General features: G+C 44.9%; 2 protein-coding genes across 2 annotated transcripts; both read right to left on the reverse strand.

The window, feature by feature from the left end:
- Window positions 1-4,094: 4,094 nt before the first annotated feature.
- LOC115400079 (zinc finger protein 260-like) lies at window positions 4,095-33,911 on the reverse strand (the record flags this gene model as incomplete). Its single annotated transcript, XM_030107730.1, has 4 exons — window positions 33,898-33,911; window positions 28,931-29,061; window positions 8,263-8,598; window positions 4,095-4,105 (listed from the first exon to the last, which is right to left on the reverse strand). Coding segments are annotated over exons 1-4 (492 nt in total), but the record flags the coding sequence as incomplete, so codon positions are not given.
- Window positions 33,912-59,162: 25,251 nt separating this feature from the next.
- Window positions 59,163-60,474, reverse strand: LOC115399962 (zinc finger protein 239-like). Its single transcript, XM_030107628.1, has one exon. It carries the CDS (start codon window positions 60,282-60,284, stop codon window positions 59,349-59,351), a length of 936 nt encoding a protein of 311 aa, XP_029963488.1. The 5' UTR covers window positions 60,285-60,474; the 3' UTR covers window positions 59,163-59,348.
- Window positions 60,475-72,089: the final 11,615 nt, after the last annotated feature.

Raw genomic sequence — 72,089 nt, forward strand, 5'->3', positions numbered from 1 at the left:
AAACAAAACACGTCTCGCACTGCTTTGACAAGTGACTGTGTGAAGCTATCATGCTGGAGCTCTGTCTACTCTTTCACACTGACACACGAAGTCACTGAAAAACTGGTCGATGGGGGGGGGGGGGCGCTACTGAGCGCGGATGGACTAAGACGTGTTTTTCAGAGCTCCTCTCCTTTTTCTCCATGGCTGTTATCAGATCAAGTATTTATTGACTATATCTCTGCGCGCCTTGAGGAGTTCTTTGAGATCAACGATACGGGAGAAGTTTCAGACTCTGGGAGACCCTCAAGGTGGTGATGAGAGGTCACATAATTTCTTTTGAGGCTTCAAAAAAAAAAAGGGAACAGCACCGCCGCCTGGTGGAAATCGAGAATGCACTTCCAACTCTAGAACAGACATACAGGGGCTCCCTGTCTCAAGAAGACTACAATAAGATCTTGAATTTCAAATACAAATACAGTAAAATTCTTAGTGGAACCATAAGCAATCTCCTACTAAAGGTCAAACACAATCACTTTGAGTTAGGGGATAAACCAGAGAGGTTGTTGGCCAGACAGCTGACAGCTGAAAGGTGCTCAGGCAAATCGTGCGATCTATAAAATTAAATCTAGTACAGGAGAATTGTTGGTAAATCCTAAAGAAATAAACTCTCGTTTCAAAGCGCTATACACAGCTAATTCCACTACCTGCAATGTGGATAGAGACAATTTTTTCGACTCCCTCACCCCAACATCAGATGAGTAATCCAGATTGGAGCTTGACTCAGATTTTACGGAAGCTGAGCTAGTACAGGCAATCAAATCATTTCCCTCGGGCAAGGCAGCCGGTCCGGATGGATTCGGCTGCAAATTTTACAAGACATTCCATAAATTTCTCTCCCCACTTATGCTTAGGATGATAAAGGATTCCACCATAAACAAAGTATTCACAGGATTTCTGTATGAAGCAAATATATGCCTTTTGTTAAAAAAAAAAAAGGCAAGGAAGACAGAGCCTGGGAGTTACAGGCCTATTGCTCTTCTCAATTTTGATCAAAAATCCATCACCAAGTTTTGGCTAACCGACTGGGAAGGCATATCTCATCAATCATACACCCAGATCAAACAGGGTTCATCCCGGGTAGATTCTCATTCTGCAATGTGCGGCGGTTACTTAACAACTTATACACTGACCATTCTGATAACCCTAGAGCAGCGGTCTTGGCCCTAGACGGAGCAAAAGCCTTTGATCAAATAGAGTGGCCTTTCATGTTTGAATCGCTCAGAAGATTTGGAGTTGGGGATGCTTTTATTACCTGGGTTAAGATGTTGTATCTTTGCCCCAAATCCTCCATTCTCACCAACAATGACAGATCTGTGCCCTTTAGGTTGCACCGCGGAGTCAGACAAGGTGACCCCTTTTATTTTTTATATCTGTTTCAAAACTTGCCACTTTTTCTCACCTCAAAATATTTCACACAACTAGATTCAATCATTCTTTCATTTGTCTGGGGTTACAAGCAAACAAATAAACTAACAAACAAACAAGCCATCTAGAATATCCAAAGTACATCTGCAGAAACCTAAGGAACAAGGAGGATTTGGCCTCCCCATTTTTAAGAATGATTATTGGGCTGCTAATGCCAGGGCCCTGATGTACTGGCAGCAGGGTCAGTCAGCTGAGGCGCCTAATAACTCCCCTCAATGGCTTAACATTGAAGCCACTGCTGTAAAAGGCTCTTCCTTAGGTACATTACTTTTCTCTAAGACTGAATCCCCTCAGAAACTGATTGGTGAGAATTATGTATTGAAAAACTCTCTCAGAATTCTTAATCAGATAAGAACTGCCAACAAGCTGCCAGATGTGTCTGTACATACTCCTATCTGCCACAATCATTGTTTTTTACCATCTATGGTGGATAAAGTGTTCGCAGATTGGGGACAGAGTGGACTTGTAACCCTCAAAGACCTCTATATAGACAATCACTTCACCTCATTTGATCAGCTGAAAACTAAATTTCAACTATTGAACTCCCACGACTTTAGATACCTTCAAATCAGGCACTATGTTAAAGGCACATTTCCAAATTTTGAAACTATGCCCAAAAGCTGCCCCTTTTATGATCTCTTGATGACTCCTCCTGATTCTAGGCACTTGATATCCCGATTTGTGAAGCTGTTTTCCACCAAGGTATCCATGCATCATCTTAGAGAAACCTGGTCAAACGAACTACAACTTGAGGTTTCTGAAGATAACTGGAACGAAGCCTTAAATGGTATTCACAAATATTGTATCAATGTTAGGTATAAACTGATTCAGTTCAAAGTCATTCATCGTTTACATTTTTCAAAGCTTAAAGGTGCTGTAGGCAGGATTTTGCTAGTCATTGCTAATTTTTCTGTGTTTTCTTTGGATTAAATGTTAGAGTATCCATTGATAATCCTTTTAGGAGTGTAGCATAATTGCACTACCGCGAGGGCGCAGCGTTTCCGTCTGTCTCTGTTCTGAGCTGAAAAGGAATCTCGACAGCTCCAGGTGTCTTTGACCAATCAGAAGAGCCCATGAGGCTCTGACCGTGATTGGTCGAGGGGCGTGCGTCGCACGTTCTTGTGGGAGGGGCTTAACTTGCGTAAGGGCGTGATGTCAGAGAAAACAGGACAGGATTGGCTGTGCTGGGTTTCAAATCGCCATCTTAGATGGATCAAATCGCCATCTTGCTTAGGTAACCCTAAGCAAGATGGTGGAGATGCTGAATCCTGCCTACAGCACCTTTAAATTACATAAAATCTATCCATCAGTTTCTCCATTATGCGATAGATGCGCGGGTGCAGAGGGTTCTTTGTTCGATCTTTTTTGGTCATGTCCTCAGATGTATAAGTTTTGGTGTGAAATATTTCAATGGTTTAGCGCAGCATATGACTTAAATATACTCCCTGACCCAGAACTGGCTCTGGTTACTCAGAGTCTGCTTCCAGTCACTCATCAGCGGTACGACAGGCTTTAATGCTTGGTATGGTCGCCGCATAAAAGATGATACTCCTGGATTGGAAGTCCCTCGATCCTCCGTACTTCAGGAAATGGCTCAATGAAATGATTAATATTATTCAGATGGAAAAGTTACGCTTCTTCAGAGCCAGTGCAAGAAACAAATTCTTGGACAATTGGGGCTCATTCATTGACCATCTTAAAAGCTAGTAATGGCTCATCTTGACTGTATTGTGTTATTTCTGCAACTCCCGACCAAGTAAACATTGTAACAACAAAATGGTTTATAAACATGTATAACTTTTTTCTTTTATTTGGTAGCTCTAGGGTCTGTTTTCTTTTTGTTGTCGTCTCTGTTTCGTTTTGCTTTTGTTTGTTGTATGTTTTGTGTTTTTGAAAATCTGAAAATAAAATATTTAAAAAAAAAAAATGGTCGATGTAGAGAGCAGACTCTGTCTGGAGGGATGAGAAGTGAAAGTAACTAAATGCTCGGGAGCAGCCCCCACGATTCAGAAACAGAAAAAAAAGTCAAAATAAACTTTGATACTAAATAAAGTATGCGTGATTCGACATGCGCACCGTGTGTGTGTGTGTGTGTGTGTGTGTGTGTGTGTGTGGGGGGGGGGTATTCAGATCACAAAATTATTCGCCGAAAACAGTGGCGATTGCTCTAAGACTGCAAGGGAAGCTCAACTTCCCCTAAAATATCAAAAAATAAGTGGTCCAATATTTACTGTTGTGTGAACATTTCATTGACTAAATATGCGCTACAACACGTTCATCTTTTGTTCAGAATCGGCTACTTATCTGAAGTAATTGACTCGGATTTTTTCTCACTCCTCCTCGCAGCGGCACGGCGCTTTAAACAGCCGGACGCTGAGCGTCCATGCGGAAGCTAGAGTGGGTTGTTCTGCTGCAGTGAAACTGGACGCTCATTGGATAAAATGCTGGGCTGGTCCCGCCCACGGACGCTCAGCGTCTCTGGGGGTCTATGGAGCAGTGAGCTGGGCTGGACGCTGAGCTTCTGCATGGTGATTGGATGATCTGTGTGAAGCTTGATTGACAGCGAAATGAGCAAATCAGCGATCTTGAAGTAAAAAAAATGCACCAAAGCGCTTCTGAAGTTTTTCATTCTGCTGTTCTGAGTTGATTTGGAGGCTTTGCTGATCCCTGGAGACTTTATGTTTGTGAAAAACAACTAGCGTTGTGTTTGGAGACTCGTTTCGGTCACTCTGTAGTTTCTGTCCTCGACTAGCAGCTGTGGAGCTTCTCCCCTTCTCTCACACAGCTCCAGCCTCCAGCAGCTCCAGCTGCTCGCTAGCTGCACACAGCGGCAGACAATGTGAATGTTGTGGACCGGATTTTGGTGAAGCCATTTGATAGTCTTCCTTACGAAGAGAAAATTGGTGTTAAACTGCATAACAGATCAACTCCTAAGACTAAGCTGGTGCCGAAAGGTGGGGAAAAGTAACAGGTCCTTTCAGCTGTCCTGGTCTGACCAGGTGAGCTGCTGACTGAAGTGCTGTCACCAATAAAATGTCCTGCTGGCCATGCCTCTGGATGAAACCATCTCAGGGAGGTGTTGTCTGGTCACAAGTGGGCTTTGAGGATCTGTCTAACTTTGACAGGGCGTACAAAAGGCATGAAAGCTAATAGAATTTACATACAAAAAACAGATTACACATATTACAATGTATGCTGAAAATGAGCTTCCTCTCTTTGGAAGACCAGCAGCCGCCACTGGTCGAAAATCATAGTGACTGTCTTCTGAACAGGAATTAGCCGCATGCATGTACGTGGGCACAATCTCGTGCACGCACATGGAGGAGGTGCCGGAGAGGGAGGGACTGTGTGAGAGTGGCACGAAGAAGGGGGCGTGGTTTACAGTTCCAATCCAGAGAATCAGGCAGTGTAGCTTTAAGTGCCGTTCATTCTTCCTGCCAAGAGAAATTACATCTGTTTTGCTGGCAGCAATATACATCCCCCCTGGCTCCACCAACAACAGGAGCGGGGCACTGAACGAACTCTATCAGCACATCAGTGAGCAGCAGACGGCCCGTCCTGACGCCTTCCTCATCCTGGCTGGGGATTTCAACCACGCCAACCCAAAGAGCGTGTTTCCACAACTCCATGGACAATGTTTTCATCACACACAGTGGAGCCTACAAAGCCAACCCCCTCCCCCACCTTGGGACCTCAGACCACACTACTGTTATGCTCCTGCCAGCATACAGGCCGCTGGTTAAAATCACCAGCAAAGAAGACAATCCGTGTGTGGCCAGAGGGGTCGTCAGATTACATACAAAGTCAATGTAATGACGTGATTGTCGCTCAATCTTGAGCGGCGGGCAGCAACTGGGGCCGGCTAGCCATCGGGCTGGCCAGCGGGGAGCGTTTCCAGCAAAAAATTCGCGCCCCATCGACTTGCACTGCCACTCGCCGCCGCCCGCCGATCACTGATTGCTGCCTGCCGCCCGCCGCTTCATCGCTCAAGTTGAAATAATTGAACTTTTCAAGCAAATTCGCATCAGGACAGCCTATCAGCCTGGAGGTCTTCACGGACGTGCTGACGTAGGGCATGCAGGACTCCGACCATCGAAACAGTTGGCGTGATGCCAAAGCAAGCAGCGAGCGACGTACTGCTTCTGGTGGAAACACAGCGTCAGCCTGGAATAGCGCTTCAACCGGCTGCCGTCCAGGCGCAGTTTCTGCAGAAGATGGTGGAACTCAGCAAGCTCATACCACCTCCATAGGGCAGCATGCATCCAGAAGCGATGCTGGTGCCTTGGCCGCAGTCGGAGCTGACTTCCCCATGCCAAATACATCACAAATCAATAAATAGCGCACGAGCTCACTGAATATGTTTACATGCAGGCAATAACCCTTTCTTAACCGGAATATTCGCAATAACCTGGTTGCGCACAGCCATGTAAACATGTGCAAAAACCAGAATATGCTCATATTCTGGTTTTTAAAAGCCCAAATATTACCCCTGGGTATTCCTTTTCTAACCTGAATTTCTGTTCATATAAACAGGAATCAGAATATCCTGGTTGAAAGGGACATGAAATGCTGTTCTGTGCATGTTCTATCCGCAAGGACTCTTGGTCTTTTGAATACAGGAACAACTTGTGATACAGTTTAACTGCTACTAAGTAAATAAAATGTCTTCTTTCCCTCTTTTTCTGTGGTGTCAAATAAGGTTGAACATGCAAACAGCACACCTAGTGGCATGAAGTGCAAATGCAATCATGACGTCGTCTAGGAGCCGTAGTTTGAATGGGGATATCCCTGATCATGTAAACAGGAGTTACTGTCTGTTTAAAGGATAAGTACGGTTTAAACAGCTTTCACGTTGTTTATAGAATGAAGTAGAACAATATACTCACCCAGAATGCTTTTCTGATCCGAACAGTGCTTCTGGAGAAATTTAGATCCAAAATCGAGCAGTGGACATCCGTATATGGCTAGCAGATGGGGCACGGGTAACGTCGCTCCTTAAACAGCTTTAATCGTCCAAAAACTCATTAGTTTCACCAATATTTCATCATGCTCTGCTCACGCCACTCCTCCACGACAGATATTTGTCCATTTTGCACTAAACTGGAAGAAACAAGTTGTTGCGTAGCCTCCGGTAGCCCCTGAAACAATGAGCCGTACTGCGGCAGCCGTAAACAAAGCTTTCAGTTCAGGAGTCAGCAAAACCACAACAACATGTATCTTGTAACATGTTCGAATGAAGTCCAGAGGCGTTTGGCAGCATGAGGATGTTTATTCCCAAGAGCAGGTATCAGACACATGCGTTAGCATCGGCAGTCAAACACACAACAACAATGTGGCTTCCGTAGCTCCGGCTTACCTAGACATAGATATCTAGACACGCGTGCACTTCTTACCGAACATATACCTGCATATATGACATATCTCGCGACACCGGGCTGTCGTGGAGTAGTGGCGTGAGCGGACCATGATAAATTATTGGTGAAACTAATGAGTTTTTGGACGATTAAAGCCGTTTTAGGAGCGGCGTTACCGATGTCTCGTCCGCTAGCCGTATACGGATGTCCGCCGCTCGATTTTGGATCTAAATTTCTCCAGAAGCACTGTTCGGATGAGAAAAGCAGATGGAGCCAAAGTACAGGTGACCAGAAAGCGAATGAAGCGTCACAGTCATATGACGTCTGTGGTCACAGTGATCTGATGAAAAATGGAGGAACGTGACCATCTGGAACGAAGGAGCTTGAACGCGAGACAAGTGAGAAACAGCAGAGGCGAAGTTTTGATGCCAACTTCAAACTGATGGTGATCAACGCAGCAGAGTCAACAAACAACTGCCAAGCCGCCAAGATATGTTAGACTGAATTATTAATGCTCATTATGAAGTTGAATGGAACTTGAATTTGATGGTTATAAAGTTATTACATTATTAATGCAGTTACTGAACCTTTGAGGGTACTTAATTGTTGCTTATTCACCGAGTCACAGCCTCAGATTTTGAGAAAAGGAAAGTGGGTTTTTTTTTTATTTAATACTGCAGTAATATTTCTTAATCTTAAATTACATGAAATGTTATCTCTGTTCTGAGTTTTCCTAGAATAATTGTACAATATAAAGTTGTTTTATGAGAAACCTTATCGTCTTCAACATATTTTTATTTTCACAAAATAATATTTGAAAAATAGGGGTCGTCTTCTATTCGGGCCAATACGGTACCACTTTACTAAAAAACAAACACTGAACAAAACCCACTGAATTCATGTCAACATTTTATTTCCATTTTTTGAAAGTTCACATTTTTTGTGACAGACCACAAACAAACAAAAACATTCCTGAAGGTGGACCTCGTCTTAACAGTGTTTGAATGTGGAACATTTCCTCTAAACTGGATGCTCTCTTGTGGTTTGGGGATCAAGCTGAACTTCCTGAATGAGCTCTCCAAGAGTCTCTTTCCAGGCTTCATCTATTTGTGACTTTTAAGGTGGTGCAGCAATGAACGACGATGAGTAAATCTCCTCCCACATGCTTCACAAGGATACGGCTTCTCACCTGTGTGAGTCCTCATGTGGCGCAACAAGGTGCACTTCTCACTGAAATTTTTTCCACATGTTTCACAAGAATACGGCTTCTCACCTGTGTGAGTCCTCATGTGCTTTAACAAAGTGCTCTGTCGACTGAAACATTGTGCACATGTTTCACAAAAGTATGACTTCTCACCTGTGTGAGTCCTCATGTGGGCCGACAAACTATCCTGTCGAATGAAACTTTTTCCACATGTTTCACAAGAGCACGGTTTCTCACCTGTGTGAGTCCTCAAGTGCACTGACAAAGAACTCTGTTGACTGAAGCTTTTTCCACATGTTTCACAAGAATACGGCTTCACACCTGTGTGAGTCCTCACGTGGACCAACCAAGAACCGTAAAAACTGAAACTTCTCCCACATGTTTCACAGGAGTATGGCTTCTCACCTGTGTGGATCCTCATGTGGTCCGACAAATGACTCTTATTCCTGAAACTTTTCCCACATGTTTCACAAAAATAAGGCTTCTCACCTGTGTGAATCCTCATGTGGCGCAACAAAGTGCCCTTCCCACTGAAGCTTTTTCCACATGTTTCACAAGAATACGGCTTCTCACCTGTGTGAATCCTCATGTGGACCAACAAATGATTCTGTTGACTGAAGCTTTTTCCACGTGTCACAAGTTTTTTTCTTATCAGTGACCGTTCTCACCTTCTGACGTAGTTTTGGTTTTTTACGGACAGGTTCACCACATGTTTCCTCACATTCAGCCTGCTTCTCTGAAACTGGACTGTCAGTCAGTTTGTTCTCATGGTGGACTTCAGAGTCCTGAGAGAGGAGCTGCTCAGTGTCTGGTTCTTCTTCTGGTTCACTCAGGTCACTCTGCTCCTCAACAGAAGGAACCTTCAAGGTTTCACTTTCAAACGTCACAACAGGAAGCGCTCCGGTCTGGCTGGTCCCGAGATCCTCGTGTTCCTCAACCTCTGGAGGCCCTGGTTCCTCCTGGTCCTCTGGGGACTGAAGAAGCCCTGGTTCTTCTTTTATCTGTGGAGGTCCTGGTTCTTCTGGTTCCTCTTTGATCTGTGGAGGTTTTGGTTCCTCCTGTTCTAGACAGTAGTTTGTTTCCTGCTCCTCTCTACAGTCATGGTGCTGTTGGAGCTCTGCAGGAACAAAACAGGACAGTATAAAAGATTAGTTTCATTACTTCTACAGTTCAAGCTCTAAAAAAAAAAAAAAACTTGGACTCAGGTGGTAAAACTGAAAACTTTAGATCAAAATTTATAAACAGCATAAAGTCGTTATATTATTGCTGGATGAGCACCTTTAGCTGCAGAACAAATCATTTCATGGATGAACTTTTTCTGGGTGGTGTATTCACTCACCTTCTCTCATGTTCACTCAACATTCTGTTAACTGTTTACCACGCTACCTGAGATGGAGGGATGACGAGACTTCCTGCTTTTAAATGTTCTCAGGAAATGCCTCTTTCTCCAATTCGACAATTTCATTTAGCAGACGCTTTTGTCCAAAGCAACGTACAACACAAGCAAGTATTCAGACATAAGAAAAACCTTGAGTAGGTGCTTCAATTGCTTCAAGTGCGATTGGTCAAAGGGGTTGCCATCAAGTTGCAGAAGAAGTGCCAACTATGCCCCCATTTTTATCTTTTTTTTTGGTCAACTCAGTGCAACGGGCGAACGCCCATATACCGCCGTACGACCGTTTGATAAATGAGGGTCATTGTGTTTGTCAGGTAACCTCGTCAGGAACGTGGAGTTCATTTGCCTCCAAAACTGCAGGGATCTACGATGTGACTGAAGTGACCACGTACATTGTGATGACAATGCTCAAACTACATACTGTGCAGCAGGATGAAGGACTTTCCTCCTAACAGACCACAGCATGTGACACTTGGAGACCTGGACTCCTCCAGCTCCGTCCTCAACACTGACACCACCCACAGCTCCGTCCTCAACACTGACACCACCCACAGCTCCATCCTCACGACACTTGATGATCACTTTTCACACATGGCTGCACTCCCAGTCACTCCACAAACCATACATGCTAATTTGCAGAGGATACAGCCATGGTGGGATTGATAACCAACAATAGGCACGTTTACATGGGCCACATATAAGCGGATTATACGTGGAGCGGATTGTAAATGTGTCATTTAAACGCCCGAGTGGATCCGCTTCACTCGGAGCGAACTGTATTTCGGATCCGATTGTACGCGGTGGTCTACACCGATCGATAATCCGCTCCGTGTCTCATATAAATGCGCCTGACAGCGGAGCGGATTAAACAGGGGATTATTTGTTCCTCGCATGCATTTCCTGGTACCTAGTGACGTGTGATGTGTGCAGTAAACGGGAAGCAGGACAGACCAAAACAAGCAGAAGACCTCGACGGTGACAAAAACGGTGAGAAAAAAAAAACACTTTTTAAATAAAAATCCTGAGAGAACAAAGACTGGAGAGGCGAGATTACCGCAAATCGCGCAACAGCGAGTGGTTCAAAGAGCTCCGTAGCAGACGACAAGTGACGCCCGGCCGGTGTTATGGATTAACTGGTTCCCTTGTTGATGAATGACGGAGGTGTGCATACACACCCGTGTGTAAACACATGGTGGTAACTAGGGATGGGACGAGATCTCGTGTCACGAGATCTCGCGAGATCGCAATGCTGCGAGATCTCGCGAGATCGCAATGCCTCGAGATTAAGTACGTTTATATAAAGGCAAAAACTCTTTATTAACTGGAATATTGACGGAATGATACATTACATGGCGCACAGCCATATAAACACGTGCAAAACCCTGAATGTGCTCATATTCATGTTTAAAAACCCGGTCGAAAAGGACATGAAATACTGTTCTGCACATGTTCTATCTGCAAGGAATCTTGGTCTTTTGAGTACACAAACTACTTGTGATACAGTTTAATTGATACGACGTAAAGAAAATGTGCGGAAACGATCGTTCAGTTCTTCTCTTTTATTGAAAAAACGGCGCATCGCATCAATGAACATTTTACCACGTCTTACCGGCTCACACTCTTTTTCTAACAGCATGCAGAGAGAGCCTGCAGCGGCTGCGGCGCCCTTCTTCCTCTGTGGTGTCTGTGTAAAATAAGGTTGAACATGCAAACAGCGCACCTAGTGGCATGAAGTGCAAATGCAGTCATGGCGTCGTCTGTGCGCCGCGGTTTGAATGGGAATAGGGGAACTAGGCGGCCGCCAAGGGCGCAGTGTAGAGCGGAGGGCAACGTGGCCGGACAAGGGGCACTCCGACCCGACACTCCATGCTCCGACGCTGCATGCGAGTACCGCGCTGCCCCCCACACCTCAGCACCAAACCCCCCGGTCTCGTGTCGTCTCGATCTCGTGGACTCAATCTCGCAAGACATCTCGTCCCGTGAAATTTGTGTCTCGTCCCACCCCTAGTGGTAACAGATGTTAAAATAAGACTCACAAAAGACTAAACTTATAAATTCACTTTAACTGTAGATAACCGACGTTCAATAAAAAGATCACAAGTTTCATTCACCTGTTGGTCACCAGTTAACACGGGCACCAGTTGATTCGAAACATTGGCATGCGGAGCAGAGCTCACATCGGCGAGCCGGTGCTCCGGCCAGGGGAGCACCGGCTCCTTGAGCAGCGGATCATGGAGATGTTGGGACATTATTTGAGCAGATATCGGCAGATAAAAACACATTTCTCAGCGCTGAGGACTGCTGCTGCAAAACTAAAGACCTGAAAGTTCCTGAGAGACTTTGTTTGCATGTCACCGGACGCTGTATAATCTGCTTTACCCAGGGTCCTTGTAAACGAGGATTCATCGTGGATCGCTTTGTATACCGTCTATGTATACACGTGCGTTTAAAGCGACTGTTTTCAATCGGCTTGAAAAAACACCCATGTAAACTGGGGCAATGAGGAGACGGCCTGCAGAGAGGAGGTCCAGGTCCTCACATCCTGGAGTCTGATCAGTGACTTGCTCCTGAACACCAGCAGGATGAAGGAGCTCGTCGTTGACTTCAGAAGACACAGGGAAACCACACATAGCAGGGCAGTGAAGACTGTTCACACTCATTATATTCTTCTTTAAATGTTCATTGTTAAAACTCTGGCAAATATTTCCTTGAGGAAAAAGGACATGCTGTGTTTCCTAAAGTGGAATACGGTGCTGGGATTAAACTTCCACACCAGAGGGAGCGCTGTGTGCTGTAGCTGAAGTAGAAAGTGGAGAAGAAGAATCAAAGTATTTGGAGTTACCAGTCGGTTGAATAAAGGTGAGTAAAATATTAAAAACATAACACACACAGATCCTGCTCCTGTCTGTGGAGGATAAAGCAAACAGCCATAACGATGGAGATCCTCCAGCAGTCACACTCACTGTTCATTCACACTTTAACATACCGATTCTGTGTAACTTGATCTCAGGTTGGAAGATGACGTCCAGCAGTCTGTGGCGGCGATCAATCTTCTCCTGGTACTGGACAATAGTTTGTTGAAACAGGTTGAAGATTTCCACAGCCGCAGCAGTGAGTCTCCGGGTGGTGGAGTCTCTCACAGAGTGGTGGGAATCCTCACTTCCACCATCAGTAACGCTCATCTCAACAAGATCCTCCTCCTCTTTAATGTGTGGAGCTTCATGTTCCTCCTGCTCACCACTGGAACTGGTCTTCTGGTTACTAATGTGTTGCTGTGGACTCTCTGGAGGGAAACAAGACAAAGTCCCTGATGAGACGGATGTGAATGTTTTACAGTGAGGGATGGATGAGACAGGACAGGCTGCACTTAAAACAGAGACATTTAAAACTAATTAAACTGCTCCTTTATAGAAACCTGACAGCAGCTGTGAGGTTTAAAGAAGAAATGAGGAAGCTGTCTGGATGCTACATTGGCTTCTCTCAGCTCTCAAACGTTAGTGGGAAGTTTACAGTTTGACGTGGTTCAGAAATGTTTTTTTTTTTTCCCAGCAACACCTGAACACATCATTATTCTGTCAGAGTTACTGTAATGTCCAGGCCAGCTGAAAGCTTTACTGAGGCACAGGACTGATCCAGGCTCCTCCAGTCCAAAACAAGAGGCTTCAGGCTGATTTGGCTGCACAAAAGACCGAGCCAGGATGAGAACACACAGAATCATCACAACAACCAGAGTGGCGTCCTCCTCTCCACCGGAACAGGAAGTTCTCATGACAGATAGACCCATGTGGTTTTCTCAGGGCCAAAACCAACACACCAAATGCAGAATATTGACCCGATGATCAGCCTGGTTGATGATCAGTGGATTCCAAGTTCTCATGGAAGCATTAGAGGAGGCTGGACCTCTCCAGTCTCCTCTGAAGATCCAGCCCCAACCCCTCACCGCACCCCTCCCCCGACTAACGACCCCCACCCCCACCTCTCCTTCTTCTGTTTGCAAACAGCGTTTCTGATACACATGTTGTTTGACGCTGAAGCTAAAGTCACTCCTGTTGTTTCACTTGGAACCAGAAGAGCAGCTGCAGCCTCATTTCTGTCTGCTGCTTCAGAAGAAATGGAACGAGCCTCCAGCAGTCAGACTCAGTGTTCATCCACACTTTAACATACCTGTTCTGGAGAACGGGACTGGAAGTTCTCCTGTGATTTCCAGCAGTCTGTCCTGAACATTCATCTCCTTCTCGTAGTGGAGGAGAGTTTGTTGAAACGCGGTGAAGATTTCTCCAGCAGCAGCAGTGAGTCGCTGCTGAATAAACTCTCTCAAAGCCTCAACTGGAGTCATTGTTCCTGCAGGAGATGAAATGTTTCCTCTGGAGACACAAACACTCAGGCCGTTTCTCGACACTCCTTCTTCTCTGTACTTGTGAACTCACGGACTCGTCAAACCTCATCAGGAGGAGAAGAACTGATCCAGTTCAGAGCAACTTTCTCAACACGCGCGTCTCATTTTAAATCCCCGATCCGAACCCCGGAACATGAATTGGTTCTGCGCATGCGCAGCATGAGCCCGACAGCTCATTATGGCAACTCTACTTGGACAAACTTTATCAGGGCGAACATCCGTTTAAAGTTTAGGAATATGATATTAGCATCCCATATTATCACCCTATCCTATTGTCATAACAACATCCTCTCTCATTATTCTCTCACATCCATTGAGGAAAAACTCCAAAGAAAACTCTCAACAGGAAAAATGGAGAGAGCTAGAAAACAGTTTACAACACAGAATATGCAAAACTGAGAGGAGCTGAAGAAGTGAGGGAAGGCAGGGAGAACACGCCAAATACAGCCTATAAAATAATATTAGCATCCTCTGTCAGTCTCAGGGATGGAACACCTAATGGAAGCTATTTATTACACAGCAATTTTTTGTATATTTCAAAGGTTTGCTTTGTTGTGATTCATGTAATGTTTATTCTTGACGACACCCACACCGTCTGTTTTACCACCTTTGTTATGTGGACAGTATTATCTGACTAAAGCAGGGGTTCCACAGCTGCTTTTATTAACATTGATTGTGAAAAGATGCTCTAAAAGGAATCTAATCACAGTAGCTGCTGAATTTGGAGGCTTTTGGTCTGTGTCACAACACACACTTCAGTCCAGCTAAATGTAGCTGTGGTGGATGGAGCCTCTCCTGGACAGTGAAGTCTGAGCCTCTGCTCTCCTCCTGCAGGCAGTGTCCCATTCTCCAGGGCCTGGTACCTGGCTCTCCACACTTCATGACTTTGAACATTATCAGACAAACGTGACGTTACACCAACACAGAGCTTCAATGATAAACATCTGACACACAGCAGCTGCCAAATTACATCACATTACATTATTTTACAGACCAGAGAATAGTCTTTTCATTGCAGTTATTTTTAGTGACATCTGATTACACTCGACTCAAATGTGCAGAGAACAAATCCACAGACAACAAAATGCAATTTGTATGTCTGAATGAAAGAATTTATTTCAAACCGAAAACAATGAATGAAAAAACAAAGAACAGAATACAAACAAAAAAGGTCTGAAAAGAAGCAGGAAGTAATAAAACTTATTGAATTTGTATGGAATATCATTTAGCAGTGTAGTATTATAATGCTGGTGTATCTCTATGTAAACTGAAATCCCTTGAACTCTGTCTCAGGATCAGGGATGCTGTAGTCAGAATGTTGAAGCCCTGAGTCCTGTACTGACTTCCGGCCTTCTTTGAGGTCCAGGTGATGGCAAACTTCTGAAACAGGCCGAGCCCCATCATCTGTGAAGACAGAACAAAGAACAGTGGGAATAAGCTCTTACATGTTATTGTTTTCTTTTTTTTTTTTTCTTTGACTGAATCTTCAAACACCAAATCTGTTCTTGTTCTGTCTGTCCCGAGGCTCTTTTGATCTTGACAAAACCTGTTCCCTTCTTTCTCCTGCCACTTGTCCTGTCTTATCAAAGCATTGAGTGTGTTTAAGTCTCCTGTTCAGTGCTTGGATCTTTTGACCCTCTGACCGTCTCTGGCTGCTGTCGGAGCCTTTTCGTTCTTGTTCTTGTGTTTGAGGTTGTGGGTGTCATAATAACGTACAACGACTTCCTTTGTCGTCTGAGCGCGATCCTGTGCTCTTCTCTGTAGAGGTGGAGAAGGGAGGAGGAGTAAAACGTCATTCTGATATAAATTCTTGGTGCATCCATGAGAAACAGACATTTATTTTGTGTGGAAACTGTTGTGTGTTTTGATGTCGGAGAGAACAAACACTGCATACCTGTTTGGACGTCAGTTTCTGTGACTGGGTTCGCTCCACTTCCTGGGCTTACCTCGCTAGTTTACAGCCGAATTCACAAGAATTAACACAATGAAATGTCAAAACCTGATCAGCGTTGTCTGGGCACGCAAAATCTCAGTCTGAGGGGTTCTGCTGAACATTAGCCAGGATCTTCTGGACTTGCTCCTTCTGTCGCTCCTGCTGTTGCTCTGAGGTCTTGATCGTCTTGCTGCTCCTCCTGGACGTTCTCTTCTGCCTCAGGTGGCTCTTCGACTGGCAGAGGCTTCTCCTCCTAGAGGAATCACGCTGATGAAAACAGACGTGCACAGGTTGTTTCAGAAATAACTACGAAACTTTCTTTTTCTTACCTCTTGATCTCCTTCCAGTCCAGGGGTAATCACAAAGAAAGGGATGCGTCCTCTCTGCCAATCATTCAACACCATTTTGGAGACTCTGGCGAGATCTGGTTCACCACCCTGGAAAAGAATATCAAAGACTATATGGAAGCACTTTGTGTTCACTTTGTTTCAACAAATGAAAGTTGTTGGAAGAAATCAACCTATTTTTTTTTCATTTTAAGTGAACAATCTTTTTCTTCATATTTATCATTGTGGCATTTTGCATTTGTGGATCATGAATATTGAATAAGAAGTCAAAAAAGTACAAAAAGGTTGTAAGATTGAGCCAATAATCTGTCCCAGTTCAGTCTTTTGCAATATGTATTTTGGATATATTTCGTCAGAACAGTAAAGACAGTTACAAAAGGCTTACTACACAAGAAAGTGAAAGCTCAACCCTCAAGTTTCCTTGTGCGAAAAACCAGCTTTTCCAAAAAGTCTTTGGCAGACGTCCACGTGGGGATGCAGCAGGTTTTCTGAATGTATTCTGGCTTGGCTCGCTCCAGGACAGCGACAATGTGTTCCAATGGGTTCCTGATTTTCTCCACTTGAACCTTTGAAGAAAAACGGAAGCAGAAAGCTATGAGTGATGTGAAGATAGAAACCTGCAACCATTCAGGGAAAAGAAAAAAGAAACCCAAGGTGGGTAAACTCCTGAGCCCTGAACGGATCTTGAGCATCAACGCTCCGGTGAACGGTCAGCTCATGAAAGAGACTCACCACTTCTTTCAAGACAATATCAGTTTCACTGTCCTCTGAAGGGCAGACGACACCGGGGCAGTCGATGAGGAAGATGCGCCTCATCAGAGTGATGTACTGCCACACCTGAGAGAAAAGCCAAAAGAATAATGAGCACATGAGGGTTGACCATTATAGTATTCCATCTATCCATCTTTAATTGTGATGGGAATCAAAAAGCATTTCTTTCGCCGTGTTTCCACCGGATGGGTTGAACGTGACTGCATTAAATAGCCTCTCTTTTCCTAAGGTTTCTTGTCGTTTCCAGACAAGTTACATCAGGCCAAATCAAACACAGGAACCAAAAACATTCACAACTGCAGGATGTAAAATCTTTCCCTCAACAAAAACCATTAGGCAAACAGCCAAAAGAATAGAATGTCAGCGCTTAAACTGTTGCACCTTTCCAGGATTTGGCATTGTCAATTCTCATAAACAAAGCTCCCAGAGAGGTTATGATGTCTACAAGATTGAAATGAAACCCAAACAAACAGGCATACAGAACATGACAGTGGCCCTCAGACTTGACTAATCAGACATGATTCACGTCACACATTTAATATGCGCGTCTCAGCATGGTCAAAAACATAGCAAAGAAAAAAAATGAAACATATTGAAAGTCAAAGCTAATAAATCCAGTTATTCAATCTGTAGGGTAGTTGGGGAATGCCAGATGAGCTTCGACAAACATTACATGTTCGTAATTCTGCTCAACAGATGGAGACGTGATGGCAATCCCATCAAATGTTGCCAACCAAAGGAATGGAAAAATCAATGGTTTTGAGAGTGTACAGGAGGGGGTGCTGAATTGCCCTCCCAAATGCTGTTTCGACAAGTGAGCAGTTATTATCAGACAATATCCTGCGCCCCCAATATCCTGCGCATGGAAGAATGCAGTCATATATAGTGAGGGACGCGAAGTGGCAGCAGCACCCCCACCCTCCATCCCCCACCCCCCCCCACCCCACCCCACCCCACCCCACTGGATGAGGGCCCTCGTCCCAGGCTTGTCTTGGGCGCATAGCAAGGATGGCCTGGGCCCGAGTGAGTACAGTGTTTCATTGAAATGCAGCAGTGATGTGAATGTCTTTCTCAAACGTGCAGGACGACACAACAGCACCACAGACACAGTGAGCAACCACAGCAACAACTGAATTTACTAAATCACAAGTAATCAATGGAGGGCTGTCAGCAATTAACTTTTCAAAATTATGATCAGTCGTATAACCACACAACATAGTGTGTAAAAGCTGAGTTTCAGCGCTGGAGTCCCGCACCGCACACGTGTTCCTCTGGTGAAACAGGAAGTGTGACACATCATGGGAGTGACAGCCACAGTAACCAATAAGAAGCGCTGCTTTCTCAGCAGAGCCTCTCAGTACAGATAGAATGAAATTTCAGTTATTATGGAAATTATTTTAAAAATAAAAAAAAGTTTTTGAAAAAAAGTATTAAAAGAAATAAGTGCATGATAACATTTGGAAAATATGTAAATGCTGCCCCAGAAATTACAAATGAAGAAGAAATGATTTGATGAATGTTCCATAGAAAGTCAAGTTGTCACACTGAAATCCAGAAAAAAAAAACAAAAACAAAATTATATTTCACTGCTGTCCTGCTCCAGAAGGGGGTGCTACAATATGTATCTGTCAGGAGTCAGCTTGCTGTGCCATGCTGTCTTCAGACATTCATCACTAGATGGCTGTCTGCAATTTAAACGGAACAGTAAGTAAAGGTCAGAGAAATCCCATAAGCTGGGGTGAGGCCAAGTGAACAAAATCTGAATTCCCCCACTTGTATGAATGTCTTATTTCACACTCCATTTGCGTTGTTGAGAGCACTGCAAACAACCGACCTTTTCTTAGTTTCAACTTGGTGAAAAGAGTCCATGTAAACGCAAAGGATAGTGAGAAACGTAATTTCGATTCCTTTGAATGTCAAGTACATGTGAAGAAATTGACAATAAAGCTGACTGTGACTCTGACTCTGACAGTTTGACCCAGTCAGGATTTGAGGAGCTGCTCATCCAGGTTGGGTTCATGATTGGTTTTGCTCTTTGGCCACAGTGGGTCTCTGATTTATTAATTTCTAAACAGAAATACTGATAATCTGGGTTAACATGATTGTTTTAAAACCTTTATGGCACATCTCAGCACAGAGGACTGTTGGCTACAGATGTATTAAAGTGAAGACAAACAGGCTGCAAAACGGCTTCTTTACAAGACCAAGATCAGCATCCTAACCTCTCTCGTGAAACAACTTCTCAACAATATAATGCAGCTCTGTTTCTGGTGCTGTTCACTGATTCATATCCACTCACCCTGTGCAACACAGTCACACTGAAGTGTACAATCCACCTTTAAACATTGTTCTTTAAAAAATTTTTCACATTTAAAAGCAAAATATTTATCCTATGTGATATTTATTTTGTATATTTGTTATATGTTATATTTGTTGTGCCTGCACTGGAACAGAGACACTCTTGGATCTCATTGTACTCTGTATAACAACAATAAGACCACTCTGACTGTAAAGGCTCCAGGTTCAGTGTTCATGTCATATGTGGAAATGAATTATAATGCTTCACTGTCAGAAGTGCCGTTTGCAATGTGTATTTTGTCCTGGTTTTATGATATTTACATGGTAAATACATGAACATAATAATATAACAACAATCTGCATAACTCCACTGTGTTTCTCCACTGATCACAGATGATGAGGCTACAGTCCAGTCAGGGCTGGATTAATAACAGAAAACCACGTGAGATTCTTTTATTTTTTTTAGCTTATCAAAAAGTCTATTGATTATTCAAGACAATAAAGTGTGTAAATTCGGAGTGATGAGGAGATCAATACAGCGCGACCCCTGCTGCTCATTTTTTGTAACTACTTCCATGAAGTCTGGAGTCGAAAATGCGGTTCAGCGTCCTACGCGGAGCTGTCCGTGGTGCTGACACGTGGCTCGCTGTGTGTGCGGGGGTGCGGGCCCTGGAGAGAGAGAGACGCGTTTCAGCACCGCAGACAGCTCCGCGCCCGAATCCTCATTTTCTCACTCATTTTGCGTCTCGAACATAAACAAGGAATGCGCCGTGCTGTCATGAGATATAAAGCTAATTGGTAGAGTCTTGGGACTGCTATTAAATTATTGTTTAAGCTTTTTTAATGGCGTCTTACTATTTTGATTTTGTTAGATTAAGCAGGCACTTGTCTGCCTACATATTGGCGTGTCCGTCGCTTTTTGTGACTGCCTACCTATCTGATCCTGGAGCTCACGGCACGTGCCTGGTCCTCTTCTGTTTGTTGTTTTTTTATATTATTATTATTATTATTGTCAGGCAGGCGTATTGCTTTTGTCAATTTTTGATACATTCTGAGTGTTCAAGTGACTCCAAATTTCAAACAAAGCTCCTCATAAGACAAAATATCTCCTGAAATATTATGGAAGTTTACAAGTGTCCAAATACCTTCAAAACAATATTTCAATGAACACAGACTGTCTATTAATCAGCACATAACGACTGTTCCAGATGGTGTGTTATGAGGAGTAAAGCTGTGCTTAAAAATCAACTTCCAGTAGAGAAGCATTTGCTGATGGGTTTGAAAACCAGAAAGAATTTTGCTTCTGCTTCTTCTTCTGTGGTGTATTTCCTTCCCCCCTCCCCCTTCCATTCCTTCTCTCCTTAATCCTGCCATCATTTTCCTTCTTTCTTCCCCATATTTCCTGTAGTTCACTAAAACATGTTGTGCTGTTTGTGGCTCTTGGCATTTATCACAGAGTCCTGTTGGAAGTTTCCCCATTAGATGTTTTGTGCTGTTTAGATAAGTATGTCCACTTCTTAGTCTTGTTCCAGTTGTCTCCTCGTCTCTGCTCAAGTGTCTTCAATACATTTGAAGTGTGTGTGTGTGTGTGTGTGTGTGTGTGTGTGTGTGTGTGTGTGTGTGTGTGTGTGTGTGTGTGTGACTCCTGAGGCATTCATAATCATTTTTTTGTCCTTCCACTTCATGTTAAGAATGGAATGGAATGAAATGCTATTTATTGTCATCGCAACAAGTTACAGTGAAATTACTGGGGTTTAAAGACGCCCAGACAGCAAATTACGGCGCTCCATCTTGAAAGGAACAGAGTCAAAGGAACTCAAATAGATTGGGGGGTGGGGGAAAAAAAAAAAAAAAAAAAAGATACATCATTTCAGATCACGGTTCCAAAGGAAATCCTGATTAGAAGTGAAAGACCAAAAAAAAGCAAGACCTGCACACATACATGCACACATATTCCCCTTTGAGCTCCAGTCCATGGCGACGCCCACTCGCAGATGGTAGTTGCCGGGAACGGCCTTGAACGAAGCAGTCCAGAGGTGATTGGGTTGAGCTGGGAGGAGTGAGAGAGAGGGAATAGATAGATAAGCAATCTTCTGGCCTTGAATCTTCAGGGGGATATTTTGAATTCCAGGAGCGCCAGACGCAATCAGAAGGTATCTTGTTTTGTTGTGGAAGGAGCCATTTTGACCTTCTTATACTTGGTTCTCAACTTTTTCAGACAGCCGCTGAGGTAAAACCTCTCGAGATGAAATCAATCTTGCACCTCAAATCATCCATAGTCCCAGCCAAATTGTCCACCTTTTGAAAGAGTTCGCACAAATGGTCAGGCCATCGTCCCTTGGACGTCGTTTGTGGCGGCGGTCTTCTTAATTCTCCAGAGGATCAGGCCACAGCACAAGTCAATCAGCAGCAGACTGATCATCATAAATCCGAAAAGGTGCACATCCTCAATGTCCTCGACGGACAGGGGTGCCAGATATGTGACCCCCCTCCTCTTTCCCTGGATGTCCTTCACATACCCAGCATGCCGGGCCCCATCTGGACATACAGGTTCCCCTGCTCCTGTTCTCCTCGTTGAAAAAATCATATCAATTGCATTGAGAGACCAGCTGATCAATTCCATAGTTGATATTTTGGTTTGTAGTAGGGAGCGATTGACAAGGCGTCCGCCTCCTCTGAGAGCCAGCAAAGAAAACACACACACACACACACACATATATATAAAACCAATCAGAGACGATCCCTCCAGTGCTACGTCACTACGAGTGATATGAGCACTGATTCGGGCCAGCCAGTGTCGCCAACTTGACGACTTTCTCGCTAAATCTGGCGACTTTCCAAAGCCTCTCGGAGACTTTTTTTTTTTGTCAAAAGCGAGTAGCCACAAATCTAGCGACCTTTTCTGGTGCTCTGGAGACGTGACAGGACGTCTCGTTGCTGTCGTCCATGAGCAGCGGGTGCTGCCGTGAGCCCCTCCCCCGTCCCAAAGCGCTCACAAGCGGTCAGTCTCACACAGCGCTCCCCGCTGCAGTCAGAGCAGAGAGGAGCAGACCAGCCAATAGCGACTTTTCTTACTGGGGAGTTGGCAACACTTAGCCTGGTAAACCAGACCCGCTCACTCCTCATCCACATTTGGATTTGGAGTTAAGCTTAGTCTGGATAGGAGCCCCTAGAAACTTCTTGCAGGGGGCGTCGATTACTCCTTTGACTGACAGCGCACTTCAGCCAATCAGCGCTTCAAAACAAATACGTCATCAAAATGCGTTCGCTTCTCTAAGGATCAGCATTAGCTCATTAGCTCTAGCTTCTCTACACGCAAAGACACGCGAAACGTCTTTTCCTGTTAGAAACTCACCAGGCGCAGACTCTTTCTCTTGCTTGATTGTTGTAATTCTTGGTATTTTGGCTGTAACTTTACTGATTGCAGCTTTCAGACGATGGTTAAAGTTAAAGTCCGTCATCTCCGATACGCGCAGCGATAGCGTCACTTCCGGTTTAGCCACTGGAATTCGCCAAATTTGAAAACAAAAAGCAGCAACGCTGATTGGCTCGGCCATTTCAGGACTGCGTGAAATCCCCTTCTATGGGCTCCTACCCAGACTGAGCTCATCTCCAAAATCCAAATGATGAGGAGTGGGCGGGTCTGGTTTACGAGGCAAGGCAACACTGGGGCCAGCCGGTCGTCAGGTCGTCAAACTGGGCACGGGAGAGACGAAAGTAGCCCTGGAAGAGACCCTCATCCTCACGCAGCTCCTGGAGCAAATGGTGAAACTCCGCAAATTCAGAACGCCTCTGAATAATGGGATGAACCCAGAGACGTCCATGTGCTCGACGACGACGGTGTCTGGCTTTATTTAACAAATAAAGCCAAGCCACTCTCCTGATGCGATCTGCCATAGCTGGAAACAGAAATCAGCCTCCCCTGCGCAAATAAACTGACGCGCATCAGGAGCGTCGCAAACATTGTGAGCTTTGTGACCACGCGGTGTCAAGCGTCGTGCTTGAAGCATCACAAGCGTCAGCTCCGAGGCGTCCCAAGCTTCGACAAAGCCCACGACGCGTCCGGTGTGAACGCACCATAAGAGTACTAAAGCAACATGACATTTAGCGTCAACAGAGAGGGCGGTATCATTGTGAACCTTCAACAGGGCAGACTCCGTGCTGTGTCTTGACCTAAAACCAGATTGAAATTTCTCAAGAATAGAGTTACAATCTCCATAGAAACACATGGAGCTGTGTAAAAATAACTTTCTCAAGAACCTTTGAAATAAAAGACAAGTTTGATACTGGTCTAAAATTAGATAAGATACTAGAATCAAGCTGAGGCTTTTTTAGCAGAGATCTGACAACAGCATGCTTAAAGGCATCAAGGACACATCCAGAGTTGAGAGAAGTATTGATTAAGATCTAGAGGGAGGGCCCCACAATGTTAAAAACCTCTTTCAGCAGTTTGGTTGGGAAGATGTCTAAAGAGCAGTTGGTAGTCCTCATACCGTTTACAATGTCTGTGAGGGACGGAAGTGAGGCAGGCTCCAACTGATTAAACACTGCCGAGTATGAGCCCATCAAATCGGACTGGTCTGGGCAGTTACCACTGCTGCGCAGGGCTCTCACAGACTTCACTTTGTCCACGAAGAAGTGCAGAAAGTCCTCGCAGGTAGAAAGAGAGGCGTCCATTAAAGATGATGCATGAGGGCTCACCACAGAGCTAATGGTACTGAACAACAGACGAGGACAGTGAGCACTTGCAGAAATAATACTGGACAGGTATTGGGACTTTGCCTCTGTCACTGCCCTCAGACACTGGGTGAGTCTATCCCTCAACATCTCCAGTGATGCGTGTAGTTTGTCCTTTTTCCATCGTCGTCCGGCCTGGCGACAGCGCCGTCTCAGGGCCCCTGTGGAGTCGTTCAACCAAGGGTCAGCTCTTGGTCTGGAGGACCTACACTTGAAGGGAGCTATTAAATCCAAGATGCTGGTGCAAGTGGAGTAGAAAGAAGACAACAGGCTATCCGGATTAATATTATCAGAAACGGGAAGCTCCATGTCTATGAAAGCAGCCACAAACTCCCCTGCCGTTGAAGAGGTAATTACCCGACGGGAAGAGGTGGGGACAGGGGCCTTACAGACAGGTGGAGGGGCGAGAACATCAAAGATGACAATCGAATGATCGGAGATGGGCATGTCTGTTATTTCTACTATAGACACAGGCCAGCCATATAATTATCAAATCCAATGTGTGCCCGCCCTTATGTGTGGGCCCATTCACAGACTGAGTTAGATCAAAACATGATAGCAGGCTTTTGAAATCAACTACCTGCTGGTTGGATGGGCAACAGACGTGTATGTTAAAATCTCCACAAATCAGGATATGTTCATATTTGGGTGCAACTTCTGCTAAAAATTCAGATAAAAACCTGGATAAAAACCCTGTTGTATTTCGGAGGTTGATATACAACAGCACACAAGATTGGAGAAACAAGGTCCCATATAAATAACTGCACTTCAAATTAGGAATAGTTACTTACATGCAAATGTTTGCATGCAAAATTATCCCTGAAAACCGTGGCCACGGCCCCTCCAGTAGATGTCCGTGGGGTGCTGAGAAATGAGCAGCATGGTGGGAGGAGCTCCTTACAAAGACTGTTGTCATCACGGTTTCTGTCAACAAGAGGAAATCCAACCTGTGGCTACCGAAGAAGTCCTTTAAGATGTAGATCTTCTTTGAAAGAGTGTTGAGGAGAGCAAAGCGTAGCGTGGTGCGGTCTTTCTGCTCAGAGTCGAGAGCAACGGGGTGAAGGTTTTCCTGCACGGAACCTCGCCGATAGATGCTGATATTGTCCGAGTTGTCCATGATCCACGCCGGGGACAGCTGACCGGAGCCACCGGACCTCCGAGGAGCGCCGCACGGTGAGGCCGAGGTATCTGGGAAGAATCCACGTGACAGGGTTGCACGCCGAACACTGCGCCAGGTAAGTCCTCAGACGAACAAGCACACCACCTCGTTTGCGGGGCAGCGGAGCGGGTAGGCACTGCAGCTAGTGAGGCAGAGACGCCAAGAATGGTGGTAGTGCCTTTGATTGATCGCTGCAGCCAGAGATTGTGGATTTTGTCATGGAATCGCAAATATCCAGAAGAGTCTGGCGATCATACAACAGTAGCGGTGACACGTGTTCAATAAAAACAGTTAAAAACAACAATAAGGTTAAAATATTGCGCAAAGGTAGACGACCAGCTGGATACAGTGGCGCCATCTTGCCTTACGTCAATCTGTTCATTCAATAAAGATTGTCTTGTACCATGGAAGGTTTGATTGTATGCATATGTGTGTTTATAGATTACTTACTGATTAAATATGAAGTGCCCCCCCAACCCCCACTAAAGAGCAGATAAACAGGTGATGGAGCCAGAATAAATTCTATAAAATATGCAGTAGGAGGCTAAATGACAAGTCCTCCAACTCAAACGACTACAGTGGTCTTGAATTCATAAATAAGTAAAGTAAGTAAGTCAAATTTATTTATATAGCGCTTTTTACAGACCAGAAGTCACAAAGTGCTAGGAAAGGAATAAGTTGGATTTGGAATGGATGGCATGTAATGTGTGATGTGACGTTATGTTAACTGACATCCTGGTGTGTATTCATTGGAACCTTCCCCTGTTTAAGTATTACAGTGCTGGATGAACACCAAAACATCTTGTGTGGATTGTTTCAACTCAACCTTTGGCTTGGACAAAAGAATGACATACGATGGTGAATGTAATCAGTTTGAAGGTGTGCTGCACAGATTGTATTCCACACAGGTTTTTAGATATTTTACGTTAGCAGTCATGTGTTGCATAGAAGCAAAAGGGGGTTTTATTAAAGTTAAATTACCACTCAGTCATGTTAACTAAAAAACAAACACTGAAGAACAAAACCCATTGAATTCATGTCAACATTGTATTTTCATTTCTTAAAATTTCATATTTTTGTGACAGACCACTGTCGAGGTGTAAATCCTCTGCCCGTGTCCATGGTGCCGCTCTGGCCCAGGCTTCCCCTCCAATTACACCTCGATCCCACAGAGCCTTTTTGGATCCCAAAACCAAGGTGCACAATAACGACCTTACGACTTCTGGCTTTTAGTGTGTGAATTTATTACAGATAGATGTTGTTTCCCTGACACAGAATTCTGGTCCTTGTGTCCCTGATCCACCCGAGTAGCGCCCAGCAGGCAAAAGGCGATGTCTGAGCTATGTGTATGTATTTGTGATCCCTCGCTCGAGGTTCTCAAGCTGTGGTTCTCGGTAGCTTCCCATGGTCCGCCCCGTCATGCCATCTTCTCACCTCTCTCCCAGGCATGTGGATCCACAAGCCCCAAGTTCTCCTCTAGGGTTATCGCGCCCCGACAGTCTCCTGCATTCCTTGACGAGAGAAAGCTTCCCGGGACTTTGTGTGCTCTTTTCATGGTTAAAGGTTACAGATCATCAACAGATACATAAGCAGCTGCAAAAGCAATGTTAAATGCATTCATAATGTAGTATTTATCCCTGAGTATCACATGTGAGCAAGCAAGTATTAGAATAAAATTAATTCCCACACCACAAACAAAAACATTCCTGAAGGTGGATCTCGTCTCAACAGTGTTTGAATGTGGAACATTTCCTTTAAAGCGAACCCCGATTAAAACGACTTTCAGCTCTAAAAATGTTGTCACTGATGTCTACACTTGAAATACGCTGTTAGAAAAGTATAAACATAATGCGTAACTTATAAAATGACACTCGTTCATAAGATTATTGTTTACATGGTTGCAGCCATGTTTTGGCCGCGCAATGCGCAATGCATTCTGGGAGTGATGACATCACGTTCACCGAGCAAAGCCACAAACGACTCATGAAGTACTTCTGTCGTCAGCTACAACCGAAAAAAATGCCACACTGCGTTGCTTTTGGATGTCATTTTGAAACCAAGGGAAATAAAGGAAGTGCGGTGAGCATCCACAGCTTTCCTAAGGAGAGAAAATTAAGAAAAAAGTGGGAAGATGCCTGTGGGAGAGTTCAGCTCCCCAAATATCCATACCTATGCTCAAAAATAAAGTTAATTGCATAAAATAATAAACATATTACCATAATATTTCACAGAACAAATGTTGCTAATTTCACATTGTTTAATACAATTAAAAGTAAAAAAATAACTCATTTTAAAAGAGCCGCAGATCTGCTAATGCATTGAATCAATCCCTGCCTCTGACAGGAAATTGTTGCATCTGAGATTATCCATGAAGAGAGTAAGCAAAGGGCTAATGAAACATGTCTAAAAGACATTTAAATTTACTGTGATTTTTTAAAAAGAATGAAGGGGAACGCGATGGTGACTCAAAATGAGTCTGAATAACACAAGCAAGTGACACCGAGCCGAAACAGGGAGGAGGAGAATCCGGACATGGCCGTGATGTGTGGTGTTTCGGACTGTTTTGGGAAGCACACTGTCAATTATTAGGCCGCCGTGCCAGATTTTAAATGATAACAGTAGAATATTGTGTGATCCACTGTAAGCTCCGTGCAGCTCCTGCTGCTTTCAGGGACACTCTGTAAAAGTAGCTGCTGATAGACGCAGGTGTCTCAGTCAGCTGTTAGCTTAGCTGTTAGCCACCGACGAACTAGCTGGCTTTGAACGATTCCTTCGTGATCCAACATCAGTCGACGGGATGCGATCTCAACTTCTGAGACGGTGGAAAGAAGATTTAAACGCTGAGCGTCTCGGACAGAACGGGAAAGGTTGTTATTGACGGACAGTTCAGTTCTGAGAGGAAGTGTCTGAGCGGCGTAGCGGCGGCTTGGAGAGAACGAGGGAAACATTGTTCTGGTAGGTTTAATTTCTGGTTTAGCGTGGCTGTTTACTGTTCTGCTTGTCGTTTTATCTTCATCTTGTTGTCCAGGGATCATTGTGTTGCTCTCAGGACTGAGGGAGCTGTAGCTGACATTAGCAAGAAAATCCAAACAAAAATTGGCCCGACGACAAGTTTACATGTTTGTGTTAATTATGTTAATCGTGACGAGGTAAAGTAAATAAGTGTCACGGACAGCGACGGAAAGAAAATTAAGCTCTTTGCAGCAGACGCTCTCTATCTCAGTCGCCATTGGGAGGCAGCATCCACAAATTCACCAGCGGCTGTGACCGACTCTCTCTTCCTTTTGATAGCGACCATGTTCATTGACATCTCCGTCGTCACTTCCATTTTCGTCCTCGCTCTGTATTTGGTTTCGTGTTGGTTCGAATTGAAAGGGTTGAACGCCCATGCTTACAAAGCTGCAAACAGATCACTCCTAAAAACACTGCTGAGAGGTGAAACAACTTTGTGACGTCACTACCCAGAATGCTTTGCAATGTGCACAACAATGGCGGCCTACATGCTAAAAAAACTTTGTTAAAATATAGATAACTGAATAGATTTTTTAAAAATTTTATTTATAAATATGTTACTGACAGCAAGCTGAACCACACAGAGCAAATTTATCATTATAGTCGGGGTTCATTTTAAACTGGATGCTCTATTGTGGTTTGAGGATCAAGCTGAACTTCCTGAAACAGCTCTACAAGAGAGTCTTTCATGGCTTCATCTATTTGTGACTTTAAAGGTGGTGCAGCACTGAACGACGATGAGTAAATCTCATCCCATGTGTTTCAAAAGACTACGGCTTCACACCTGTGTGAACCGACCAAGAACTCGGGTCACTGAAACTTTTCCGACAAGCTTGACAAGAATATGGCTTCTCACCTGAGTGAGATCTCATGTGGACCGACAAATTACTCTGTTGACTGAAACTTTTTCCGCATGTTTCACATGAATACGGCTTTTCACCTGTGTGAGCTCTCATGTGGACCAACAAATAACTCTTTCGACTGAAACTTTTCCCACATGTTTCACAGGAATACGGCTGCTCACCTGTGTGAGTTCTCATGTGGACCGACAAATGACTGTGGTGACGGAAGCTTTTTCGACATAATTCACAAGAATATGGCTTCTCACCTGTGTGAGTCCTCACGTGGACCGACAAATCACTCTGTCGACTGAAACTTTTTCCACATGTTTCACAGGAGTACGGCTTCTCACCTGTGTGAATCCTCATGTGGATCAGCAAATGATTCCGTCGACTGAAATTTTTCCCACATGTTTCACAAGAATACGGCTTTTTACCTGTGTGAGTTCTCATGTGGCCTGACAAATGACTGTGGTGACGGAAGCTTTTTCTACATAATTCACAAGAATAAGGCTTCTCACCTGTGTGAGTCCTCATGTGGACCGACAAATTACTCTGTCGGCTGAAACTTTTTCCACATGTTTCACAGGAATACGGCTGCTCACCTGTGTGAATCCTCATGTGGACCAACAAATGATTCTGTCGACTGAAGCTTTTTCCACATATGTCACAAGTTTTCTTCTTATCAGTGACCGTTCTCACCTTCTGACATAGTTTTGGTTTTTTACAGACAGGTTCACCACATGTTTCCTCACATTCAGCCTGCTTCTCTGAAACTGGAAAGTCAGTCAGTTTGTTCTCATGGTGGACTTCAGAGTCCTGAGAGAGGAGCTGCTCAGTGTCTGGTTCTTCTTCTGGTTCACTCAGGTCACTCTGCTCCTCAACAGAAGGAACCGTCAAGGTTTCACTTTCAAACTTCACAACAGGAAGCGCTCCGGTCTGGCTGCTACCGAGATCCTCGTGCTCCTCAATCTCTGGAGGCCCTGGTTCCTCCTGGTCCTCTGGAAACTGTAGAAGCCCTGGTTCTTCTGGTTCTTCTTTTATTTGTGGAGGTCCTGGTTCTTCTGGTTCCTCTTTAATCTCTAGAGGTCCTGGTTCTTCTGGTTCCTCTTTGATCTGTGGAGATCCTGGTTCTTCTGGTTCCTTTTTAATCTCTAGAGGTCCTGGTTCTTCTGGTTCCTCTTTGATCTGTGGAGGTCCTGGTTCTTCTGGTTCCTCTTTTATTTGTGGAGGTCCTGGTTCTTCTGGTTCCTCTTTAATCTCTGGGGGTTCTGGTTCCTCCTGTTGTAGACAGTAGTTTGTTTCCTGCTCCTCTCTACAGTCACGGTGCTGTTGAAGCTCTGCAGTGAAAAAAACAAAAGGACAAGATAAAAGATTAGTTTCACTACTTCTACAGTTCAAGCTTTAATAAAAAAAAAAACCTGGGACTTAAGTGGTTAAACTGAAAATGTTAATTAAAAATTTAAAAAAGTATAAAATCGTCATATTTCTGGATGAGCACCTTTAGCTGGTGAACGAGTCATTTCATGGATGAACTTTTTCTGGGTGGTGCATTCGCTCGCCTTCTCTCGTGTTCACTCAACATTCTGTTAACTGTTTACCACGCTACCTGAGATGGAGGGATGACGAGACTTCCTGCTTTTAAATGTTCTCAGAAAATGCCTCTTCAAAAAACATCCCTATCCACAACTTTATTGTTCAGGCCAGTGAGGAACCAAGTCATCATAGTTCCATCAAGCACCTCTGCAGCTGGATGAAGGAAGCAACTCGATATTGGAAAACAACTGGCATCCTGATTTTAATTCTCATCCTGATATTTATACACACTGCCTCGTGGAGAATGGAGCCCATCGTCTTCAAGGAAGAAATGTGGCTGGAAGAAAATCCTGAATGGTTGTGATTGGCGATCACTTAAACGATTGGTGAAATCAAATCAATGAAAAATAACAGCAGAACTCAGGGCTACGTTGTGCTAACGACGTTAAGTGTCGAAACAATGCCAGTGAATGCGTGCTGTAATCAAAGCTAAAGACGGTCCAATGAGTGTGTGACCTTTTTGCTTTGGTGCCGACGTCTTTTTTGGCCAGGTAGTTTATACAGCGCTGTAAAAAAATACAGTAATTTTCAACAGATGACATGAAGAGGACAAGGTAGGTAGGTTAAGGTACACCACACTCCTGCCATTCTGAATACATTTAACCTGTTTGTTTGCTCTTCTTTCAATGTTGTTTTCAGCTACTCACTCTCTGTGCAGGGGGGTGGGTCTGCTTTGGCAAACTGATGAAGAACCACTGTGGTTGGTGGATGGCTGCACACACTGGTCCTCATTTATCAAACGATCTTTCAAACGGGTGTATATCTGAGCGGTGAGCTCATCGTACGACGGGGCTCGCGTGGCATTACTGAAACTTCCGTACCTCGCCGATCTCAGTGTTTGAGTGATCGGGTGTTGATAAATGCAGCGGCTGAATTTGATCGTCATTAACATGTTACGCCCTGAAATATTAAAAGTTCTGAAGCCGCGCCCACTGAGGCCAAACATAGAAAAGGAGCGATTTTGGCGAAAAAAGAAACTTTTCTGAGCTGGAAATGGAACCTCTCAGGTCTGACGTGGACATAAATCAGGAGGAGCTCTTTGGAAGAATCAAAACTGGAATTTAAGGAAAATAGAAAAACGTTGTCTGGAGGACGATCACGGCGATGAACAGCGTCGCCTGGACGAACAGACACCGGCTGAGGTCTGAACAGATTACTGCATTGGCCGGAATATAAGACGATCTTTTGTTGTTGTTTTTTTTTTTGCAGAAATTGTATTTTCAAAAATGGGGTCATACTATAATCGAGGACTAGATTGTCGTTACACATCCACGCCGCTGGAGCCAAAATACCGGTGACTTGTGCTGCCTCTGCTTGCACGCAGTGGCTCAGTCGCCCTGCTAGGGGGAGCTAGTGAGTTGGACAGAGTGTAAAGGGCCGTCCATGCTTCACATGTTCGCGTGGGTGCGCATTGCGCGTTGGTCCGCGTGATGTAAAAATCGTTATGAATTCCTGTCCACTGGGGTCCGCGCGGACCGAGCCGCGGACGTCCGCGCACCAGCCAGATTTTGTGCCAGTATACACATGCGCCAGAGCGCCACAGCAAACAAAACATGACGGTAAAAGTGACGGTAGACGGAGCTACAGCCTGACGGCTACACTGAAACACACCCAGAGTGAAAAACTGGTGGAGAGAGAGAGCAGGAGGGAGGAGAAGGTCTGCCGACAGAAATGAAAGTATTTAATCGCTCGGGCGCTGCCCCCGATAATACTAAATCATAATGTACAGACAATGTATGCGCTTCATTTTCTCTAAATAATATGTAACAAAGGAGCAGATTAACAGTGTGTCGTGCCGGAAAAGCTTCTCAAGGATGTGTGGATCAGTGCGCCCGCATGGAACGCGCACAGCTGAGCTCAAAATGGAGCATGGGAGAAAGCGCATGCGCATCGGTGGTGCGCGGGCGCTCCAAAGCGGACGCGGAAACACGTACACGTGAAGCATGGACGAGCCTTGAGCCGACAGCAGTGTGAGAAGAAGACTGAGCAAGCGTGGCTGGTGTTTTTTTTTCTAAGGTTCATTTCAAACAGCGCATCAAAAATATCTGCCTGGAAGTACTCTAAAATACTTAGTTGATGTTCAGGATAGATAAATCGATACTTGTGAGTTGGTCAGTTTGTTTTGAAGCTTCGAAGCAGATGCTAATTCTGTTAGCATGTCAATGGCGTTTCCATTAATGGTTAGCATTGAGCTCGTGGCTTTGATTTTAAATACTGCCTTGTTTTGTTTTTAGACAGTGATGTATGTTGTGATACATCTTGTGTAAATGTTCCCTTATATGTATATCTTGTTTGTTTCAGTTTTACAGCCTTCAAGAAAAAGTAATAAACACTCAGAGCAGCTGAAATCTCCTGCTTTCTTTCTGAAGAACTGTTCTCTACATGCCAAACTGAATCCAACATTCACGGAGGGCTGAATTATTAAAGGTATAATGGACGACTTTCTCCAAAAAGTCGAAGCCAAACGTCTGTTACTCGCTTTTGAAAAAATGCGCATGTGCCAGACCATTCTACCTGCTCTGCTGCTCCTACGAGCCGCTTGACGGCGTGACGCAAGCATTTCTTCAGCGTGATCGACATGTCGGAGGACTAATAGCTGACGCTCGCATCACGCCATTCATTGGCTAAAACATCGTCCATTATACCTTTAATGTTCATGAAGTTAAATAGCACTTGAATTTGATGGTTATAAAGTTATTTACATCATTAAAGGTGCTGTAGGCAGGATTTTGCTAGTCAACGCTAATTTTTCTGCGTTTTCTTTGGATTAAATGTTAGAGTATCCATTGATAATCCTTTAGGAGTGTAGCATAATTACACTACCGCGAGGGCGCAGCGTTTCCATCTGTCTCTGTTCTGAGCTGAAAAGGAATCTTGACAGCTCCAGGTATCTTTGACCAATCAGAAGAGCCCGAGGTTCTAACCGTGATTGGTCGAGGGGCGTTCGTCACACGTTCTTGTGGGAGGGGTTTAACTTGCGTAAGGGCGTGATGTCAGAGAAAACAGGACAGGATTGGCTGTGCTGGGTTTCAAATCGCCATCTTAGATGGGTCAAATCGCCATCTTGCTTAGGTAAACCTAAGCAAGATGGCGGAGATGCTGAATCCTGCCTACAGCACCTTTAATGCAGTTATTGAACCTTTGAGGTACTTAATAGTTGCTTATTGTTGCTTATTTTGAGAAAGAGAATATATTTTTTATTTGATACTGCAGTAATATTTTTTGATCTTAAATCACGTGAAATGTTATCTCTGTTGTGAGTTTTTGAGTTTAAAATAATTGTACAATAAAAAGTTATTTCATGAGTAACCATATTGTCTTAAATATATTGTTATTTTCGCAAAGTGATATTTGAAAAATAGGGGTCGTCTTATAATTAGAGTCGTACTATATTCGGGCCATTACGGTATACCGTAAATCCTCTAATAACGACCTGTATTCCATTAAAAGCCCGTCTCCTTTAATGACCGGGTGCGTCTTTGAAGAAAACTCATAAAAGCCGCTTCCCAATATAAGACTGTTTTTTTTGTCTTTTCTTTTTTTTCTGTGAAGCGCTACGCCGCTGTACTGACAGTCTGCTACAGCGCCAGTCCTCCTGGTATGGCGACTGTGTGTACTACACGCGTCCGGTAATAATGGTGAAGGGACAGAAAACATTAAACTTGATGTTGAGATTTATTTTTTTCACATCGATTGAAAAAATAAAATCGAATTATTCGAATTAATTCAATATATCCCCACCTTTAAACTGCACTACTGTTCATTACTGTTTTAGTACTGTTTGATACTTGCTTTCAATAAATGAGCTCAGTACATTTTACTGGGTTCAAACTGACACAAAAGATCTTTCTGCTCTTTTAGAAAATTTTAAAATATAAGCCTCTCTCGTATACATGCCTCCTTCCATTAAAAGCCTGGTGCCAGCTACACTTGAGACAAATAAAAGCCCCGGCTACTATAATAGGATTTACGGTAGGTCCATTAATTTAGCCCTGATATTACAAATAATGAGGCTGACTCACGTTATACAGCTTAGAGTTTTGTTTCATTTAATGATGTCTCAGAGTCAGACAGCAGCGGTACGGCGGCCCGGTCTCCTCTCCACAGCATCGACGGTTCCACCGAGACACACACACCCAGTACCGGACCCGGTGCCAAGCAGGACCCTGGACCGAACAGGACACAGGACCGAGCGGACCCGGGACTCAGACCAAGAGGGCAGCGCATGCCACTCCCTGCCGGTGCCGCTTAAATTAAAGACAGTTTATAGATGTCTTAATAAAATGTTTGACTAAACGTCCTTTGTCTGTATTTAATCTCCCTTATCTAATATGTTATTTTCTAGGCTATGGCATCACATCACTGAGTAAATAAATCATTTGCTAAACTTCAGAGTTTATTTACATTCCAGTAGCAGTTCTTCAGGTCCTGTCTCCTCCGTCCAGCATGCTGGTTTACACATCGGCATGTCAGACCTGTCATGAGATTTCATCTTTCTGTACGATCACCGAAATGCCGAGCCCGTCTTTCATATGGATGTACAACAGTCGTACGACCGTATTCCGCCATATGACCGTTTGATAAATGAGGGCCACTGTATTTGTCAGGTAAGCTTGTCAGGAACGTGGAGTTCATTTGCCTCCAAAACTGGGGCAAAGGGACCTTTTGGCTGCATTTTGCGCCTCACAGGAGTGTAAACTGACACACTGTTGTGGGCGGAATCAACAGGTGTTGCCGAACATCTGCGGTTATATAACCATGATGTTGAAAACCACAGTTTATACAAAAAACTGGTTCATAGCTGCACCCCTATTTGTCTGGTGACCTTGTCAGGAACGTGGAGTTCATTTGCCTCCAAAACTGCAGGGATCTACAATGTGACTACAGTGACCACGGACATTGCAATGACGATGCTCAAACTACATACTGTGCAGCAGGATGAAAGACTTTCCTCCTAACAGACCACAGCATGTGACACTTGGAGACCTGGACTCCTCCAGCTCCGTCCTCAACACTGACACCACCCAGAGCTCCGTCCTCAACACTGACACCACCCAGAGCTCCGTCCTCAACACTGACACCACCCAGAGCTCTGTCCTCAACACTGACACCACCCAGAGCTCTGTCCTCAACACTGACACCACACAGAGCTCCGTCCTCAACACTGACACCACCCAGAGCTCTGTCCTCAACACTGACACCACACAGAGCTCCGTCCTCAACACTGACACCACACAGAGCTCCGTCCTCAACACTGACATCACACAGAGCTCTGTCCTCACGACACTTGAGCCTCGTTTCCGCAGCGCAACTGGTTACGGTACGGATCGGGTCTGGTAGGATCAGGTCGGTTAAAGCGTACCAGGCACAAATCACGTGTCGTGTATCCATTTGCGGGGTTACGGCTGTAATGTAGGCGGGGTTGTGAGTGTGTGCATCACCACACAGGATGTGATGAGTAACGTGCCTGCAAAGGCGGGAGAAATTGCAGAACAGTTTTGGGGAGCAGTATGGACGACATCATCGGCGCTGTGTTTTTACTCTGTGCGTTCTACTACCTGGCTAAAACAAGACAGGCTGTATGAGAAAGAAGGGTTCATGAGGCTCGGAGAGATGCTGCAATTAAAATGAGGAGTCAAGCACCGAGTCCAGCAACGACGCCAGCACCGAGTCCAGCACCGACGCCAGCACCAGCTCCAGCTTTGAGGAGGGATGCGAGCAGGAGAGGCGTGACCTGCGAAGAGCTTACTGGAAAAAAGAGCAAGAGAGAAGAAGGCAACGCAACAGGGTAAGCCGATGGAGCTGATTGTTGTATCGCCCGCCACGTGTCCTGTCTGTCCACTGAATCCCCTGTGAACTTGTAAAAGTTGTGATACTTCCTTAGCTGTTCCTTTCTTTATGTGCTTTTGTTTTTTTGTGAACCCACATTAACTTCACCTACATATCAGCTTTAATGCCCCAATGGAAAAAGGAAAGGTGTTTCAAGCTTCATCCGTCTGGTTAACTACTTAACCACCTCAGCAGGGAAACTCGGTGGTAGCAGATTACTCTAAAAAATGTTTTAAATGTGTATAATTTAACTCATATTTTAGAGATGTACGAATCAAGTCCTGGTGTAGATGGACTCTTCCTGTTCCTCAAGCAGCTTCAGCATACTTGGCTTGTAGTGAGAGGGGAAGTTTAAAATAATTTATCTGTTATGACTCAAAGTACCATTAAGTACAGCGACTATAAAAGCAAGATTTAACTAAATGTGAGATTAAATATACTATAAAAACAGCTTGATTTGCATTATATACATTACACTGATACAGCGGTTTGCAGCACTCTGACTTTAATACACTGACAAAATAAAAGTGCTAAACAGGTTTTTCATTTTGGAAACATTTACAATTCATCGGTTTGCCTCTGTCTTGTGAACACTGTGAGGCTTCTTTGTTCTATGTACAGTTTAAATATTCCATATGTTCCTCAAAAAACAGTGTTTGGAGCTCTCAACTTGCTGTCACTTGCATCTGTGTGAATCTGCTGTTGTGTTTCCCAGGTGATCCAGGCTGTGCTGCAACATCGCCGCCGCAGGCCCACCAGTTGGGCGTTCAGTCGAAGCAGCAACTGGTGGGATGTGATTGTGCCTGGCTTCACAACCGCTCAGTGGGTCCTCAATTTCCTAATGTCAGAAGAAAGTTTTCAACACTTATGTGAAAAGGTGCGTCCGGCGATGGAGAAGCACAACACCACCTTCCGCGCATGTGTCCCGCTGAGGAAAAGGGTTGCTGTTGCGGTGTGGAAGCTGGCGACCAACGCCGACTACCGGAGCATCACCACTGTGTGTCGCTGTGTGCAGGACTTCTGTGATGCTGCGCGAGAGCGGTTGGTCCCGGAGCTCATAAAGTTTCCAGACCTGCAGACCCTGCAAGAAATGTCAGCGTACTTCCACAGCCGGTGGGGGCTCGCGCAGTGTGTGGGTGCTATTGATGGGTCACATATTCCCATTATAGCACCACAAGACTTCCACTGCGATTACTTCAATCGCAAGGGCTGGCACTCCATCATCCTCCAGGCGGTCGTGGATGGGAGAGGTCTCTTCTGGAGTGTGTCAGCTGGGATGCCCGGCAGTGTGCACGACGCGCGTGTCCTCAGACTGTCCTCCTTCCAGGAACTGGTGGACACGGCTGCCTGTTCCCTACACGCACCAGAGACATCGGTGGGGTGGATGTGGGCTACTACATCCTGGGAGACTCTGCCTACCCACTGCCGAGGTGGCTGACGAAACCATTTCTGGACACCGGGCGGCTGACAGCAGGTCAGCAGCTGTTCAACCGGAAGATCTCCAGGGCCCGGGTGGTGGCGGAGAACGCCTTTGGATGGCTGAAGGGCAGGTGGGGCTGCCTTTTGAAGTGCAATGACAGCAACATCGCTCCAGTGAAGTCAATGGTGCTGGCATGTTGTGCTCTGCACAACCTCTGTGAGAGCCATGGCGAAGACGACAGCAACGAGTGGAGCCTCACTGTGCAGGCTGGTGCTGCAGCAGAGCCTGAGGTGGCCCTGGGCCAGACTGGAGATGAGGAAGGAAAAGATGTGAGAGAGGCACTGATGCGTCCCCTCAGCTCATAAAGTGTATGCAAATAGTGATATGTGTGTGTGTGTGTGTGTGTGTGTGTGTGTTCTTGTATTTCTATCCTTGTCGGGGCCAAATGTCCCCACAAGGATAGCAAAACGTGGAACAACGTGCCTTGTGGGGACCTTTTTCCGGTCCTAAGTAGGAGAAACAGTGTTTTCTTGACCATGTTGTTGTTACTGAAAAAAGTAAAAGTGCAAAAACATTTCTTTAGGGTTAGGCTTTGTTGTGGTGTGGGTTAGGGTTATTAGGGTTAGGGGCTAGACATGAATGGGAATCAATGGAAGGTCCCCACAAGGATAGAAATACAAGACTGCGCGTGTGTGTGTGTGTGTGTGTGTGTGTGGAACCCTTCAGCTGTGTCACTCAAAGACGTGTTTTTTGTTTGTACATTGTAATAAATCTGACACAGTGATCCTGTGTCTCCTCGTTGTCTCTCTGCAAGACACATAATGAATGAATGACACTGCTCACAACGGCTCCACAAACTTCACATAACTTTTGTGTATTGGTACGCATTGCAGGGACACTGCTGCTCCTGCAAGGAGTGACTGCAGATGTTGTCAATCAAAAGTCTAATAAGTTTGTGCATAGGTATGTCAATGTATATAATAGCCTTCACTGTATATAATTTTTCTGCACTAATTATATATTTTTACTTTTGTGTGCATTGCTACTGATGCTGCTGTGACACTTGAATTTCCCAGTCTGGGATCAATAAAGTATGTCTCCATCTCTATCAATCATTTCCACTGCACCATCCCTCACTTGCAACATATGGGTTCAAAATAACTTTCTCCCCAGATGAGGTTCAGCAGCAGCTGCGCCGTAACACGAGAGACAGGTGACCTCCTGCAATCCACCGATTAACCACCGTCGCGCCCCCCTACAACCAGCATGCCTGCTACTTTTTCTACCACCTATGTGGCTCATATTTTCAGACAGACATAGCATTCTGGAGACGGCATGCGCTAACACAAACATAATAAATATATATGGGATATGGAAATGTGCCATGGCGACCTAAAAACAAAAGTTCAGTGCTTCTCTGAAATACACAGACCGAAAGCTGTGGAATAAGTTATTATAATAATTTATGCGATTTAAAAAGCACCTTTCAGCGCACCCAAGGACACTGAACATGTAGCAGTGAAAAAAATTAGGACTGAAAAAAGACGACCATATTATGCCACGGTCCACCAGATATGGAAATATGTTGAGGTACCACCCAGAAGACAGTGGAGATGATCGTCAGCTATGATCAACTAGAACCTCCCACTTCAACAACAGCTTCTTCCCCTCTGCCATCAGACTGATGAACACAGAATAACTATAATGCCTCATACACACCAACAGCCCTGTATCGGACTCCTGAATATAATACTGTCTGCAGTACTCCATTGCATTATACACAGGTAACTTCCCACCTTCTGCTGCTGTGATCCACCACCCCAGCTGCTATGTTGTTCTGTACAATGTATACTAGTCTATTTGATACTTGTTGCAAGCCTTTATTGCATTTTATGTTTATTTATTCTTTTATTTTTGTGATAGTTTACATTTAATGTTACAGCATTCACATCGGGTAAAATTCCTAGGTTGTGAACTCGTTCATGGCAATAAAGCCCTTTCTGATTCTGATTCAGTAGTGTTGATATGCACTATAAACACATTCTGTCTTTCTCTGGGTTGTGCCATGGTCCGACTGACTGCATCTCTGAGAACTTCATGACTTTGGGTGCGCAGTGTGAGCAGGCAGTGCCGAGTGTTTACAGGTTATTTCTTCTGGCGGTGGGATGTCCACATCGTTTGGTGCAGCGCTGCAGAAACTAGTCAAGCAGACACTTTTGCTTTAGAGTTGTATGCAGCCTGCATAACCTTTTGCAGCCCACCAAATACCTGAGTGAGAAATACCGCCTTACCGTGGTGTTTTCAAATTCACACTGGCCATTTGGGAAAAACGTCACATTAGGCCTGGGCGATATACCGAACATGTATCGTTACCGAAGTTTACTGCGATAACCGACGTCATTTTGCCAATGTCGGTAAATTCGATATTTAAAAAAAAAAGTTGGCTTTGGCTGTGTAGGTGGGCTGTGTTCATGTCCCTTTAAGACGCTGCACTACGCGACTCCACCAACTCCTGTTTAAAATCACAGCAACCAGCAGAAGAAGCTGAAGCAGAGCAGACAGACGTTCGACCCTCTGATCATCCGAACCAGCAGACGTGATCTCTGGACACATAGCATGGAGACATGCTAGTTTAGCTGCTACCGGCTACAGGCTAACAGCCTGCAAGGCTGCAGATTACTGCTGGTCGACCGCCCCGGACAGTAAAACTCCTCATCAGCTGATTGGCTGATTTTTTCCTGCAGAAGCTCCTCATGCTCTTTTATTGAACAGGCCATATCTTCTGGTGCTGTTTGTTTATATCACGCTGCATGTGCAGCTCCGAGTCCATGCTTCGTGTCTTCTTCTCCATTTTGGAGTTGCTGTGTCAGAGTGACAGCGCCATCTGAAGGCCTGGCGGGTGAACTACATCATTTTGAGTCCTTGTTATGTTGTGTAGATGTAAATATTTCCTGAAGCGATGCTGTGTGGACAGGAAACTGAGGAGGAGATTGTAAACAACAAAGTTGGGCTCATTTGTAGCTCAGGGACAGGTAGACGTCCAGTTGTGTTCCATTCTCAGCTGCTCATAACACCACATCACCGTGGAAACAACTGGAACCACATAACATTAATAATTTCCCAGAGTCTTCCAGTCATCGGATTTTCCCTAATGCCCACAGAGAAGACATTTACATTAACAGCAGAGTTCTGTCGGATTTGGACGTCTGCTGCTGTGAAAGTTAGGATACATAGATATGTTTTGAACTAGGCCTGTGCGGTATACCGGTTTGTACCGAATACCGGTTTTTATTTTCATTATGATATGAATTTTTCATATACCGTAATACCGGTGAACAGCCCAAACAACGTCCGGAAAGTGTTTCAGCGTCGACCCATTTCACTGCTGCACACCAACAACACAGGGTGTTGTTAGCTGCCGGCGAGAGCTCTCAAAGTGAAGCACACGCTGTTTACCCAGAGGAACTAATACCAAAGAGAGGAGCCACGTCTGTGGTTTGGAACTTTTTCGGCTTTAAAAGGTCGGACGTGCCCCAAACTACTATCTTTTGCAAAATGCTGTCGAGCAGAAGTGGTAGCCGGCGGTGCTAACACTAGCAATTAGCTTCACCGCCTGAGCCGAAAACACGTATCAGAGTACCAGGAATGTCATAAACTAAGATCCACAGCCTCCACATCCACAGCTCAATCTGCAAGTAGCAGTCAGACGTCCATTCAAGATGAGTTCGCTAAAGGGACTGACTATGAGAAAAGAAAAAAAACAAGCGGCGGGTCGAGATAACGATCGCAATCATGCAATCTGGACAAAAAAACCGATACAGTCCTTGTGACAGTAAAATGGGCTATTTAAAGGAGCACAGCGCAAGTCACTAAGTTTAGGCAGTACTACGCCCTCTCTGACGAAAAGCGGTACTGAATGAGAGTTGTGCACGCTCTTAGAAGTGTGCACGTCGTCGAGCACGAGCAAAGGAAGAAAGCCAGAATCACGCAGCACAACGGACCACACGAGCTTTTTGAAGCGCAATTATGTCCACAGAGGTAAGAAACGTATAAATCTGCAACAGAACATGTGTAAGTAATTTACCTCTAATTGACAGAACAAATGTTGTAAACATGGAAAAACAATGTATCTAGAACCCCCCCTCTCTGTTTTTGTCCACTTTAAGACAAGTTTCATATGGAAAAGCGTCAATGAATAAATCCATTACAATATAGCAGAATGTTATATGAAAACTCGAAACTTACAAGCTGTCACAGAGCACTAATGGGACGTTTCCAGTATGTAAAGTGTCAAACTCACGGTCAAAACACTCCCATTCGTATTTCTAACTCTAAGACTATGTGCGTTGTTGATATGTTGTAAGTAATGTTTCCAAATTGAAATAATTTGTAAGCTAGCTAGTCTTATGCAAAACACAGAGAAATGTCACACAAAGGATCAGCTCTGATCAGTTTGATTCCTGTGGAGACAACCACAGAGGACAGCAGTGACTGTGGCAGCGGGACAGGTACAGGTGGTAGAGGCAGGGGAGGGAGGGGCGGCGGCAGAGGGGGCGGTCGAGGCACGCCGCGGCCCGCCTCGCGAGTCGTCTTCGTCCCCGGCGGGGGTCGGTCGCCCCCGGCCCGCCACCGCGCCGCGAGGCGCGGCCGGGTTCCGGGAGGCCTCCTCCCCGGGGGTCATGGGGGTTTCTCCGTGGGGCAGTGTCCGCCGCGGAAGGCGGGCTGGTTTCGGAGGGGGTCGGGTCGGCGGTGGCGAAACGCGAACACACATTTATCAGACAGGACAGCGTGCACGCGCAGCTCAGAGCGATTCGTACCCGAATCACTCACATCGCTGTGCCTTCAGGGCCCCGCACAGGGAAATAGGAGCGACTGCGATCTTGCAGAAATAGCTCTTGCTGCCCATGAGGAAAAGGTGAAAACGTGTGTGGGTGTGAATAATTGATAATTTAATATTCAAAACTGCGCTGTGCTCCTTTAAAGCCAATCAACTGCAGTAATTATTTCCTTATTAGAAGAAAATGTGTGTAACAACACTCTTGCATGAAGAAAAAATACCGTCAAATACCTTGAAACCAGTATGAATTTAAAAAAAACCGTGACATGAAATTTTTGCCATACCGCCCAGTCCTATTTTGAACCCTAATCTTGATAAATCTAATAGAATTTCAAGAAAATTGACTCCATATAATGAGAAATAAAATAATAGTGTTTGCACCACCTGAGCCCACAGTAAGCTGTCAGAAGTTTAATCCAGTACAATATATAGCTGTGATTAAATGCCCCCCCCTTTTCACTTGACTTAAGAAACATGCAAATAACAATTCTCTTAGATACAGTCTTTCTATACTGATTAAATATAATATTTAAGTGCATTTATCGTAAATAAAGTACAATTAGACATTTCCACTCAGAGCAGGTTCACAAAGCTTGGTCAGATTTGGATTCTTTGCAGTGTTATGAGCAACAGCATCCAAAAACATATATTACACTCTGATCAACTACAAGAAAGTGTGAGAAATGACACCCAGGTTCATGGCTACAAACTGCAGTGAACTGGCCCAGTTTCTGTTGCGTTGACATTGTGGAGACTGTGACAGTCCCGTGCAGCATCTACAACACGAGTCCTCCTCACCTGAGCGCTGCTGCGTGCGTGTAATCGCTAGACGTTCACGTCCTCCGGGAGGTGCAGAAATGTTACACAAAGAATAACACTTTCAGAGAGACACCGACAACACTGAGGGTTAAGCTAACCGGCTTAGCTGCGTGCCAGCTACCAGCTCGTGCCTCACATCAGTGTAAATTTAAGGCGAAAAGCACGGAGTGAAATCCGGGATAACTGCAAGGCAACACTGGTGGTTGAAAGCACAGTTAAGAATTGCACAACTCACCCTCGCTGCCCACAACTGATTGGCACCGAGCCTCGTCGCTCTCCGCTGTGGCGTCCTTCCCTTCGGTGGCCGGACTGTTGCCATAAATGGCGTCCATCAATTCCAACCACCGCCAGTTCTTTCTCTGGACCCCACTGCGGCTGTTGTGGTCCTTCACCTTCTGATAGTCACCACGCAGTTTTTTAACTTTGCGCGGCACTGCTCGGCGGTGCGGTTGAACCCCGGCTCCCTCATGCGACCAGAAATTACATTAAAGGTCTTCTGATTGCGGACGGCGCCATCCAGGTCCTGTTGTTTGTCCTCCTCGCCGATTATTCCGAGGAGGGCTTAACTTCGCCGTTACACCAGTGTTCTGTCGACATTCTGGGCCGAGAGTCTGCTGAGCTGTTGCTGCCTGAACAACGAATCGTCAGAGATGCCTGGCTCTGTCGCGGGCTAGCTCGAGTGGCGCATGTCACGGACCAATCAGCAGACAGGGGTGTTCAAGTCCCGCCCTACCATATCCGGTACCTCCTCGCGAGCAGGATTGAAAATGGCCGCGGTTGGTCACGGTTCGTCACCCTTATCCGACGCATATCCGACCCGAACTGACCAGACCTAAACCGTACCGTCACTGTGGAAATGAGGCTTTGATGCTGACTTTTCACTCATGGCTGCACTCCCATTCACTACACAAACCATACATGCTAATTTGCAGAGGCCACAGCCGTGGTGGGATTGATAACCATGAGGAGACGGCCTGCAGAGAGGAGGTCCAGGTCCTCACATCCTGGAGTCTGATCAGTGACTTGCTCCTGAACACCAGCAGGATGAAGGAGCTCGTCGTTGACTTTAGAAGACACAGGGAAACCACACACAGCAGGGCAGTGAAGACTGTTCACACTCATTATATTCTTGTTTAAAGCCATTAGAGAGACGCTGTGAAAACATTTAGTGTTTCACTTTCATGTTACACAGTAAATGTTAATTGTTAAAACTCTGGCAAATATTTCCTTGAGGAAAAAGGACATGCTGCGTTTCCTAAAGTGGAATACGGTGCTGGGATTAAACTTCCACACCAGAGGGAGCGCTGTGTGCTGTAGCTGAAGTAGAAAGTGGAGAAGAAGAGTCAAAGTATTTGGAGTGACCAGTCTGCTGAATAAAGGTGAGTAAAATATTAAAAACACAACACACACAGATCCTGCTTCTGTCTGTGGAGGATAAAGCAAACAGCCATAACGATGGAGATCCTCCAGCACTCACTGATCATTCTCACTTTAACATACCGATTCTGTGTAACTTGACTTCAGGTTGGAAGATGACGTCCAGCAGTCTGTGATCCTCCTCCTCTTTAATGTGTGGAGCTTCATGTTCCTCCTGCTCACCACTGGAACTGGTCTTCTGGTTACTAATGTGTTGCTGTGGACTCTCTGGAGGGAAACAAGACAAAGTCCCTGATGAGACGGATGTGAATGTTTTACAGTGAGGGATGGATGAGACAGGACAGGCTGCATTTAAAACAGAGACATTCAGAAACAGATTAAACTGCTCCTTTCTAGAAACCTGACAGCAGCTGTGAGGTTTAAAGAATAAATGCTACAAACTAGGGCTGTCACGATATCAAATTTTCTCTTCACGATAATCATGACCAAAAAATATCACGATAATGATATTATCACGATATCAGCAAAAAATTAACTAATAATGGTACATTCAGATTCATCTTTAATTTGTTTGTTTTCTCAAGAATTACATTCAGAACACCTGTCAAATAAGGTGTTGAAACAATATGAGAACAGTAACTGTACAACTGCATACAAAAAGTGTAGTTACACTCAACTAATTAAAATCTGATAAACTGATTAACAGAGGATCCACACGCAGAGGCTTAATTTACGTAGGGCTGGTGGGTTATGAAAACCCACGTGGACCCTCTTGGGTTGAAATCCTGTCCCACCACCACACTGCCGAGAATTTTTGTTTGTTTGTTTGTTTGTTTGTTTAAATCCGAGGCGGAATGAGCAGCTGCTGCTTCTCTCCAGTCAGAGACGCCGCTACTGGCTAGGGCCCCGAGCTGAAGGGGGCCCCGACAGACGGCGGATATCAGCGACACAACTTGAAACCCACCGCTTACATTACAATGACACGTCTGGAACCTACCTAATGGGGCCCCACTACTACCCGGATGGGTGCAAAATCTGCTTATAATTACAAGATTAACAAAATCATTTGTGGATAGCAGAGACAAAGCATTTGTATGTAACTGAAGAATGACAAGTCATATGTCTACTGAACAATCACGGGGATATTTTTCTTTTTCTGTTTCCATTCTCTGCTTATGGCAGATTTTTAAGAAGCTCGGCATTTCTTGCAAATTGGCGTGTCGTCAAACTTGTCCGCTTCCACTTTTAGGAACCCAAAAAACTCCCACACCACCGACTTCACTTTTTTCGGGTGAGGACAGAGCGTCTCGCTGTCGTTGTCGGCCACCGCCGACGTGTTTAGTTCACTCGTGACGCTCGCTAACTGGGAGCCGCGCTAGCTAGGAGCCGTGCCGCTACCGCTGCTGCTGTGTTTATATGAGAGGGAGGGGGAGAGGCTGGGGGTCTGCAGGAGGGAGAGAAGCAGGGCGGAAGAACAGGAGCGGATTTTGAAAATACACTTCAACACGTTTCAAGTGGCGCTAGATCCTCTATGCGATATTATCATGTGCGCATTTTGAACACGATATTGAAATTTCATTTTTTAATATCACGATTATCGTCAATACCGGTTTACCGCAACAGCCCTACTACAAACATTAGTGGGAAGTTTACAGGTTGAAGTGGTTCAGACACGTTTTTCTTTTTTCCCCAGCAACACCTGAACACACTATTCTGTAATACCCCTTTCCCACTGCTATGAAAGCCAAACGAGTCACAATTCGCCACTAAGCCAGTGCGTCTGACAGAGGTGGGAGACTGGAGCCTGATCAAGTCATCTCCATGCCATGTTTTTGCCCTCACCATGTACCACAGACAAGCTGAGGAGCAGGGTTGATCAGATTCACCTGGTGTGATACATGGTCAGAGCAAAAACATGGCATGGAGATGACTTGATCAGGCTCCAATTTCCCACCTCTGGCGTCTGATCCTTAAGACGCCGTAAAAAACGCCTACTTTATAATAAATCAGCAGAGAGCACAGCGTATTCAGCCATGCTGATTATACTTAATAAAATTCAGAGGATTAAAATATTGACCTGCACGAATTATTTTCCTCTAGCAACACAGTATGATAATGCAGAAGAGCAGGCAAGTCTCTTGGATCCATTGTCTTCCATCCATTTTTGATCTGCTGATTGGCTTCAGAAACATTGAACTTATTGGCTGTGTTTTTCAGAGGGCAGAGCTCAAGAGCTCATTAACATCTCGTTAAACGCTGTAAAAAACGCATGTCTTGCTTGCTTAAAATGCGTGTATTTTACGCCCGTTTTATTAAAAACTGGCGTTTTTTACGGCGTCTTAAGAATCAGACGCGTTGGATTAGTGGTGAATTGTGACTCCTTTGGCTTTCCATACACTGCAACTAGTGAGTCGACCCGTGTGTTTTCACCACGGGTCGACCCATTAACAATCGGCATTTTAGTCCTTGCCCACTGCTGCGAGCAGACCCGGGTCTTAAGCGCCTGCAGGCTGTGTTTTCCCGCGCTGATGGTGTCCCACATTGATGACATAAGTAAACAATGCAGCGGAGCACAGTCCCCGTTACCTGTCAACGAAACGCCTCTTCCCCACAGATCAAGAGAAGCTCTCTGGTCTCGCTACCTTGCCAATGCTGGCTCATCTTGACGTAGGAAATCTCGCGCTGTGTCCAGAAACAACAACAAGGGTTACGCTAATGCAGCCACGCTGCGTCGACGTCATCGCTTAAATTCCCGGATGTGTCCCTTCCACTAAAGCCGATAGAAAGCCGAGCCGATTAAAACCAGGGTCGATTGCAGGGTCGAACGACCGGGGTTGAAATGCCGATTAAACCCTTTCCCACTGCCATGAAGAGCCGATTATTAGCGGTTTTAAACAGGTTTTTTGGCCAGTGTGAAAGGGGCTTAGAGTTACTGTAATGTCCAGGCCAGCTGAAAGCTTTACTGAGGCACAGGACTGATCCAGGCTCCTCCAGTCCAAAACAAGAGGCTTCAGGCTGATTTGGCTGCACAAAAGACCGAGCCAGGATGAGAACACACAGATCGATTCTGAGTTCTCATGGAAGCATTAGAGGAGGCTGGACCTCTCCAGTCTCCTCTGAAGATAAAGCCCAAACCCCTCACCCCACCCCTCCCCCGACTAACGACCCCCCACCCCCACCTCTCCTGTTCCTCTGGTTTCCTCTGTTATCGAAAGGCTTCAGTCAGTTCCAATATGTGGACATTTGATCAAAAAGCCTCCCTGTTTAATGACTGGCCACGTCTGCACGGACCCAAAAATCCTCCTCATGGGATTGCAGGTGAATCGGATTATAAATGTGTCATATGAACACCTGAGCGGATCTGCTTCACTTCTTGAGCAGACTGAATTTTGGATCGGATTGTACGAGGTCGTCTACGCCGATCGATAATCCGCTCCGTGTCTCATATAAACGCTGCCTGACAGCGGAGCAGATTAAACGGGAGATTATTTGTTCTGCGCACGCGTTCCCTCATACGTAGTGATGTGACGACGTGCGCAGTAAACAGGAAGCAGCGTATCATGGAGATGTTGGAACATGATGTGAGCAGATATCCAGCAGATAAAAACACATTGCGAGGCTCTGAGGACTGCTGGCTGCAAAACGAAAGACCTGGAAATTCAGTGAGAGACTTGGTGCGCATGTCACAGGACGCCGTATAATCCGCTTCACCCAGGTAGGGCTGGGTACCGTTAGATATTTTTCAGGTACAAGTACTTTTTCGATACCTCACATACGGTACCGTTTTCAGTACCTGCCTTCACGGTGCACAGACGACGCCATGACTGCATTTGCATTTCATGCCACGAGGTGTGCTATTTGCATGTTCAACCTTATTTTACACGGACACCACAGAAGAAGAAGGGCGCTGCAGGCTCTCTCGGGATTGGGATCACGCTTTGCATTGTGGGGAGTGGCTGACATGTTGGCCGCTCACGAGTGTAAACAAACATAAACCCAGACACGAGCAGGAGAAGACGTACTAGTAGAGCTGCAGAAAGCAAGAAAAAATGCTGAAATGCCAAAAAGGGTCGGATATATATCAACTTACGCTTAATAAAAAAGCCAGGAGCCGTTATCTTGAAAAAAATCGCAGTTATTAACGGTTTGAATGGCTATCAACTTACTGTATTTTCTTCGGTTGCCTTGTTTGCTGTGTTTATAGGATACATTTAGAAATTTTCTCCTTTTATTCTGTTTGCACTACTGTTATTTGTGTTCATTTTGAGAGTATTTTTACAAATAATGTCTTAATATGCACATTTTTTTCATGTCAAACATTTTGCAAGTTTTACACACACCCTTTTATGTAGTTTTGAAAAACTACTATTCTGTATTATTAACTTTATTTTCTCCTCTTAACATTATGTTGAAATGTTTTGTTTGCACTACGGTCATTTTGTTCATTTTGACAGAATATATTTATGACTGCAGGCTGCATTTGTTACGACACACTTCATTTCAATAAACACAAAAAAAAAAAAAAAACTCAAACAACTGAAATACATTTCAGTGTGTTTAATTAAAAAATAGTGGGTAAGGACAACACAGACAATTATAGCTCCACTTAAAGCTCGTGTCCGGAGTTTTGAAAGAGAGAGGTTTTTTTTTAATCCAACGTCTCAGGTTCCGCCCTCCCTCTACTTTCATGAGCGACCAAGCCACGCCCCTTTAATTGTGCACGCTGTTATCTGTCGGGTGAAAATGAGAGCCTCTGAGTCCTACAGCATCCTCCATGTTTAGCTGTTTACGGTGGATGTTCAGCAGACAGTGGATATATCCGAGGTAAGCGCGGCGGCTGCTGCGTAGCTAACTCTCCTCTGCCTGGGCGAGCGGCCGTGCTCTCTGGCTGCTCCACACTTTGATTGACAACACGAGAATGCGGAAGCTCAAACTCTATTGGCTGACGCTGACCGGCGCTTTTTCAGATAACATGGGGGTCTATGAGACGCAGGCGGGGCTCATAAATACATTTTTATATTGCTTTATGCTAATATTATATTGTAGTATCGAACCAGACTGACACATTGAAGCTCTGTTGAAAAATGATACATACATTGGAAACGAACGGAAACTCCGGACACCAGCTTTAACAGACATTCATTTCAGCAGCTTGGGCTCATGTTTGTCAGCGAGCAACATACAGTAATTATCTTATCAAGGAAAGTCACATCCTCATCCTTGCAGGGCAAAACCATGTGAATTGTTGCTTTCACAGATAACATGGTGTATTTGTTGCGGATGGTTCCGATTACCCTTTCGACATGAATGAGGGTAATTTTTCTGGTGCTCTCCACATCTCTTGCATCCAGCTGACAGTGGAATTTTGTGAAGACAGGAATGTTTACCTCCGTGCATATAAGTCCCACATTAGAATGCAATGAGAGGTTATGTTTGGTCGTCTTACAGCCGCGATCCAAGCGAGACGGCGAGATTTAGTCAGTGCAGAAACTCGTTCTCCTTGATGGCGCTTCCAAGCAGGAAAATTATAAACACAAAGTCTGTTTTGGATCTTTTTACCCTGGCGATCGTGTGTTCTGCTATCACAACTGACAACACAACAACGTCTGGGCATGGTTGGAATTGTAGTTTGAAAAAAAAACAGCGATTGTGTCCGCACAAGCGATGACAGCGCGTCTGTACACAGTGCGTTCGCGGTCCAAGTAAACAACGGGAGAGAGCGGCCAACATGGCCGCGACTCCAAGAGATGACGTCACGATCCCAAGCCCTATATGTTCAATGATGCGATGCGCCATTTTGTCAGTAAAACCTAAGAGCTGAACGATAGTTTCCGTGCATGTTTATTGACCGCGCAGCCACTTTAAGAACCGAAACTGATACCCGTACGCACGTCTTTTGTTCGGTACCGGTATATACCAAAGTTTTTCGGTCAGTACCACTGAGGTACCGTTAAACAGTACCCAGCCCTACACCCAGGGTCCTGGGAAACCAGGATTGATAGTGGATCACTTTGTATGCCGTCCATGTATACACATGCGTTTAACACGATTGTTTTCAACCGGATTTTAAAAACATCCATGTAAAGTGGGCCGATGTCAGTCAGTGAGGCAGTTAGCAGAAAAAAGTGGGAAGTTCAAAGGTCATAGTGCATTGTGTGACCTTCACCTATAGGCTGACTCACAACACACTGGCCTTGAGTCAAAATAAAAACTTATTTAATACATCAAACTTTGACTAATACATTTATTAATTAACCAGAGTCTGGTTACCAGGCGGCAATTTCTTGTATTCTCTCTCTCTCTCTCTCTCTCACACACTCACACTCACACACACACACAGTCTGCAGATAACTGTTATTTAAAGATAAGATCATAACCTAAAATGATTGAAATTACTGATATCACAATTGTTTAAATACTGGCAGTGGATCTTGCTGAATGTTTGAATATGATAACAATGTGTAGAGAGCAACAGAGTGAATATTGGTTCCTGCTTGTGGGAACTTCTGACTGGAAAAAGGGATGAGACTGAATAAATCCTGGACCTGATCCTGGTCTGGAGCAGGCTAAATCCCAGACCTGATCCTGGTCTGGAGCAGGCTAAATCCTGGACCTGATCCTGGTCTGGAGCAGGCTAAATCCTGGACCTGATCCTGGTCTGGAGCAGGCTAAATCCCAGACCTGATCCTGGTCTGGAGCAGGCTAAATCCCGGACCTGATCCTGGTCTGGAGCAGGCTAAATCCCGGACCTCACCTTCTCCAGCGGTCTGTCCCCCATCGGCAGACCTGCTAATGTCTCTATTCTAAACATTCACCGTAGAAGCTGCAGAAACCACAGTCAAGTTAGCATGTTAGCTCAGACTGAGGCTCAATAAATCACTGCTTCTGTCTGCAAACAGCGTTTCTGATACACATGTTGTTTGACGCTGAAGCTAAAATCACTCCTGTTGTTTCACTTGGAACCAGAAGAGCAGCTGCAGCCTCATTTCTGTCTGCTGCTTCAGAAGAAATGGAACGAGCCTCCAGCAGTCAGACTCAGTGTTCATCCACACTTTAACATACCTGCTCTGGAGAACGGGACTGGAAGTTCTCCTGTGATTTCCAGCAGTCTGTCCTGAACATTCATCTCCTTCTCGTAGTGGAGGAGAGTTTGTTGAAACGCGGTGAAGATTTCTCCAGCAGCAGCAGTGAGTCGCTGCTGAATAAACTCTCTCAAAGCCTCAACTGGAGTCATTGTTCCTGCAGGAGATGAAATGTTTCCTCTGGAGACACAAACACTCAGCCCGTTTCTCGACACTCCTTCTTCTCTGTACCTGTGAACTCACGGACTCGTCAAACCTCATGAGGAGGAGAAGAACTGATCCAGTTCAGAGCAACTTTCTCAGCAGCGTGTCTGCTGCTGTCAGCGCCTGAACCGCAACTGGGAACATGAATTGATTCTGCGCATGCGCCTTCTTCTTCTTCTGCTTCTTTTTTCTTCTTCTTCTTCGACGACTATTTCTTCTTCTTCTTCTTCCTTGATGTTTAACGGAAGCTTACATCCCATCGGCTGCATTACCGCCATCTCCTGGTCGTTATACTTCTATCTGATAATGTTCTTATATTTTCCCTATCAAGTCAGTTTCTTTTAGGATTCTAATCAGATGTCCTCCACCTCTTCCCTATTTCAGTATTTCCTTCACCCCTCCCCCTTCCATTCCTTCTCTCCTTAATCCCACCATCCTTTTCTCTCTTTCCTGGTGATTTTTCGTGCAGTTTACTATAACATGTTGAGCTGTTTTTAGCTCCTGAGATGTATCACCAAGTCCTGTTGGATGTTTCCACATTAAATGTTTTGCACTATTTAGGTATGTATGACCAATTATTAGTCATGTAATAGTTGTCTCTTCTTCTCTGCTGCCTCCTCCCATCCTTGTACCTCCCATTTTCTTTTGTATGCTGAAGAGGTGCGTTCCTCTTTTTTCTTTGTCCCAATACAGCTGCCACTTTTTGTTTATTTTTCTACGCACTATGAACTTTCATGCTGATCTGGATAGTCTGATGGGTGTATCCATATGTGCTTGCCCTCACTGCTTCTTTAGCCAATTTATCAACTCTTTCATTCCCCCAGATCCCCTCAGCCTTAAGCAGCAATGATTTTGTAAACTTCTTTAATGACAAAATCATAACTATGAGAGATAAAATTGAAAGCCCTCTCCCCAAAATGGTCACAGACCAACCAACCACATCCTCAGATTTGTTAGTAGAACCTGACTCACAACTACTTAGCTTCCATCCTATTGAACTCTCTGAGTTATCCTCAGTTGTGGCCTCATCTAAACCTACAACATGTACATTAGATCCAATCCCAACAAGACTGTTTAAAGACATTTTCCCCCTGATGAGTACATCAATATTAGATTCAATCAACTTATCTCTAGTAACAAGCTGTGTTCCACAGGCCTTTAAGGTTGCTGTGATTAAACCTCTCCTCAAAAAGCCCACCCTTGATCCAGGTGTTCCAACAAGTTACAGACCAATATCCAATCTTCCCTTTAATTCTAAAATCCTAGAGAAAGCTGTTGAGAGTCAGCTTTGCGACCATTTATATAACAATGACCTATTTGAGTCTTTTCAATCAGGTTGATCAGGTTGGTTGATCATGATTTTCTACTACAGAGACTAGAATATACTATTGGAATTAAAGGTTCAACATTAAACTGGTTTCAATCATATTTAACAGACAGGTTCCACTTTGTTCATGTTAATGACGATTCTTCAGCCCGGATCAAAGTTAAATATGGAGTCCCACAGGGTTCTGTTTTAGGACCTATACTCTTCACATTATACATGCTTCCTGTAAGGAACATCATCAGGAAACACTCCATTAACTTCCACTGCTATGCAGATGATACACAGATCTACCTATCCCTGAAACCAGATGACACCGACCAACTGGTCACATTAGAAGCTTGTCTTCATGACATAAAAACCTGGATGAGTCATAATTTTCTCCTCCTAAATTCAGATAAAACAGAATTTATTTTATTTGGCCCAAAACACCTGAGAGAAAAATTATCTAATCAAATGCTGACCGTAGATGGTGTTGCTTTAACTCCCAGTAACACTGTGAGGAACCTGGGAGTGACCTTTGACCAAGACTTATCCTTTAACTCCCACATTAAACAGGTCTGCAGGACCTCCTTCTTTCACCTGCGTAATATTTCTAAAATCAGGAACATGCTGACTCAAAGCCATGCTGAGAAATTAATCCATGCATTTGTTACCTACAGAGTAGACTACTGTAATTCCTTGTCATCAGGGGGCCCCAATAACTGCCTAAAAAGTCTCCGATTTGTTCAAAATGCTGCAGCAAGAGTTCTCACAAGAACCAGTAGGAGAGATCATATCAGTCCAATATTAGCTTCCCTTCTCTGGCTTCCTGTTAAATCTAGAATAGAATTCAAAATCCTCCTCTTAACCTATAAAGCCCTGAACAACCAGGAACCATCATATCTTAAACAGCTGTTAGTCCCAGACTGTCCCAGGAGAACGCTTCGTTCTCAGAGCGCTGGTCTGCTGGAGGTTCCTTGGTTCTCTAAAAGTAGAGCAGGAGGTAGAGCCTTTAGCTGACACAGGCTCGGTTTTTAAGGCGAGGCTTAAGACCTTTCTGTTCAATAAAGCTTACAGTTAGGGGTCACGTCCTCTCTCTCTCTCTCTCTCAACTATTATGTAACTGTTCTGTAAGGTGATGTTGAGAAAATGAGTTGTGGATTTATTGTATAAATCTGTGAACCTGTGTCCACTTCAATGGAAATAAAATGATCTCTCTCTCTCTCTCTCTCTCTCTCTCTCTCTCTCTCTCTCTCTCTCTCTCTCTCTACTGTGGGAGACCAAAAAGTCAGAACACCAAAACCCTGGACGAAGAGGCTGTCTCTGAGGTGGACTAGAGAACATCAATCAGCTGATCCACTGAGACAGCCTGGATTCAATCGGTGCCATTCTAATTGGGCATCAAACAAAACAGCTGCTCCACTGATTAATTGAGGAACCCGGACCCAGTGGGTGTAAGCGTTTACTGAACCCCGGGCTCCTACCATGTTGAACCGGCTCCCAGTTCTGCTCCTTCTCTCGTTCCAATGTAATTTCATTGTACTACTGTAATTTCATTGTATTGCTACATGCCACTGATGATTGTTCCTCTTGTAGCCTATGTACCCTGTGTTTATATATGAACTAGATACAAGAACCTGTCTGTCCTATCTCCTTCTCTTTCTGTCCCCTCACCCCAACTGGAACAGCAGAAAGCCGCCACCTCTGAGCCTGGTTCTGCAGGGTTCTCCTCTGAGCCTGGTTCCGCAGGGTTCTTCCTGTTAAAAGGGAGTTTTTTTTCTTTCCACAGTCGCTTATGCTTGCTCATGTGGATCTGTTGGGTTTCTCTGTAAAAGTGTCTAGAAACGACCATGTTGTAACTGGCACTTCATAAATAAAGCTGAACTGAATTAAATTCCCTCCAACACCCACATTAGCAGGAACCTACAAGAATCTACAACCTACAATGTCCATCCCTTATCCCTTAATTCCTGTGTGTTCCAGCATTACTTCATGAAGTAAGTCTGGTCTACCTGATCAGATGCTCTTTAATACAGACGCTGAGTCACTGCAGATTTGTTTACTTTGTCCTACTCTCTCTGACCCACTTCAGTGCCATCAAAATGGCGTACATCTCCACAGAGAACACACTGAGCTGGTTTGATGTTCTGCTGTTCATCTCCCCCCGTGACCAGACACTGCTGCTGCAGCTCTTGTCACTCCTGTTTCTGCCTCCTTTGATCCATCAGTGAAGACTTGGGTGTATCCGTGGTACTTCTACTCCACATACACATGAAGTTCACACGCAAGCTCTTGCCCGCAGGCAAAGTTTCTTCTCTCTCTTTTGTTTGCCAACAAGGCCAAATACGCACAGAACTTGACTGCAGTAACAGCCGCTCCACTGACCAGTTGCTGTGTTTATCCAGTTATCTTGCATTGTCAACTGGCGATGTTATAAATAACATAAATAAGTTCTGCTCCTAAATTAACATTGGTGCTTGGGAAACGTCTTAATAACCAAAACGTGTTAGATGCAGCTGAGTGGATAAAGGAGGAGAGAATTCATTAAAATTTGTGAATCTCCTGTTTTTCCTTCATTGCATTCTCACGGGACAAGAGAACTCTGAGTATTACTGGAATCTACAGACATTACAGCCAGATATGATCCCAGATGGGTGCGTCCATTCTGGTTAAAATATTGTTTTATTATATATTTATGATGCAGAATTGTTGGATCTTTAGACCCATTACCACGAAAGCCAGTGTCGTGAAGGCTGTGCTTTGCTGCCATGACACACAGACAGAGGGGAGGAAGCTTATTTCTTTTTCTTTGTGCTTTTGCACATTTGTGGTTCAGACTTCTGATGCTCATAAATGAAAGTCTGTCTTGCACCGTGGAAGACCACTCACTGGTGGTTTGATTGTATGAATATGTGTGTACAAGCATTAATGTTCTTGTGGCTCACATGGTCCGCACCGATAATGTTGTGATTTCAACTTAATGAATGTGGCTATCAGTAATAATTAATGATTATGTGACGTGTAAAGCACGTATAACAATTAAAAAAACTCACCAAAATCAATAACTGAAATGCCGACAACGCCACCTAGGTTAAAGAGCCTAGGACTCCAAACGCAGGTCCTTTTGGATCAGGGGGAGCAGGTTAAAAAAACCACAATATTCCGTTAGAAAAATACACCGTTTTATTCTAAAAAAAAACCAGTTAAAATCTTGCCCAGTCCTCTGCCTTGGCTCTGTCCCCGCTTGCCTCCGCAGTTGGCTTCTCCAACGACGCCGGGATTCTGCGAGGGGGATGAAATTGTGGGCGTTACCACGCAGCCCAAGGTCCACGAGAGACCCTCTGGGGGCCAAGCAAAGCAGCACAAGGAGTAGAGAGGGTACTTAGCTGAAAGAGGGGTGCTTTGTGATCTCTAACACTGATTAAATATGAAGTGCTGCCACCCCCACCAGAAACTGAATAACACAACTCTTAATACGGAATGATTATAAACCAACAATGTATATGCTTCATTTACTATAAATAATCTGTCATAAACAGCTGGTGAAGCCAGAATAAACTATATAAAATGCAGTCGGAGGCTAAATGACACAAGTCTTCCAATTCAAACGATCATAGAATTCTTGCCTTAAATTACAACCATGGGGATGTTTTAAAATCAAGCGCCTCCGAGCGGCCATGAAAATAATGTCATGGACTGATGGAGTGTTGTTCTTTTTGCGGAATGAGTTGCACTTAATAGTTACATTTGATCACGAATACTAATTCTCTGCATTGAACAATGACTTCCGTTTGACTTTTAAAATGTAACAAAATCTATGAAATAGTTTCTGAAACAGATCATATATATATATATATATATATATATATATATATATATATATATATATATACACACACACACACACACACACACATATATATGTATATGTATATATATATATATAAACTGAGTTCTCGTCACCCCGGCGGTATTGTGTCTGTCTCCTTCAAGCTCGGGTCCTCTCCCTGAGGCCTGGGAGCTTGAGGGTTCTGCGCAGGATCTTTGCTGTTCGAGGATTGTGCTCTTTTGAACAGAGCTCTCAGACGTTGTTCCTGGTATCTGCTGGAGCCATCCTCCCACTGCCTGCAGACCCGGGTCTAACCACCTGCTGGCGAGCTGCGCCGCTGCGTTTTCCCGTGCTGATGGTGTCCCACGTTGATGACACCATCAGTGTGACGGAGCACAACGAAAGTAAACAATGCAGCGGAACACAGTCCCCGTTACCTGTAGACGAAGCTCCTCTTCCCCACAGATCAGGAGAAGCTCTCTGGTCTCGCCATCTTGCCAATGCTGGGTCATGTTGACGAAGGAAATCGCACGCTGTATCCGGAAACAACAACTAGCGCGCTAACGTAGTGAGTCGACGTCATCATGTATGTTCCCAGTTGTGTCCCTCCCACTAATAGCGGATAGAAAGTTGACCCCCTAAAAACCCGGGTCGATTGCGGCGTCGAACGACCCGGGTCGAAAAGCTGATTAAACCCTTTCCCACTGCCATGAGGAGCCCATTGTTAGCGGGTTTAAACGGGTTTTTTTGGCCAGTGGGAAAGGGATATAGAATACCTTCGTGTTTCGTTGTTTATCCCAAAACGGTCTGTATCAATGACAGCACAGTGACACATAGGATCGCTGCTCTTCCTGCTCACTTTCTGCAGCCGACATGCACAGTAGAGCGGGGAGTGACAGACACTGAGAATCCCTCTATAAAAAATGCAAAGATTAAAAAACAAATCGATATATCAGTCCTGAATGATTTGACAAATTTATTTTCTTTGACTATCTCAATAAAATGGGTTTCCCTGGGAACAATTTTCACCAGCAGGAATGAAACTATCCTAATGCTGATTTAGACCAAATTCCTGGTGGAATAAGTTGGATTAGAGGAATGGATGACATGTAATGTGTGATGTGATGTCGTGTTTATCGACATCCCGGTGTGTATTCATTGGAACCTTCTCCTGTTTAAAGGGGGGTATTATGTGTTTTTTAGCCCTTTAGTATCAATCTACAGCACACTCAAGCAATAGCTTTGCCCAAAGTTGGATGGGAAAAGCTGCATGTGTCAAAAACAACTTAAATCAAATGTTCCTCTGCATCAGGCTGCCTGAAACAACTGGAAATGAGTCCTTTTCTCTTTAAGAATCTCCTCAGTTTAGCGACACGCCTCCCTTAGAGCATCCATCTGCATGCGCATTCTCCGAGAGTGGAGAGGGACGGGGGAGCGCGAGCTGTGCAGACTACATCAGATGGGGCGGAGCTGTGCATTAAGGGCGGAGCTGTGCAGCACCAAGTGTTTCAGCGCTCAACATGGCTGCCAGGGGGAGATTCAGGGATTGCTGAAATATGCGTGAATGGTTCAGGAAACAAATTCATGCGTCTTTTTAATGGGGAAATTACACTATAGCATTATACAAAGCTCAAAAAAGTGGATTTTGCATAATACCCCTCCTTTAAGTGTTACAGCATTGGATGAAAACCAAAACATCCTGTGAGGATTGTTTCAACTGAACCTTTGGTTTGGACAAATGGATGACATACGATGGTGAATGTAATCAGTTTGAAGATATGCTGCACAGATTATATTCCACACAAGTTTTCAGATGTTTTGTTAGCAGTAATGTGTTGGATAGAAGCAAAAGCTTTTTTCCCCCATGAAGCACAAAAAAAAAATTATATTACCACTCAGCCATGTTCACTAAAAAAACAAACACTGAAGAGCAAAACCCATTAAATTCATGTCAACATTTTATTTCCATTTCTTGAAATTACACATTTTTTGTGACAGACCACAAACAAAAACATTCCTGAAGGTGGATCTCGTCTCAACAGTGTTTGAATGTGGAACATTTCCTGTAAACTGAATGCTCTCTTGTGGTTTGGGGATCAAGCTGAACTTCCTGAATGAGCTCTCCAAGAGAGTCTTTCATGGTTTCATCTGTTTGTGATTTTTCAGGTGGTGCAGCCATGAACGACGATGAGTAAATCCAATCCCACATGTTTCACAAGAATACGGCTTCTCACCTGTGTGAATCCTCATGTGGACCAAAAAATAACTCCGGTCACTGAAACTTTTTCCACATGTTTCACATGAATAAGGCTTCTCACCTGTGTGAGTCCTCATGTGGACCAACAAATAACTCCGTTCAACGAAACTTCTCCCACAGGTTTCACATGAATAGGGCTTCTGACCTGTGTGAGTCCTCATGTGGTGCAATAAAGTACTAAGCTGAATGAAACTTTTCCCACAGGTTTCACAAGAGTACGGCTTCTCACCTGTGTGAGTCCTCATGTGGACCAACAAATGATTCTGTCGACTGAAGCTTTTTCCACATGTCTCACATGAATATGGTTTCTCACCTGTGTGAGATCTCATGTGGACCAACAAATAACTCTGTCGACTGAAGCTTTTTTCACATGTGTCACAAGAAAACGGCTTCTCACCTGTGTGAGTCCTCATGTGGACCAACAAATTATTGTGTCGACTGAAGCTTTTTCCACATGTTTCACAGGAGTGCGGCTTCTCACCTGTGTGAGTCCTCATGTGGCGCAACAAATGACTCTCTCGACTGAAGCGTTTTCCACATGTGTCACAACTTCTCTTCTTATCAGTGACCGTTCTCACCTTCTGACGTAGTTTTGGTTTTTTACGGACAGGTTCACCACATGTTTCCTCACATTCAGCCAGATTCTCTGAAACTGGAAAGTCAATCAGTTTGTTCTCATGGTGGACTTCAGAGTCCTGAGAGAGGAGCTGCTCAGTGTCTGGTTCTTCTTCTGGTTCACTCAGGTCACTCTGCTCCTCAACAGAAGGAACCTTCAAGGTTTCACTTTCAAACGTCACAACAGGAAGTGCTCCCATCTGGCTGGTACCGAGATCCTCGTGTTCCTCAATCTCTGGAGGCCCTGGTTCCTCCTGGTCCTCTGGAAATTGAAGAAGCCCTGGTTCTTCTTTTATCTGTGGAGGTCCTGGTTCTTCTGGTTCCTCTTTTATCTGTGGAGGTCCTGGTTCTTCTGGTTCCTCTTTTATCTGTGGAGGTCCTGGTTCTTCTGGTTCCTCTTTTATCTGCGGAGGTCCTGGTTCTTCTGGTTCCTCTTTTATCTGCGGAGGTCCTGGTTCTTCTGGTTCCTCTTTTATCTGTGGAGGTCCTGGTTCTTCTAGTTCCTCTTTTATCTGTGGAGGTCCTGGTTCTTCTGGTTCCTCTTTTATCTGTGGAGGTCCTGGTTGTTCTGGTTCCTCTTTTATCTGTGGAGGTCCTGGTTGTTCTGGTTCCTCTTTTATCTGTGGAGGTCCTGGTTCTTCTGGTTCCTCTTTTATCTGTGGAGGTCCTGGTTCTTCTAGTTCCTCTTTTATCTGTGGAGATCCTGGTTCTTCTGGTTCCTGTTTCATCTGTGGAGGTCCTGGTTCTTCTGGTTCCTCTTTTATCTGTGGAGGTCCTGGTTCCTCCTGTTGTAGACAGTAGTTTGTTTCCTGCTCCTCTCCACAGTCACGGTGCTGTTGGAGCTCTGCAGGGACAAAAAAGGACAAGATTAAAGATTAGTTTCATTACTTCTACAGTTTAATCTTTTTAAAAAAAACTGGGACTGACAGACAAAAACGAGTGCATGTGGTTTTAAGAGACAATGCCAGCAACGAGTTGGTCGGAGCTGGAGCCAAGTTGGTCGGGGCCGACTTGACTGGTTACCTTGCCGGTGTCATCGGTTGAACAGATTGTCACAAATGGCTGGCTGCTTCGCGGGCTAGCTAGAGTGGCACTTATGACGGACCAATCAGCAGACAGGGGTGTTCAAGTCCCTCCCTACCATATCCAGTGCAGTACGGGCGGTGCCTGCTCGCGAGCAGGACCAAAAATGGTGGTTGGTCACGGCTCGTCACCCTTATGACGTCACCACTGGCAATGGGACCGCACTTCCTATTCGACCCAACGTGACCCGTCCGGAAACTGTGGAAATGAGGCTAAAGTGTCATTCACGCTGCGCAGTGAGAGTAAACCCTCGTGCACGATGAGGTGCAGCGTGTGTGCAACACAGCTCAGGCTCCGCACCCCCATCTCATCCATGGCTTTGCGCATGTTGCTGGTGTTGTCTCTTAAAACCACATGCGCTCATTTTTTCTGTATTTGCCATCCTTTCAACATTTCCTTAATAACCTCTTTCACAGGTTCAGCTGGGGGTGGGCGATATTTCTTCAAATTTATATCACGGTATAATTTGAAACTTACACGGTAGAAGGTATATATCACGGTATAATATGATATAAAGATTTCAGCTTAACAGTCTTTTAATGGTTACCATAGCACATGGTAAAAGCATGGAAGCAGGAAGTAGTTTACGAGGGCCTACCCAAAAGTTCCCAGAATTTGACTGTAACTTTTTATTTCTGACATTTCAAAATAAAACATCACCGTCGCCTTCAAAATAATCTCCATCTGCATTAATGCAGCGCTCCAGCCGTGTCTCCCACTTCACGAATGTGTCGTGACTCCCGTGCGTAATTGTGCCATTCTGGGCCGGCTGTGATTTTTCTGTCACCTCCTCCACATCTGCAAACCGCTGTCCCTTCAGCTCCTTCTTCAACTTGGGGAACAAGAAAAAGTCACTGGAGGCTACATCTGGCGAATCAGGCGGATGGGAGAGGAGATTCATCTCATTCTTCTCCAGAAACTGCGTGAGGCGCAGCGCCGTGTCCGCTGGCGCTCTGTGGTGGTGGATCAACCGGCTCCACTCCGCCACTACGCTCTGCTTCCTCCTCACATCCTCACGGAGCGTCTGAGGACTTCCTGTAGTAGTCCTGGTTTACAGTCTGACCTGGAGGGACAGACTCGCTGTGGACGATGCCCTGGACAGCCAAGAAGCAGCTCAGTATTGTTTTCACGGCTGAGCGGACCTGACGCGCCGACATCTGGCCCTTCTCAAACCGCCCGAACCACTCATGGACCTGAGTCTTCCCCAGAGCATCATCCTTGTAGGCTTGCTGCAACAAGGTGAGTGTTTCTGCTGCTGTTTTTTTCCCAGCAAAAAGCAGAATTTAATGTTTGCGCGCTGCTCTGGCTTCCCAGTCAATGTCGCCATTTTGGAAAAAATCGCAGACCGCAGCTGTACTCTGTTGCTATAAATAGCACCTGACAGGCATCAGTGTCACTCTGGGAGCGCAGCTTTTTCACAGATATGCACGAGGCTTACCTGCAGCACATCTGACAGCCAGAAGTCGAAACTCATTATTATTAGTATTTTATGACCTAATTCCGGTTTCTTTTGGGTACCCCCTCGTAAACTATTAAACAACAGAAGTCAAGTTACTTTGAATCCAAACCATGTCTCGATTATAGATCAGGGGTCGGCAACTTGATTTGGCGTCGGGACAATTTTTTTGACTGATCCCCATTCGTTGGTGGCTAAAAGCTAAGCTAACAGCTGACTGAGGCACCGGTAGAGTCCATCAGCAAGCTACTTTTACGAAGTGTCCCTGAAGGCAGCAGGGCTCAGGTTGCTCACTAACGCAGAGGATTTCAGGTATTTTACAGGTAATGAAGGAGGTTTAGGAGAAGGTGGATACTAACAGGACGGTGTTAGTGGCGCCCGGTGGCGACTGGCGCCGGTGGGAGCGCTTGTTTTGACCGCCTACAACGCGAGTGGCGGGCGGTGTTAGTTCACTTCCGCATTGGCGGGAGCGCTCGTTTCCACGCCCGCACGTTCCAGGTGGGCAGTGTTAAAAAAACACTTTATTAAAAATAATCTAGTTTATTAAAAATAATCGTGGCCTACCTGTTGTGTTGTTTGGAATGCGCGGGTGTGGAAACGAGCACTCCAGTGAACTAACGCCGCCTTCCACTCGCAGTGTAGGCGTACAAAACAAGCGCTCTTGCCGCTGGCGCCCCTCGCTGCCACAGATTTTCAAAATCATTTGCCGGGCCAGATATTATTGTTCGGCCAGTGGGCCGCCAGTTACAGATCGCTGTTATGGATGTTGCACCAATCTTATTCACGAGCTCTTCCTCTGTCTGTTCACTACTCGCCACCATTGCTGTTGTTGTGTACTTCTTCTTCAGGGAACCGGGCATCTAAAAAGTTGCATTATTGCCACCTAGAGGACATAATGTGCTATCGCGGCTGGGCGGTATGACCAAAATCCCTACTAGGGCTGGGCGGTATGACGGTTTAATACCGTGTGACGGTGTAAAAGTGTATACCGGTTGAAATTTTGCAATACCGTTTATACCTGAGAGAGAGCAGATGTCTGCAGCAGCTCTCTGAGTCAGCGGACAGTCGTCTGCACTCGCTAACAGGACAGCTGCAGCGCAATTGTTTGGGTACGTTTGTGCATTTTCACAGCGTGTCCCGACGTCGTGCAGGGTTTGTTCGCTGCGTTTCATTGGTCAGGTAAGCACAGGGTGCGCTCGAGAACAACACCAGTGTATCCAGGAGAGGTAGTAGCCATAATGGCGGATGCAGGGACTAGCAGCAGGTCTTTTGGCCAGCTAGTGTGACTTCTCGGACCGTCGGGAGGGTGCTAGCGGCTACTGCTAGCGTGAGGCTTTGCACCGTCTGAGGGAGAGAGAGAGCGCCGCACACGTGGAGCGCAGTTTTTCTTTTGGTTTGTTTGTTTTTGTTTTTGTTTTCTCTCTCCTTGTCCAGGCGCTGCAGAATTTAGCGCGATTGGGGCGCCCGTACTGAAAAGGTCTGGCGGAAACCAATAATTTCAGTTATATAAACCGGAGTTTAAAAAATAAAAGAGGAAAATGAGCAAATGTGACAGTTTCGTTATTTTTAAGCAATTATTTAAATTTACAGGGGAAAAATAATACCGTGATATATACCGTTACCGTGATATGAAATTTTTGATACCGTGATATAAGTTTTTGTGCATACCACCCAACCCTAATCCCTACTGTGGGCCAAATTTATATCGCATATGGTTTATACCGTTTATACCGCCCACCCCTATGTTCAGCTGTGTGTGAGCCACAGAACTCGTTAGCATGCAGCACAACATTAACGAGATTAGAAGAGGCGTCAATCCAGTGTGCAGTAACCCCGTGTTTCCACCGGACGCGACGCAAATTTTTCCCACGAGGTTACATACAAAGTCAATGTAATTACGCGACAGTTGCTCAATCTTGAGCGGCGGGCGGCGAGTCGCCAGCGGCGAGTGTTTCCTGCGAAAAATTTGCACACCCGTTGACTTGCACTGCCACTTGCCGCCACTCGATGATCGCCGCCCGCCACTTCATCCCTCGTCGCTGGAGTTGAAATAATTTAACTTTTCAAGCGAATTCACGCCAGGACAGTGTGGAGGTCTTCAGAGACGTGCTGAAATAGGGCATGCAGGGCTCGGACCCTCACGCTGCTTTGTGCCGCATAGAAGTGATCATAAATCAATGAGTTTTCAACTTCACAGCAGCGTGAACGGGGTGTCTGCATATATGACGTCTGCTCACCCTCTGGCAGACTCACGTGACAACAATGCTTGTTTTCGTTGGTTGTTGCGCTATTTTAGCCCACCCCTTCCCTTTTTTGATTGACAGGTATGTGACAGGCTTGTGTTTGATTCCTCCCAGTTCCATGGCAGCGGCGCACCAAACAAATTTACCAGTAATTTTTTTTTTCAGTTTTCAATGTGTGGCGTGAGTGCGTGACAAAAGACGCATGGGGCCGAGTTGGACGGGGGCGACTTGGCTTGGGGCCGACTTTACTGTAATGCCACCAGCAACAATTCCACAAACCCTTCCAAAAAGTCTACACTGGTCTTCACGGGAATAGCAGCTGCTGCTTTCCATCGCTACAGAGGAGGTTCAACAGAACCGATTGGCACCACTAGAAATGGGGAGAAAAAAAACAAAAAACAAAAAACAAAAACAAAACAAAAAACCATCATGCTGCTCTCTGTCGACTCCAGACCCCAGTCAGCACCGAGCAAAATGCAAGAAACTGAGGATAGATTCCAGAAAAAAAGGATCACAACAGCTGCAGTGGGGTCCTGAGGAAGAAATGGTTTGATGCCATGGACCGAATTCATGATCACAGACCGGCGACTAGAGCTGCAACTATCGAGTTTTTTTGGAATCGAGTACTCTGTTGATTATTTCTTCGAGAACTCGTGTACTCTACATTTTGGGCTCACGTGGTGCGCGTTCCATGCATGCGCACTGATCCATGAATCCTCGGGGAGCTTTTGTGTTGCTCCAGACTGTTTATCTGCTCTTTTATTCAGATTATTTATAGAAAATGAAACACATGTATTGTTAGTCCATTATCAGTTAGCATTAGAGTTTATTTAACCTTTTCAGTTTCTGAACCGCAGGGCGGCACCCGAGCGATTACACTTTCACTTCTGTCGGCAGACCTTCTCCTCCCTCCCGACAGAGTCTGCTCTCTCCGTCTACCAGTTTCCCGTTCTCTCGAAGTCCTTGTGGACGGAGCAACAGCCTGATGGCTTCAGAGTCACTTTACTGCATGGTTTGTTTGCTGTGGCACTCTGGCGCAAGTGTATACCTGCGCGATACACGCAATGCGGGGCTGCGCACAGACCCCAGCGGACAGCATTTCATGACGGGACAAGTACCAGTACCCGGTCCAGCATCGCTTGGATATGTCGGTCAATCACAACAATCTGATTGACACACATGTACACCACATCTCTCTCTCTCTTCCTCACACACAAATGTGCGCGCGCACCTCATCGCCACGTGAGGCGATGAGGTATAAAATTTACCTCGATCACTTTTTGTACTCGAGGTACTCGAGTTACTCGAGCTACTCGAGTAACAGTTGCAGCAGGCAGAGCACTAGCGCTGGACAAAATTTTGATATCGATATATACCGTGGTTTATTTTTATTCAATAACGGTGATATGAGTTTTAAACAAAATTTCGATATAGTGCATTACATTATGCGTTTCACAATCACTAATGGGGTATTTTCACAGCTTCACTACTTCCTGAAAATAGCTGTGCACATTCATTTCCTGTCTTGCATTATTGGCCAAACTGATTAATCCAGGTGTGTCTGGTTTAGACTGCTGCAACAAGACACACCTAGATTAATCATTTTGGCCAATAATGCAAGACAGGAAATGAATGTGCACAGTTAATTTCAGGAAGTAGTGGAGCTGTGAAAATGGCCCATTGCTGTTCACGGCGCCGCTGATTCAAGCCGAACAGAAAGCGCCGCAAGAGAGTGATCAGTGCTCCGCACGCACACCACAGCTGGCTGTCCTCAACTCATGCTACAAGCTAAGCTCCACCGCGGTAAGTTTGAGCTCCAAAATGAGAACTCGTGATGTAAACACGACTGAACAAGCTTCCACAAGCTAGTTTGTGGCCACGAAATAATAAATCGTGCGCACGAAATACTAATTTGTGGCCACGAATTAGGTATATCATTCACTGAACAGTCCAGTAAAGTTGGCAGCATACTGACAGATGCGGACTTTCGGTCTCAATAACTCTTTAACAAAACGTCAGTAACATACAAAGGGCGCCTCCATCCCATCGTTGTGATGTGGACTATATGCTATAAGCTCATTTTTATCAAAAGTATCTGTCTATCAAACAGCAAAAACAATATTGAGTTCTATGGGCAGCCGGTAGTGCTGCGGTGTTAAGGGACCGTCCACAACAGTGATTGTCAACTGGCGGCCCGCGGGCCACATCCGGCCCACCAAAACGTCCAATTTGGCCCGCGACCGGATTCCAACACACGCACCGCCCCCCCGGGGTCCGCGACCGTCCGTGAATGCAGGTACACCCCCCGCCCCGAACGGACGCAGATGGACACATGACGCCCCTTACAGTACATTTATTTGACAGTGATTTCATATTTTTTAAATAAAAGGTAAACATTTAATTTATTGTACTTTTTATTTCTAAAATTTTATACTGGAGGAGCTTCCTTGATAAATAATTTCTAGTTTTACAGGTAGTACATTATGTGCATGATTCTTAACAGTTTTTCTGAGGCTCTTGTATTATTAGGGACCGAGCCCGAGGGCGAGGTGGCCTCAACTGAGGCCACCTTGCCTGAGGGCAAGGCCTCTATTGTTCTTCGTTCGTTTCTTATTATTATTAGGGACCGAGCCCGAGGGCGAGGTGGCCTCAACTGAGGCCACCTTGCCTGAGGGCAAGGCCTCTATTGTTCTTCGTTCGTTTCTTATTATTATTATTAGGGACCGAGCCCGAAGGCGAGGTGGCCTCAACTGAGGCCACCTTGCCTGAGGGCAAGGCCTCTATTGTTCTTCGTCCGTTTCTTATTAGGGACCGAGCCCGAGGGCGAGGTGGCCTCAACTGAGGCCACCTTGCCTGAGGGCAAGGCCTCTATTGTTCTTCGTCCGTTTGTTTCCCCTATTATTATTATTATTTTACTGACGCACTCAAGCACTAATTTGACCCCCTAAACATGCATGAAAACTCACCAAATTTGGCACGCACATGTGGACCGGTGGACCACTTGATAAAATTAAAAAATTAACCCCATAACCCCATCCGCTCTCTAGCGCCACCTAGAAACAGTAAAATGGGCGCCACGGCCCACAGGAATGTCGCAGAGAGATCAAACCACCGCTCACGCGTTCGTCTCCTCGAGATCTATAAATAACGACCTAGATAATTTTCACGTAAATGCAACAGGAAGTCCGCTATTTCCCTTTCAGTGTAAAATTTGGCAAAAAATGACTCCTCCTTTAAAAATTATCTGCTCTGAGACCGCTTGTCGCAGAGACGTCAGGTTGGTGCCAAATAAAAGAGGACAAGCTTCTCTTCCGACGATGTTCAAAACTTTTTCAAAAGTCTCAGGGTGTGGATTTTATTAACCCTTAAAGTTTGAAGTCTGAAAACGCACTTGCAACACTACAATGGACAGTGCGACCCGCACGAATGTCGCAGAGAAATAAAATCAACATGGATGAGTTCGTCTCATCGAGCTCTACAATTTACCAAGAGACATACCTATACCTAAAGTGAACAGGAAGTCCGCTATTTCCCTTTCAGTGTAAAATTTGAGAAAAAAAAAACTCCTGCGCTGCAGCCTGTGGGAATGTCTTAGAGAGATCAAACCAATTCCTCAAGTGTTTGTATCATCAAGATCTAAAAATCATCCATTGACATGCATTACCTAAATCAAACAGGAAGTCCGCTATTTCCCTTTCAAAGTAAAAAACACTTCTCAAGAAAACGTTATACCACTCAAGACCATTTATTGTACAGATGTCAGAGTAGCGTGGCCTGATAGAGGACAAGTTTCTCTACAAACGATGTGCACAACGTTTTCAAAAGTCACACGGTGTGGATTTTATCAGCCCTTCAAAATAAAAGTCATATTTTTGAAAAAATGGCCGCTGCGGCCCGTAGGAATGTCGTAGAGAGATCAAACCAATTGCTCATATGTTTGTCTGATCAAGATCTAAAAATCTTCCATTGACATGCATTACCTAAATCAAACAGGAAGTCCGCTATTTCCCTTTCAAAGTAAAAATCACTCCTCATTTAAAAATTTTCTTGTCCGAGACCGTTTGTCGTAGAGACCTCAAAGTAATGCGGCCTGAAAGAGGAGATGCTTCTCTACAAACGATGTTTCAAACTTTGTCAAAAGTCACACGGTGTGGATTTTATCAGCCCTTCAAAATAAAAGTCACATTTTTGGAAAAAATGGCCGCTACAGCCCGTAGGAATGTCGTAGAGAGATAAAACCAATTGCTCATGTGTTCATCTCATCGAGATCTAAAAATCACCCATTGACACCAATAACCTAAATCCAACAGGAAGCCCACTAATGACCATATATGGGCATGCAGTGCAGTCGACAGCAGCTGTCATTAAAGTGTACATATGATGCTATTTTTCAGTCATGTCATATAGATCTCTGAAGGCCTAAATAATAGTATTCAAGCTTGTTTACAACAAATTCATCCTTCTTTCAGAGTTTCAGCGATGTAAAGAGTCACTATCGGAGTCCTTCAGAAGTTATTCAGATCCAACCGATTCAGCGGGGGCCACAGCAATGGGGCTTCCCGCACTGCAGCTCCATTGCCGTGGCCCCTGCTGAATCGGTTGGATCTAAATAACTTCTGAAGGACTCGAAGCTGCACGATGTCTGTGTGAGTGAGTATATGAGCAGGCACACACCTATAAATAAGGTCCAGGTGTCAAAAAAACCTTTCCTTTCCAAAATAAAAGCAAAGAAATCCTGCAAAAGAAAGGCCCGTTCACAACAGAAAATGAAGTACAATCATGAAAATAGATGTTTATGGAGTACGATGTGTTAGCCGGTGATTATGACAGCATGGTCTACCTTTCCAAAATAAAAGCCCAAAATTCCTTCAAATTAAAAGCAAATTTACAACAGAAAATGAGGTCAAGTCATGAAAATGGTTTATATACTGACAAGGTTCCCGATTACCTAAACTTCAGTGCTAACAGCTAAATGTTAGTGGATGACAGATGCTAACAGCTACATGTTAGCAGGTGGCAGATGCTAACACCTTCATGTTAGTGTATGACAGATGCTAATATCTACATGTTAATAGATGGGAGATGCTAACAACTCCATGTTAGTGGATAAGAGATGCTAACAGCTACATGTTAATGGATGCGACATGCTAACAACTCCATGTTAGTGGATAGGAGATGCTAACAGCTACATGTTAGTGGGTGGGACATGCTAACAACTCCATGTCAGTGGATAGGAGATGCTAACAGCTACATGTTAGCGGATGGGAAATGCTAACAGCTACATGTTAGCGAATGGAAGATGTTAACAGCTACATGTGAGTGGATGGGAGATGCTAACAGCTACATGTTAGCGGATGGGAGATGCTAACAGCTACATGTGAGTGGATGGGAGATGCTAAAAGCTACATGTTAGCGGATGACAGATGCTAACAGCTACCTGTTAGCAGATGGGAGATGCTAACAGCTACATGTTAGTGGATGACAGATGCTAACAGCTCCATGTCAGCGGATGGGGGATGCTAACAACTCCATGTTAGTGGGTGAGAGGGTGCTGGAAGTCTATGGAGGAGCAAGGTTCCCAGTGACCTGGACTTCGGTCATCAAGGTACGAGGACGACCTCAGTCGGGCCACCTTGCCAGAGGGCGAGGTCCCGTCCAATGCCGCTTGCGGCTTTAATTAGGGACCGAGCCCGAGGGCGAGGTGGCCTCAACTGAGGCCACCTTGCCTGAGGGCAAGGCCTCTATTGTTCTTCGTCCGTTTCTTATTATTATTATCGTGCCGCCGCTTTGAACTCTAATTTGACCCCCTAAACATGCATGAAAACTCACCAAATTTGGCAGGCACATGCAGACTGGTGAAAAATTTCATAAAATGGAAAAATTAACCCCATATCTCCATCCGCTCTCTAGCGCCACCTAGAAACGTGAAAAAAGCCCACCGTAACTCGCAGGAATGTCGCAGAGAGATCAAACCAACTCTCATGCGTTCGTCTCCTTGAGATCTACAAAAAAGGATCTGTTTTTTTTTGGCTAAAACCAACAGGAAATCCGCTATTTTGAGTTATATGTCAAATTTTGATGAAAATCAGCCGAAAATGACTCCTCCTTTAAAAATTATCTGTGCCGAGACCGCTTGTCGTGGAGACGTCAGAGCAGTGCCAAATAAAAGAGGACAAGTTTCTCTCACAAAGTTGTTCAAAACTTTTTCAAAAGTCTCAGGGTGTGGATTTTATTAACCCTTAAAGTTTGAAGTCTGAAAATGCACTTGCAACACTACAATGGACAGTGCGACCCGCACGAATGTCGCAGAGAAATAAAATTGACATGGATGAATTCGTCTCATCGAGATCTACAATTTACCAAGAGACATACCTATACCTAAATCCAACAGGAAGTCCGCTATTTCCTGTCAAATCAAATGTGCCTGAAAATACTCCTCACCCCAAAACCAAGACAATGTATTGTTTGTCTTTCAGAATGTCGTACAGAGAAAAGAAACATATGCATGCGTTCGTCTCATCGAGACCTACAACTTTCTCACTCGTGCCTATGACCTAAATCAAACAGGAAGTCCGTCATTCACACTTTCTGCTCAAAATTTTGCTCAAATTTTGCTCAAAAATCTCACCTTCTTCATCAATTAAGCCTCCCGTTTCAAAACTATAAGTCTGACTGCTCTGAAAAGCTCTACAGTGAAAGACAACTACATTTCCTATCACTTTCTGACATTGTTTGCTCACTTTGGTCCACGGAAATGCATTTCCCCAGCTGTTTTTACCAAAGAGAAACTGTGTGTCTGCCGAGTCACACTCTAACATCATGTGACCTACTTAAGCCATATATGGGCATTGAGCCTCTGTGGCTGGTCTCAGACCAGCTGTAAAACATTCTGCATGTTGTACCGGCTTTCCACAGTAGATGGCGCACCGTGACCACAAATCACACATGACTGAAGCAACAGTGCCCCTGCAGCAGCAAGCCACTGAGGAAGCAACACTTGAAACGCATTGGAATGATCTAAACAGATGTCACCCTGCAGAAATATCACCTGACACACACCATACACCTGAAATCAGTCTTTAAGTTGGTGGATAAATGATGGATGGCTGGATACGTGGATGCACAGACAGACAATGGGATGTATGGAATAACGCAACTCTGACACTCAAATGGATATATTGGTGTTTGACATAGTGGAGCAGACATGACTATCAAAATAAGAG

Source organism: Salarias fasciatus, chromosome 14 (genome assembly GCF_902148845.1).
Source record: "Salarias fasciatus chromosome 14, fSalaFa1.1, whole genome shotgun sequence".
Lineage (NCBI taxonomy): Eukaryota > Metazoa > Chordata > Actinopteri > Blenniiformes > Blenniidae > Salarias > Salarias fasciatus.

Bases quoted from the DNA above. Each gene is read 5' to 3' on its own strand.
- LOC115399962 (XM_030107628.1), bottom strand. From the start codon at position 60,284: ATGGGAGCACTTCCTGTTGTGACGTTTGAAAGTGAAACCTTGAAGGTT.